Source organism: Rutilus rutilus (genome assembly GCF_951802725.1).
Source record: "Rutilus rutilus genome assembly, chromosome: 23".
Classification (NCBI taxonomy): Eukaryota; Metazoa; Chordata; class Actinopteri; order Cypriniformes; family Leuciscidae; genus Rutilus; species Rutilus rutilus.
In genome coordinates this window covers 25,355,395-25,419,019 of record NC_140233.1, presented here as the reverse complement: position 1 = coordinate 25,419,019, position 63,625 = coordinate 25,355,395, and the positions used below count along the sequence as shown (strand labels likewise).

At 40.6% G+C, this 63,625-nt stretch overlaps 8 protein-coding genes and 1 long non-coding RNA gene across 13 annotated transcripts; 6 read left to right on the top strand and 3 right to left on the bottom strand.

Annotated features, from left to right (window-relative positions):
* Window positions 1-27,719: 27,719 nt before the first annotated feature.
* On the bottom strand, window positions 27,720-28,161 carry LOC311282957 (histone H2B). Its single transcript, XM_084397087.1, has one exon. It carries the CDS (start codon window positions 28,140-28,142, stop codon window positions 27,768-27,770), a length of 375 nt encoding a protein of 124 aa, XP_084253213.1. The 5' UTR covers window positions 28,143-28,161; the 3' UTR covers window positions 27,720-27,767.
* A 657-nt stretch (window positions 28,162-28,818) lies between these two features.
* Window positions 28,819-29,305, bottom strand: LOC311282972 (histone H4). Its single transcript, XM_084397103.1, has one exon. The coding sequence runs from the start codon at window positions 29,270-29,272 to the stop codon at window positions 28,961-28,963; it is 312 nt and encodes a 103-aa protein (XP_084253229.1). The 5' UTR covers window positions 29,273-29,305; the 3' UTR covers window positions 28,819-28,960.
* Window positions 29,306-34,893: 5,588 nt separating this feature from the next.
* Window positions 34,894-35,872, top strand: LOC311282943 (histone H1-like). The gene has a single exon (XM_084397073.1). It carries the CDS (start codon window positions 34,949-34,951, stop codon window positions 35,561-35,563), a length of 615 nt encoding a protein of 204 aa, XP_084253199.1. The 5' UTR covers window positions 34,894-34,948; the 3' UTR covers window positions 35,564-35,872.
* Window positions 35,873-36,355: 483 nt separating this feature from the next.
* On the top strand, window positions 36,356-37,015 carry LOC311282953 (histone H2A-like). The gene has a single exon (XM_084397083.1). The coding sequence runs from the start codon at window positions 36,393-36,395 to the stop codon at window positions 36,777-36,779; it is 387 nt and encodes a 128-aa protein (XP_084253209.1). The 5' UTR covers window positions 36,356-36,392; the 3' UTR covers window positions 36,780-37,015.
* A 591-nt stretch (window positions 37,016-37,606) lies between these two features.
* Window positions 37,607-38,357, top strand: LOC311282949 (histone H3.2-like). Its single transcript, XM_084397079.1, has one exon. The coding sequence runs from the start codon at window positions 37,630-37,632 to the stop codon at window positions 38,038-38,040; it is 411 nt and encodes a 136-aa protein (XP_084253205.1). The 5' UTR covers window positions 37,607-37,629; the 3' UTR covers window positions 38,041-38,357.
* A 2,023-nt stretch (window positions 38,358-40,380) lies between these two features.
* LOC311282967 (histone H4) lies at window positions 40,381-42,474 on the top strand. Its single transcript, XM_084397098.1, has one exon. It carries the CDS (start codon window positions 40,399-40,401, stop codon window positions 40,708-40,710), a length of 312 nt encoding a protein of 103 aa, XP_084253224.1. The 5' UTR covers window positions 40,381-40,398; the 3' UTR covers window positions 40,711-42,474.
* Window positions 42,475-42,535: 61 nt separating this feature from the next.
* LOC311282974 lies at window positions 42,536-49,840 on the top strand. Of its 5 annotated transcripts, XR_014625997.1 has the most exons (8): window positions 43,466-43,664; window positions 43,755-43,870; window positions 43,980-44,103; window positions 44,216-44,459; window positions 46,551-46,612; window positions 47,999-48,065; window positions 48,752-48,917; window positions 49,034-49,838. It is a non-coding gene; the product is annotated as an uncharacterized lncRNA (long non-coding RNA). The 5 variants fall into 5 exon arrangements; XR_014625998.1 differs by lacking the exons at window positions 43,466-43,664; window positions 47,999-48,065; window positions 48,752-48,917; window positions 49,034-49,838 and adding exons at window positions 42,536-43,031; window positions 43,317-43,455; window positions 46,812-46,894; XR_014625996.1 differs by lacking the exon at window positions 46,551-46,612 and having other exon boundaries at window positions 49,034-49,840.
* A 796-nt stretch (window positions 49,841-50,636) lies between these two features.
* On the top strand, window positions 50,637-51,379 carry LOC311282961 (histone H2B). Its single transcript, XM_084397091.1, has one exon. The coding sequence runs from the start codon at window positions 50,651-50,653 to the stop codon at window positions 51,023-51,025; it is 375 nt and encodes a 124-aa protein (XP_084253217.1). The 5' UTR covers window positions 50,637-50,650; the 3' UTR covers window positions 51,026-51,379.
* A 4,358-nt stretch (window positions 51,380-55,737) lies between these two features.
* On the bottom strand, window positions 55,738-57,205 carry LOC311282946 (phosphatidylinositol transfer protein alpha isoform-like). The gene is made up of 5 exons (XM_084397076.1): window positions 57,136-57,205; window positions 56,917-57,000; window positions 56,763-56,840; window positions 56,561-56,671; window positions 55,738-56,368 (listed from the first exon to the last, which is right to left on the bottom strand). Exons 1-5 carry the CDS (start codon window positions 57,199-57,201, stop codon window positions 56,162-56,164), a joined length of 546 nt encoding a protein of 181 aa, XP_084253202.1. The 5' UTR covers window positions 57,202-57,205; the 3' UTR covers window positions 55,738-56,161.
* Between the last annotated feature and the right edge of the window lie 6,420 nt (window positions 57,206-63,625).

The following is a 63,625-nucleotide window of genomic DNA, read 5'->3' as shown; positions in this document are numbered from 1 at the left end:
TTAAGAACGGGTTCTATAGTTATGTGCGTTTGAATATATGTGTGCAGGTTTGGAATTCCCTGCAAACCAAGCCTAAACAAATTACTGGTGTTTCCTTATAGTTTTGATTCAGAATTTTATTTTATTTTATCAATTCGGGGTAGATGCGCAAATTGAGTTTTCCCGACGACGCGTTATCTGTAGAGTGGGAAAGGGATCCTCCATAGGGAGAGACTAGTTGGCACTTCAGCACTGCGTTGACATCGGGTCCAGGCGAAGGTCCTTCATCAGATCTGGAAACGGCCTGGATCCGGCAGGCTGCGGGAAAACCTTGGGATAAACAAAGACACTAAAATTAGCGTAGATGCCATTCTTCTCATGATGTAACAAGTACATCAGGATTTATGGGAAGTGTTCCCGGTTCCAGCTGACCTAATCTATGCAGCCTAATATTGAATTATAGAAGTCTATAATGTATTATGTGAACGCTATGTCAAAGAGATGTGTCTTTAATCTAGATTTGAACTGACAGAGTGTGTCTGCTTCCCGGACAATGGTAGGAAGGCTGTTCCAAAGTGTTGGTGCTAAATAGGAAAAGGATCTACCGCCAGCAGTCGATTTAGATATTCTAGGTATTATCAACTGGCCGGAATTTTGAGATCGCAATAGACGTGAAGGAGTATAATGCGTTAAGAGCTCGCTCAAGTACTGCGGAGCTAAACCATTTAGTGCTTTGTAAGTAATCAGCAATATTTTAAAATTGATGCGATGTTTAATAGGGAGCCAGTGCAGTTTTGACAGAACCGGGCTAATATGGTCATACTTCCTGGTTCTGGTAAGAACTCGAGCTGCTGCGTTTTGAACTAGCTGTAGTTTTTTTATTAAGCGTGCAGGGCAACCACCCAGTAGAGCATTACAATAATCTAGCCTTGAGGTCATGAACGCATGGACTAATTGTTCCGCATTTGTCAATGAGAGCATATGACGTAATTTAGATATATTTTTAAGATGGAAAAATGCGGTTTTACAGATACTAGACACGTGACTTTCAAATGAAAGATTGGTATCAAAGAGCACACCCAGGTTCCTAACCGACGACGAAGACTTAACAGAGCAGCCATCAAGTGTTAGACAGTATTCTAGGTTATTACGTGAGGAAGTTTTTTGTCCAATAATTAGAATCTCTGTTTTTTCAGAATTTAGAAGTAGGAAATTACGAGTCATCCAATTTTTTATATCAGCTATGCATTCTGTTAATTTAGTGAATTGGTAAGTTTCGTTAGGTTTTGAAGAAATATAGAGCTGAGTATCGTCGGCATAACAGTGGAAGCTAATTCCATGTTTCCTAATGATATCTCCTAATGGTAGCATGTACAGAGTGAACAGCAGCGGTCCTAGTACTGAGCCCTGTGGTACGCCATACTGAACTTGTGATTGATAAGACATCTCTTCATTTACTGCTACAAACTGATAACGGTCAGATAAGTATGATTTAAACCATGCTAGTGCAATTCCACTAATGCCAACATAGTTTTCTAGTCTATTTAAAAGAATGTTGTGGTCAATGGTGTCAAACGCAGCACTAAGATCGAGTAACACTAATAGAGAGACACAACCACGATCGGATGATAAGAGCAAATCATTTGTTACTCTAACGAGAGCAGTCTCAGTACTATGGTATGGTCTAAATCCGGACTGAAAATCCTCGCAGATATCATTTCTTTCTAGAAAGGAACATAGTTGTGAAGATACTGCCTTTTCTAGTATCTTTGACAGAAAAGGTAGATTCGAGACCGGCCTGTAATTGACTAATTCTGAAGGATCAAGTTGCATTTTTTTAATCATAGCCAGCTTAAAGTTTTTTGGTACGTATCCTAGAGACAAAGATGAATTAATGATATTAAGAAGAGGATCTATGACCTCTGGAAGCATCTCTTTCATTAGCTTAGTCGGTATAGGGTCTAACATACATGTTGTAGATTTAGATGATTTAACGAGTTTAGTAAATTCTTCCTCTTCTATAGCAATGAATGAATCAAATTTTTCCTCAGGGAGACTACAATGCACTGCCTGATGCGATACTGTAGTAGACGGTTGCATAGTTATAATTTTATCCCTGATATTATCAATCTTATAAGTGAAGAAGTTCATAAAGTCATTACTGCTGTGCTGCTTGGAACCTTCTGTGTTTGAAGCTTTCTTTTTCGTTAGTTTAGCCACTGTTTCAAATAAATACCTAGGATTATGTTTATTTTCTTCTAATAGGTTTGAAAAATAAGCAGATCTAGCAGCTTTTAAAGCCTCTCTGTAAGCAATCGAGCTCTCTTTCCATGAAATGCGAAATACCTCTAATTTTGTTTTCTTCCAGTTGCGCTCCATTTTTCTGGCTGCTCTCTTAAGGGCCCGAGTGTGCTCGTTGTACCACGGCGTTGGATTATTTTCTTTAATCTTCTTTAAGCGCAAAGGAGCAACTGTGTCTAAAGTGCTGGAAAAGAGAGAGTTAAAAGTTTCTGTTGCAATATCAAGTTTTTCTAAGCTATCCGGGATGCTAAAATTATGAAACTGATCAGGAAGATTATTAATAAAGCAATCTTTAGTAGCAGAAGTGATAGGTCTAACATATTTGTAACACGGAGTCGGCTTTGCAGCCTTGGCTAAATGTAATTTACACGAGACTAGATAATGATCTGAGATGTCATCGCTCTGCTGCAGAATTTCAACGGCATCAACATCTATTCCATGTGATAATATTAGATCTAGAGTATGATTAAGACGATGAGTAGGTCCTGACACGTGTTGTCTAACTCCAATTGAGTTTACAATGTCTTTAAATGCCAAACCCAATGCATCTTTTTCATTATCGATGTGTATATTAAAATCACCAACAATTAGTACTTTATCTGCAGCCAATACTAACTCTGATAGAAAGTCCGCAAATTCTTTGATAAAGTCTGTATGGTGCCCTGGTGGCCTGTATACAGTAGCCAGCACAAATCTCAAACGTGATTTATCATTTATACTATATATTTTTACATTAAGCACTAACACTTCAAAAGAATTATATTCGAAACTTGATTTCTTAGTGGTTTTGAAAATATGACTATAAATTACAACAACACCACCCCCTTTGCGTTTAAGACGAGGTTCATGTTTATAACAGTAGTCTTGCGGGGTGGACTCATTTAAAGTAATGTAATCGCTTGGTTTTAGCCAGGTTTCTGTCAAACACAGCACATCTAGGTTATTATCTGAAATCATATCATTAACAATGAGTGCTTTTGAAGTAAGCGATCGAATATTCAGCAACCCAAGCTTTAGCATTTGCTCATCTGTATTATAGCTGTTTTTTATTTGTTGAACATCAATTAAATTTTTAACCTTAGATAGGTTTAAAAATTTTTTGGATTTCCAAAATCGGGGAACAGACACAGTCTCTATATGATGATAGCTAGGTGAAAGAGGCTCTATGTGATGGGATTTATCTGACCTGGGTGACGCGAGGCCGCTAGCAGACGGTTGGTTTAGCCAGTCTGTCTGCTTCCTGACCTGGTGCCCAATTTGTCATGTTTGAGCTCTAAGACTATGAGACATATTACTAGATAGAAGAGCAGCACCATCCCAGGAGGGATGAATACCATCTCTTTTCAACAGGTCAGGTTTGCCCCAAAAACTTTTCCAATTGTCTATGAATTCTATATTATTACACGGACACCACTCAGACAGCCAGCGATTCAGTGAACACAATCTACTAACTATCTCATCACTCCTGCGAACAGGAAGGGGGCCAGAGCAAATTACAGTGCCTGACATCGTACTTGCAAGTTCACACACCTCTTTAATATTCATTTTGGTGATCTCCGACTGGCGGAGTCGAACATCATTAGTGCCGACATGAATAATGATCTTAGAGAATTTACGATTAGCATTAGCCAGCACTTTTAAATTTGCTTTGATGTCAGGCGCTCTGGCTCCCGGCAAACATGTGACTATGTTCGCTGGTGTCTCTATTTTCACGTTCCGTGTGATCGAATCACCAATTACTAGGGCACAATCAACAGAATTCTCAGTGGGTGTTTCACTGAGCGGGGCAAATCGATTTGTTGTGGTAATCGGAACGGAAGAGTGGTTTTTTGATCCGCGACTAGAGCGATCCCTCACTGTCACCCATTTGCCCGGCTGCACAGGCTCTACTTCAGCTGGAACCGAATCATGTAAAGAGTTCACTATGCTATGCGCATCCAAAATAGTATCTAAAGCTCTAGCACTCTTACTATCCTCAATTAAAGTTTGGATGCGTGTCTCTAATTCTGAAATCTTCTCTGTCAGCCTAACTGTCTCCTTACATTTATCACATATAAATCCTACATTGCCAACAGAGAAGTCTATGCTAAACATGTGACATGAAGTGCAGGTGACAATAACAGGACAAGACATTACTCACCGTGTTTGTTGACTGATTATTACTTACCTGAGCTTTTATTAACTCAAAGGCGTGAGAGAAAAATAAATAAATAAAACAACTGAGCGCACGGGTGGCGCGTTAACAGGCTAGCAGTAGCGAATTAGCGTGTTGTGCTAGTAGTAATGGAAGCTAGCGATGTCAATCTGAGATGTTGGGTAAGCTGTATTTAGTATAAACAACTACAAATTGTAGTAAATGATGGTTCAAAACAAAGAAATACGAGGCTAAGACGGAGCTTACAGCACCGAAGCAAACACACTCATACCCCTTTTCCACCAAGGCAGAGCTGGTGCTGGTTCGGAGCCAGAGCCTAGTTTCAAATCGGTTCTTTGTTTTTCCACCGCCAAAGCACCAGCTCCGAACCAGTAAAACTGGTTCTTAAGTAGCACCAAATCATTGCAGGGTCTAGAACGGAGCCAAGAAAGAACCGCTTGCGTCAGAGGCTGGGGGCGGGGTTACCGTGGCCAACAAGACTGAAGAGAAACTTGTGACCGCCATTTTTAAATAGCAGCTAGTCGAGCTAATAGCAGCTCGATTATAATATCCGTCTATGTAAGTTACGGCGAGCTGCACGAACGCGTTGGATTCGCCGTGTTTGGATGCCGATTTATTTTCGCAAACCCATGAGCATCCATAGTAACGCAACGTCTATTATTGTTGATGCCTTGTTCGAGATGCATCGGAGCAGCGTGGACCGATCAGAGCTGCGGGAGTGTTTGGAGATCATACGACTCCTTGTGCTTTTTGATCGCTTTCGCAGTGCTTTGATTTCATGTGCTGATCGTTCTGCGAGAAGCCGATGCATCTCGAACAAGTCTGGTGTGTTTGTGTTTGGCGCTGCCGCACGCGCGTTGCTGAGCAACATGATACGTATGCAGTGACGTAAGATATAGCTCTGTTGTGGCTCTCTGGCCGGTGGAAACGCAAACCGGTTCTTAGTAAGCTCGTCAGTCGAACCAACTCCGAACTGGCAATAGCTCTAGCTCTGAACCAGCACCCGGTTCTTGTTGGTGGAAAAGGGGTATCACAGCAGGCAGCGAGGCAGACAGGAGCAATCGATCAGCGATCCAACGATCCAGACAGTGCGCGAGAGAGAGCCCACAAATCCTAGGTTGTTTAAATCCTGATTAAAATAGTGCCTGATCTGAAGATACCTAAAGAAGTCAGCAGAGCCTAATCCATGTTTTCTTTGCAAGGATTCAAAATATTGGAGTGCCCCCTTGTGGACAAATGAGTGTGTAGACGGTGTATTGATATACCTGACCGTCGAAGGCAAATCTCAAGAATGGCCTGTGACGGGGTATAATCTTAATCTGAAAATATGCATCTTTCAAGTCAAGTCAAGTCAAGTCATCTTCATTTATATAGCGCTTTTAACAATGTAGATTGTCTCAAAGCAGCTTCACAGAGATAAGCGTATAATTTAAGGTAACAGAGATTGTTTCGGGTTTACAGCAGAGTTAAGTTATTTCCATCTAAAGTTAGTTTTAATTGATTTGGTTCCGTCGCAATGATCATTTGTTATTAAATTAGGGGCCGCTAAGACGACACCATTCTCTCTACACAGACTTTAAACGCGAACCTGTGAGAAACGCTGATGGCGGTCACATGCACATTTAGAATGGGTTCTATAGTTATGTGCGTTAGAATATACGCAGGTTTGGAATTCCCTACAAGCCAAGCCTAAACAAAATACTTGTCTTTCCTTATAAATTTTGATAAGGAATTTTATTTTATTTGTTGCTTTGGGGTAGGACCGCAAGACGAATTTTCCCGACAACGCCTTATCTGTAGAGTGGTAGTGGGATCCTCCATAGGGAGAGACTAGTTGGCACTTCAGCACTGCGTTGTCATCGGTCCAGGTGAAGGTCCTTCGTCAGATCTGGATACGGCCCAGATCCGGCAGGCTGCAGGAAAAACCTTGGGATAAACACAGACACTAAAATTAGCGTAGATGCCAAGTAGTTTCAGATCGAGAGAAATAAATCAGTCCCTCGGGCGAAATTGCGCGAGGATTTGTCTGGTTGTGATCATTTTGAACGGTCGTCTCATGTGAGCTTTGTTCAAATATCTCAGATCTAAGATAGGTCTGAGAGCTCCGTCCTTCTTGGGCACGAGGAAATAACGGCTGTAAAAGCCTGTCTCGCTCAGAGAAGGATGCACCTGTTCTATCGCCCCCTTGCACAGCAGCTTTGCTATTCCTGCTTGAAGTAGGTGAGTTACTTCTGTATTCGCTCTCGTCTCGGTCCGTGCTCGAAGCACGGGGGACGGCGAGTGAATTGTAGCGGATAGCCCTGCTTTATAGTATTCAGCACCCATCCTGACCCGCCCGGGATGGCTTCCCATGCTTTCGCACGCATAGCTAGGGGTCGAATGGTCTCTGGGTTCAGATCGCCACACTGCACGGGATGGGGAACCTGTATCAGAGGAGATGGGGCGGCGCGTGCGAAACCCGTGACGCGAAAGCAGCGTCGGGGGTAGCGTGTTCATTGGTAAGTGCGTGCGCTCGTGAGCGGGCACAGGGCTTACGTTCGCAACACGGCCAGTGTTTGGGAGTTTTAGAGGATCTGAAAGCCGGGACAACCGTGTGACAGAGCGGGCAGTGGGTAGGTGTGGGCACGGGATCGTGGGCACATTTCCTACGCTTAACACTCGAGCGGCGCGTGCCCGCTTTATGAGAGTGAGCTCTGTGGGAGACACCAGGGAGATCGTGCTTGTGTGTAGGGGTGAACACTGGGACGTGGGCACATTTTCTACACTCATAACACCATCGGCGTGAGCCGGATAACTAGACATTATACTCTTTTGAGATTTCTCTGCTTATGAGATTTATCTGCTTATGAGATTTCTCTGGGGTGCCGTAAAAACGGTGTTTGGGTGCAGGCGAGCGAGTTGTACAACGCGCTCGTTGGCTGCAAAATACACATCTGCAGTCGCCTTTTTTTTTTTTTTGAGGGGAATGACAGAGCGAAATGCTTTGAAGACTCATATGTTTAGACGCTCATAATACTCGAGCACCATCATGCGAGCGGGAGGGTGCGAGAGGCGGGTTCGCTTTCTGTATGTAAGAAAACTGGCCGCGAGCTCGGAGAAGCAAACAGCATAATTTTATCTGCCGCCCGAGCCGGGATTCGAACACGGGTCTCTGGCGCAAAAGCCTAACATTCCGCCACTGAACCACAGGGGAAAACACATAATCTTTTGGTTAGCGCGAGCATATAAGAGAGCTTTGTGTCTGCGTTTGTTTGCAGGCGTGCGTGTATTATAACAGGCTCGTTTACTGCAATATTAATTTTTCCAGCCGCCTGAACTTAAGAGGGGACTGAGAAATGTGTGAGAATTGGAGGTTGGTCCGGCCTCGGCGGGACTAAAAACACTCTTTCTCTTCCTTTTGCCGGTGATTTGCCGCGAACGAAGCGCGAGGGGCGGGGTAGCTTTCTTGTAACGTAAAGAAAGCTAGCACCGAGACCGTCCGTTTCTGACATCCCCTGTGAACGGCGCAGTTTGCGCGGCACAAGCAAAGGGAGAGAGAGCGGGAAGAGGGGCGAGTAGCCAGACAGCGTCATTATGTTTGCGTCGGCGTTTGTTTGCAGGCGTGCATGTATTATAACAGGTTCGTTTACTGCAATATTGATATTTCCAGTTGCCTGAACTTAGGAGGGGACTGAGAAATGTGTGAGAAATGGAGGTTGGTCCAGCCTCGGTGGGACTAAAACACTCGTTTCCTTTCGCCGGTGAGTGACGCGCGCGAACGGGGCGGGGTAGCTTTCTTATAACGTAAAGAAAACTAGCCTCGTGACCGTCCGCTTCTGACATCCCTTGTGGGCGGCGCAGTTTGCGCGGCTCGAACAGAGGGAGTGCAAGGAAGCTAGCCCGTGACCGTCCACTTCTGACATCCCTTGTGAACAGCGCAGTTTGTGCGGCTCGAACAGAGGGAGAGAGCGCGAGGAAGCTAGCCCCGTGACCATCCGCTCTGACGTCCCTTGTGAACGGCGCAGTTGCGCGGCTCGAACAGAGGGAGAGAGAGCGGGAGTGGTGCGAGGCATTTGAAACAACGCCTCGTTGGAAATTTCTCTTTTAGAAGAAGAGAGAGTGTGTGTCGCAGCGGCGAACACACACAGCAGAAAAAGGATATGACGCCGGATAGTGTAGCAGGCACGGATGGCTGAAGGCGGCGAAGACGACCGGCTTCCTCAGACGCTTTCCTCGGCCTGCTGGTCGCTTGCTTCAACGGCGGCGGTTTCTCTCAGAGTCCAGCGATGTGAAGAGCTCCGCTGAAGAGACGAAAATCAGGGGAGCAGCCTCCGAGCCCTTCCTGATATACGCTAAACCACACCCCTTCTGGCGGGCTGTGACGCGTGAGGGAGCCAAGCGCCCTCATTGGGCGTGACGTCACGCCAGGCTCAGTGGTAGGCTGCTGCAGTTGCCGCAGGGCAGCCAATGAGCACGCTAGATAGCCTGCTCTAGGTCTGCGTGCTGCTGCACTGCGTTGACAAGATTATAAAAATTAAGGATAATTTTTTGGCTTCATATCTCGAGAAAAGATGACTTTACCCGTAGCGTAAGCAACTTACGTAACATACGAGATAACCTCTCGTAAGAGAACATCCCAATACACCGTCCTGCCGTTCAGCCTGTCTTTAGCACCCCGTACATTCACGAAGTGCATGGACGCGGCCCTCGCTCCCCTGAGAAGACAGGGTATGCGGATCTTGAACTATCTGGACGACTGGCTGATACTAGCTTATGTCTCACAGAACAGCGCTTCTCAGCCATCTGGAAAGCCTGGGTCTCTCGGTCAACTGGACCAAGAGCTCATTACTGCCCCGTCAGTCAATTTCTTTTCTGGGAATAGAACTGGATTCGGTGGTTATAACGGCCAGACTGTCAACGCAGCGCGCGCGCCGCATTCGACATCTCGCCACGTCTTTCCAGACGGGCAGTCGGGTTCCACTGAGAACGTCTCAGAAAATGTTGGGCCACATGGCCTCAGCTGCAGCTGTGCTCCAGCTGGGTTTACTGCGCATGCGCCCGCTACAACGCTGGCTGAAAGCGCGAGTGCCTTACCGAGCCTGGACTGCCGGCGGCTCGCGAATCAGTGTGAATCAGGGCTGCGTTTCAGCCCTGCAGCCCTGGCTGGCGGCCAAATAGTACCACACGATAGATCACTGCCCACACTATAAAACACTGCTGGATGTGATAAATATTATAGTATATGGTGTCTGTGATATAATAAACAGAAAGAAAAAAATAGGCGCTTTATGATTTTGATCATTTTATTCTTTCAGAAGATACAAGACTTATCATTTTACAAATTATTTACCTAAAATCTTTGGTCTATTACAATCTAGAACAGGATCCTCATCCTCCAGATTTATATCATTCATTATATTGGCATCAGTTTTGTCACCTGTGTTGTGCATCACCTCAACATCACCGGCCAGCCTCCTGGTGATCTGATGCCAGCTGTGCCAACAGTGCCCACAGTGCCAATCTTCAACAGAACATGAAACAAAGAAAACACTATTTATACATAGTTTCTGCACTGTAATAATATCCATTTCACAATATAAAAATGTAGATTTACTGAAATGACCATTTTATTCCACTTATGGAAAGTTGGAAGCTATTGCGCAATCATACTTTCCATTTCCAAAACTTTTGACATTTCTTTTCAAATAATAGTTTATCAGATTGGTTGCTGTGCTTTCACATTTCAAACTAACAATAACTTGATCAAAAACATTATATAAACATTATAAATGTTGAAAAACCATAAGGTTATACGTACCCAAAAGTTCAGTGCGTCTGGAGAGTGCGCATTCTCCAACTCCAAATCGTCCATTTAGAAACCAGTTGCACTTCCAAAGATCGCTTTTATCAATGCCATTGATGCTTTTATCTTTCTAGATGCAATTATAAAAATCAAAACAGTTCATAAACTATAATAACACACGCAAACTCGCGCATATCTTGCTCAAAAGAGAGCTCGCGCGCTGACCAGGAAGTGATCAAGGGAGCGCATCCATATAGCGCGTGCGTCTGTCTCTTGAACTCGCGTCGTCTCTGATGTGACGCGAGATCAGTTCCGGTTAGATATATATACTATATAGACTTCCCTTAGCAGTAGCACAAAGTAAGGCTCGCGCCTGTACAGATGGCTTGAAGATCCAGTGTCTTGCGCTCAGAGCGCGTCTTCTCTCAGTTCATTCGAAAAGGTTTTTCTTACCAACGAAAGCTCGCAGAAACGTGAAAATGGTCTCATTTGAAAGATAACATCCTAAGCTAAAAGGTGATATAGATTATGTGGCTGTTTGCGGCTGACTGAAGCCGCCATCGGAGCAGGAATGTGATACTTTTATCTGTCATCTCTGTTTGATTTTATTTCACTGTGGGATTTAGGGTTGCCAACCGTTCCGTATAATACGGAATCGTTCCGTATTTGACACATAAAAGTCTTGTTCCGTATTGAACTGATACGGAACGCACTTTGTTCCGTATTTTTGAGAATCAATTCAGTGCAGTGAAAAAAAACCCCGACGGTGCGGTAGATACTAATTTCTCCCCCGGATTGTCTATGATCAGCGTAGCGTTTTTAACATCTTGGAACATCATCAGAGAATGCCCTTTTAATTGGTCGTTTCAGTCATTGTGAGTCACGTATCGTAGCAACGATGACGACAAGTGACAACAGCGGGAAATGTAAAAATGACTTCCTCCGAGCAGCCGGCGAAAAAGAAAAGAGCACAAAAATATAGAATTGAATGGGAAAATGACTACCCGTGGCTGGAATGCGTGAGGGACAATGAATACACGGCCGAGCGATGTCACGGTTCCTTGTCCGTCAGACGTCTCCAGCTGATATGGTAGGCTATGTAATTTTAAAACTCAAATTAGTTCATAAGAAAGTGATTATATTAAAAGAGATAGTATAGGTTTAGCCTAACATTGTAAAGAAATCAAAAAAGTACACATGGAAAAAATAGTTGCACAATGTGCTTATTAGTCTGGAGGTTTATTTATTTCTGTGAGATTGTCCATGTGCATACATACAGGTGTTGTATTGCTTGAATGCAGTATTTGAGTGCAATATTTTAGATTTTCTTTATTAGCTTTTTTATTTATGTTTTTATATTATTGTTTTGCACTGGAAAGAAAGTTAACTATAATGGAAGTATAATTATATAAATATATTTGCACTACACCTCCTTAAAATGTTGTCTAATTAAATTAAAAATATATTTTTTTGCACTGGAAAGAACATTCTAGAAGTCTAATTCTATTGAATAAGTTTGCACAAGGCTACAGAAGTTTTGAATGTTAGATGTTGTATTTGTTTAAGTTAAAAATAAAATATATTATAAACTAAACAAATCCATGGTTCATTGTTGGCAAAATGATCATGATAGGCTTTATATTTCACATCTAACTTATGTGGTTCAGTCTTGTATATTGATTAGGCCTACTTTGCTATTCTATAGGCCTATAAGTTGTATTATAATATGCTACAATGTATTAAATATAGGCTATTTATCTAAATATATCAGTTAGTTTCCACAATATTCACCAGAAGTCATCATTTCAGGAGTTATTTTTTTTTAATTATTCCTTGGGGGGCGTGTCCGGGGGCGTGTCACGGGGGCGTGTCCCCCCGTTCCTTATTTTCATTTCAGAGAGTTGGCAACCCTAGTGGGATTCTTTTGAAGATATTTCGGTCTATGATTGTCTCACAATGTAATATGACTTGACTGTTTTGTGAAATATATAAAAAATAAATATTTGTAGAAAAATTTCTTCGCAATCATAAAGCGGAATTTTTTGCCTGGGACCAATGCATATTTAAGCTAATATTTCATTCGATATGTATCGTAAAAACAAAAGTGATGGTATTCTTTGTAAAGCTTAGATTCTAAGCTTTCAAATGATACCATGAATTCTGTAATACCATATAAGGAAGTTTATTAAAAAAACGTACGAACTTCATAACGAAGATTTTCGATCCCGGTGCCGGGATGGTGGAGTTTAGGTGGCTAATTATGGCCCTTTGAATATAGCAATAAAATCGGATATACAAAGATGGAATACCATACCTTTTTTGGACTTACATTCTAGGATTTATTCAATAAGATTAAATATTCTCCCCCGAATGCTCTACTTATTCCAGTGCTTACCAATTTTCATACCTCAAGAACAATTTGTAGAGTGGGATGGAATGCTGTCAACATATATTTGGAAAGGGAAAAAATCCAGAGTTAAGTATAAAACCTTACAATTGAAGAAAGATAAAGGAGGTTGTGGTCTTCCTTGTCTACGAGAATACTACTGTGCTGCACAGTTAAGACCATTAATATGTTTGTGTTCTTCATATTACACCGCAGGATGGAAGGATGTGGAGGGGACAACTATTGAAGCAATACCAGTTGAAGCTTTATTAGCAGACATCAAACTGCAGAATAAGATTCATTTAACAGACGAACCCATTTCACATGTAATGATAGCAGCTTGGAATGAAGCAATTAAGAATTGTGGTTTGGAAGACACCTCAAAAATCCTAAAATGGTGTGCATACGAATCAGATTTTACCCCGAAACAGCATAATGATAGATTTGAATTGGATTGTAAAAGGATTGACTGATTATTACTTATTTGTCCACAAGGGGGCACTCCAATATTTTGAATCCTTGCAAAGAAAACATGGATTAGGCTCTGCTGACTTCTTTAGGTATCTTCAGATCAGGCACTATTTTAATCAGGATTTAAACAACCTAGGATTTGTGGGCTCTCTCTCGCGCACTGTCTGGATCGTTGGATCGCTGATCGATTGCTCCTGTCTGCCTCGCTGCCTGCTGTGAGTGTGTTTGCTTCGGTGCTGTAAGCTCCGTCTTAGCCTCGTATTTCTTTGTTTTGAACCATCATTTACTACAATTTGTAGTTGTTTATACTAAATACAGCTTACCCAACATCTCAGATTGACATCGCTAGCTTCCATTACTACTAGCACAACACGCTAATTCGCTACTGCTAGCCTGTTAACGCGCCACCCGTGCGCTCAGTTGTTTTATTTATTTATTTTTCTCTCACGCCTTTGAGTTAATAAAAGCTCAGGTAAGTAATAATCAGTCAACAAACACGGTGAGTAATGTCTTGTCCTGTTATTGTCACCTGCACTTCATGTCACATGTTTAGCATAGACTTCTCTGTTGGCAATGTAGGATTTATATGTGATAAATGTAAGGAGACAGTTAGGCTGACAGAGAAGATTTCAGAATTAGAGACACGCATCCAAACTTTAATTGAGGATAGTAAGAGTGCTAGAGCTTTAGATACTATTTTGGATGCGCATAGCATAGTGAACTCTTTACATGATTCGGTTCCAGCTGAAGTAGAGCCTGTGCAGCCGGGCAAATGGGTGACAGTGAGGGATCGCTCTAGTCGCGGATCAAAAAACCACTCTTCCGTTCCGATTACCACAACAAATCGATTTGCCCCGCTCAGTGAAACACCCACTGAGAATTCTGTTGATTGTGCCCTAGTAATTGGTGATTCGATCACACGGAACGTGAAAATAGAGACACCAGCGAACATAGTCACATGTTTGCCGGGAGCCAGAGCGCCTGACATCAAAGCAAATTTAAAAGTGCTGGCTAATGCTAATCGTAAATTCTCTAAGATCATTATTCATGTCGGCACTAATGATGTTCGACTCCGCCAGTCGGAGATCACCAAAATGAATATTAAAGAGGTGTGTGAACTTGCAAGTACGATGTCAGGCACTGTAATTTGCTCTGGCCCCCTTCCTGTTCGCAGGAGTGATGAGATAGTTAGTAGATTGTGTTCACTGAATCGCTGGCTGTCTGAGTGGTGTCCGTGTAATAATATAGAATTCATAGACAATTGGAAAAGTTTTTGGGGCAAACCTGACCTGTTGAAAAGAGATGGTATTCATCCCTCCTGGGATGGTGCTGCTCTTCTATCTAGTAATATGTCTCATAGTCTTAGAGCTCAAACATGACAAATTGGGCACCAGGTCAGGAAGCAGACAGACTGGCTAAACCAACCGTCTGCTAGCGGCCTCGCGTCACCCAGGTCAGATAAATCCCATCACATAGAGCCTCTTTCACCTAGCTATCATCATATAGAGACTGTGTCTGTTCCCCGATTTTGGAAATCCAAAAAATTTTTAAACCTATCTAAGGTTAAAAATTTAATTGATGTTCAACAAATAAAAAACAGCTATAATACAGATGAGCAAATGCTAAAGCTTGGGTTGCTGAATATTCGATCGCTTACTTCAAAAGCACTCATTGTTAATGATATGATTTCAGATAATAACCTAGATGTGCTGTGTTTGACAGAAACCTGGCTAAAACCAAGCGATTACATTACTTTAAATGAGTCCACCCCGCAAGACTACTGTTATAAACATGAACCTCGTCTTAAACGCAAAGGGGGTGGTGTTGTTGTAATTTATAGTCATATTTTCAAAACCACTAAGAAATCAAGTTTCGAATATAATTCTTTTGAAGTGTTAGTGCTTAATGTAAAAATATATAGTATAAATGATAAATCACGTTTGAGATTTGTGCTGGCTACTGTATACAGGCCACCAGGGCACCATACAGACTTTATCAAAGAATTTGCGGACTTTCTATCAGAGTTAGTATTGGCTGCAGATAAAGTACTAATTGTTGGTGATTTTAATATACACATCGATAATGAAAAAGATGCATTGGGTTTGGCATTTAAAGACATTGTAAACTCAATTGGAGTTAGACAACACGTGTCAGGACCTACTCATCGTCTTAATCATACTCTAGATCTAATATTATCACATGGAATAGATGTTGATGCCGTTGAAATTCTGCAGCAGAGCGATGACATCTCAGATCATTATCTAGTCTCGTGTAAATTACATTTAGCCAAGGCTGCAAAGCCGACTCCGTGTTACAAATATGTTAGACCTATCACTTCTGCTACTAAAGATTGCTTTATTAATAATCTTCCTGATCAGTTTCATAATTTTAGCATCCCGGATAGCTTAGAAAAACTTGATATTGCAACAGAAACTTTTAACTCTCTCTTTTCCAGCACTTTAGACACAGTTGCTCCTTTGCGCTTAAAGAAGATTAAAGAAAATAATCCAACGCCGTGGTACAACGAGCACACTCGGGCCCTTAAGAGAGCAGCCAGAAAAATGGAGCGCAACTGGAAGAAAACAAAATTAGAGGTATTTCGCATTTCATGGAAAGAGAGCTCGATTGCTTACAGAGAGGCTTTAAAAGCTGCTAGATCTGCTTATTTTTCAAACCTATTAGAAGAAAATAAACATAATCCTAGGTATTTATTTGAAACAGTGGCTAAACTAACGAAAAAGAAAGCTTCAAACACAGAAGGTTCCAAGCAGCACAGCAGTAATGACTTTATGAACTTCTTCACTTATAAGATTGATAATATCAGGGATAAAATTATAACTATGCAACCGTCTACTACAGTATCGCATCAGGCAGTGCATTGTAGTCTCCCTGAGGAAAAATTTGATTCATTCATTGCTATAGAAGAGGAAGAATTTACTAAACTCGTTAAATCATCTAAATCTACAACATGTATGTTAGACCCTATACCGACTAAGCTAATGAAAGAGATGCTTCCAGAGGTCATAGATCCTCTTCTTAATATCATTAATTCATCTTTGTCTCTAGGATACGTACCAAAAAACTTTAAGCTGGCTATGATTAAAAAAATGCAACTTGATCCTTCAGAATTAGTCAATTACAGGCCGGTCTCGAATCTACCTTTTCTGTCAAAGATACTAGAAAAGGCAGTATCTTCACAACTATGTTCCTTTCTAGAAAGAAATGATATCTGCGAGGATTTTCAGTCCGGATTTAGACCATACCATAGTACTGAGACTGCTCTCGTTAGAGTAACAAATGATTTGCTCTTATCATCCGATCGTGGTTGTGTCTCTCTATTAGTGTTACTCGATCTTAGTGCTGCGTTTGACACCATTGACCACAACATTCTTTTAAATAGACTAGAAAACTATGTTGGCATTAGTGGAATTGCACTAGCATGGTTTAAATCATACTTATCTGACCGTTATCAGTTTGTAGCAGTAAATGAAGAGATGTCTTATCAATCACAAGTTCAGTATGGCGTACCACAGGGCTCAGTACTAGGACCGCTGCTGTTCACTCTGTACATGCTACCATTAGGAGATATCATTAGGAAACATGGAATTAGCTTCCACTGTTATGCCGACGATACTCAGCTCTATATTTCTTCAAAACCTAACGAAACTTACCAATTCACTAAATTAACAGAATGCATAGCTGATATAAAAAATTGGATGACTCGTAATTTCCTACTTCTAAATTCTGAAAAAACAGAGATTCTAATTATTGGACAAAAAACTTCCTCACGTAATAACCTAGAATACTGTCTAACACTTGATGGCTGCTCTGTTAAGTCTTCGTCGTCGGTTAGGAACCTGGGTGTGCTCTTTGATACCAATCTTTCATTTGAAAGTCACGTGTCTAGTATCTGTAAAACCGCATTTTTCCATCTTAAAAATATATCTAAATTACGTCATATGCTCTCATTGACAAATGCGGAACAATTAGTCCATGCGTTCATGACCTCAAGGCTAGATTATTGTAATGCTCTACTGGGTGGTTGCCCTGCACGCTTAATAAAAAAACTACAGCTAGTTCAAAACGCAGCAGCTCGAGTTCTTACCAGAACCAGGAAGTATGACCATATTAGCCCGGTTCTGTCAAAACTGCACTGGCTCCCTATTAAACATCGCATCAATTTTAAAATATTGCTGATTACTTACAAAGCACTAAATGGTTTAGCTCCGCAGTACTTGAGCGAGCTCTTAACGCATTATACTCCTTCACGTCTATTGCGATCTCAAAATTCCGGCCAGTTGATAATACCTAGAATATCTAAATCGACTGCTGGCGGTAGATCCTTTTCCTATTTAGCACCAACACTTTGGAACAGCCTTCCTACCATTGTCCGGGAAGCAGACACACTCTGTCAGTTCAAATCTAGATTAAAGACACATCTCTTTGACATAGCGTTCACATAATACATTATAGACTTCTATAATTCAATATTAGGCTGCATAGATTAGGTCAGCTGGAACCGGGAACACTTCCCATAAATCCTGATGTACTTGTTACATCATGAGAAGAATGGCATCTACGCTAATTTTAGTGTCTTTGTTTATCCCAAGGTTTTCCCGCAGCCTGCCGGATCCAGGCCGTTTCCAGATCTGATGAAGGACCTTCGCCTGGACCCGATGTCAACGCAGTGCTGAAGTGCCAACTAGTCTCTCCCTATGGAGGATCCCTTTCCCACTCTACAGATAACGCGTCGTCGGGAAAACTCAATTTGCGCATCTACCCCGAATTGATAAAATAAAATAAAATTCTGAATCAAAACTATAAGGAAACACCAGTAATTTGTTTAGGCTTGGTTTGCAGGGAATTCCAAACCTGCACACATATATTCAAACGCACATAACTATAGAACCCGTTCTTAAAGTAACAACATGTAGTTTTTCAACCTTCATAATATATTTCCAAGACCCTTGTGATGGTACATCGACTTACAATAGGTTGAATGACACGTCTGCCAGAGCCTGACGGGGTCTGTATCGCTTTTACTGGCACTATGTAACTTCGGGGTGCGGGTAGTAACCAGAGCTCAAAAAGAACTACAAAATTCGACTGCTTTACGGCATACGTCACTTCGCTTCCTCACTTCCTCAAATTCGGCCGTGACAGGCCAACCAGCGCGTTTGTTTTCGTCATGGCTGAAGCAGCAGCGAAACGTAAGAAGTCCAAGGTTTTGTCGGAGTAGAGTCGGAAGAGGAAAAAGGAGAGTGATAAACTGAAAGGCAGGACGAGGATCAATATTGGTCGAGCGTTTGCGTCTGCATGCTTCATACAGTAACAGCCCGTTCTCATCCCAAGTCGTCATATACTGACGCTTTCAAAATTTCTTCAATATCTGACGCACAAAGCACCCTTTAGCGTCCATATGAGACGCGTAACCCTACCACAGACCTAAACCTATACCCATAACCGAAGCGTCTCATATTGACGCTAAGGGTGCTTTGTGCGTCGGATATTGAAGAATGTTTGAAAGTGACGATTTGGGGATGAGTGCGTTGACAGTAACCGTAAATCATTTTACGACAGCGGTAATGGACAATTCCGCTTCCTGTAGGGCGACCGCAGAGGAAAAGTTCCATGTTGTTGCTTTAATGCGCATCTGAACGCCATCAGCGTTTCTCACAGGTTCGCGTTTAAAGTCTGTGTAGAGAGAATGGTGTCGTCTTGGCGGCCCTAATTTAAAAACAAATGATCGTTGCGACGGAAGCGAATCAATCAAAACTAACTTTAGCTGGAAAATAACTTTATTAAAGAACCGCTATAAAGCCAAAACAGTCTTACGTTAAATTATACATTTATCTCTGTAAAGCTGCTTTGAGACAATCTACATTGTTAAAAGCGCTATATAAATGAAAATGACTTGACTTGACTTGACTATTTTAATCAGGATTTAAACAACCTAGGATTTGTGGGTACATTTATATCATTAACTACAAAATTAGGAGCACACAATAAAATTATATCCAGGTTATACAACAGCATCCTGCGGTGTAAAAAAGACAGCACACATTATGTTAAAGCGAAATGGGAAAAAGAAGGTAATTTGATTATCACAGAGGAATGTTGGGAACAAATATGTGAGATACAATGGGTTACAACTGGATCTAATGTATGGCGTGAATTTTGTTGGAAAAGTATAATGAGATTTCAACCATTTCCTCATTTTTTTGGGACTGCCAAGTTATTTCTCAGTATTGGTCTAGAATTCATGAGCATATACAGAATGTTTTTGCATGTGTTTTTCCATTTACTTTTGAAACCCTATATCTAAGTAATATATCAACGGATAAATTGGACTCGAAGGACAAGAAACTTATTGGCAGCAAGTAAAAAGGCTATAACGAGGAGATGGCTCAAACCAGAACCACCAACAACTGAGGACTGGATAAACATAGTGCAAGAGATCTACACAATGGAAAAACTGTGCTTTTCACTCAAAGTGCAGAGGGACACTTTCTATAGGATATGGTCCAAGTGGATGGAATATGTTAAGCCGGTTAGATCTGATTTTTTGTAAACACTGCTGCTTCTTACGAATAGTGCACAGATGTAAAGTTTAAATGAATAACATAAATGATATGGAAGTAATTTGGTTACCCCGCCACCCACACCTGAGTTCTGTTGTTCCTGTAATAGAAAGTTAAAAATGGTAAAGCAACGTAATGTACTTCATATGTCAAACAATTGTAAAATTCTACATGCTTTCTCAAGTTAATAAAAATAATAAAAATAAAAAAAATCTGCATATGTCTCTCATCACTGGTGGCAGTTATTTATTTTTATTCATTTATTCATGCAGCAGTGCATGCTGGGAGTTATTACTGGAACCCAGGATGCATTGCGACATTAAACTTTTTATTGTCACCATTGTTGAGATTCATATGCTGATTGTTGATGTTTGTGTGTGTCTGAGTCAAGTAATTCAAAATGTTTTAAAGCACTATATTATTTCAATATTCTTCAGAATAACTGTTTACAGAAACATTGCTGTATTTCATGTTGTAGATAAACAGACATGTGAGAAATATGAAATACCCATAAATCCAAAGCTTATACACTGGTCACAACAGTCAAAAACACCTGATCATCTTCCTCTTGACTTTTTCTTGCCATAACAAATGTGTTTTATAAACTCATAGTTAAAGCAGCCAGAGAATAACTGATATTATAAAGTCAAGGGTCAAGAGCCCAACTAAAGCAAATACTGATCTCCATCATGGTCATAATAACTTTATTATTTTCAATAAAACATGTACGGAAGAAATTATGTTAAACTGGTTTGTAAACTGTTTTCATACACAGTGTTGCTAGAAGTCATGTGTAGTTCTTATGTTTCTCTTTTTTTCTGTTCTTGTCCTTCAGTGATTCTGCTTATTAGGTGTTCATCAGTCTCTCAATTCACTCACTTCTTTTCATTCACTCTGTAAAGTGGACTATATTAGTGAACTAATGTACTAGGGAATAGTGAATGTGGGTATAGGGTGTGATACAGCCTCTGAGTGTCGACTTTGAGCACTGTTAATTCACAGTATATTCCTGTAGATTATTTTTGTTTTCTACGGTATATTACTGTTTTAATGGAAAATGGTATGATATTGTCAGAATGTGGCCTTTTTTTACAGCAAGGGTTAACAGTGCACTTCGACCGTCCTCTATATCTGAAAGAACTCTTGGTTCCTTGTAGTTCTATGTATTCACTTAGACATATGCAATATCTCGTCCTTACTGTACCAGGAATCTTTTCATCTGCTGGACGTAAAGCTTTTCATTATAAAGCTACTAGCGATTGGAATAATCTTCCTCTTTCATTGAGATCCATCTCATCTTTTCGTAGATTTAGGTTATTTCAATATCTTAACAATGTGTGTGCATGTTACTGATGTTGGACTGAATAGTATTGCTTGTAATTGTCTTTTGTTTCATTTAATTGTCTAATTGACCTACCTCCTGTGGATTCGACCGTTTTTCTTATGTGATACCTTTTCACATTGAATTTCTTATGTATTATGGGTTCCAATTGTGTAATGAGAAAACATGTCTGAGCTATGATGTGTTTTTGGTCTGGGGTGAAGGTGTAAGCTGCCTAGTAACTTTTGAGCATTTGTTTTTGCCTGTTTTTGTATTATGTATATGTGTATTTGGACCCTCTTGAAAATGAGATGTTGCATCTCAAGGGGCTATCCATTAATGAAATTGAAATTGAAATTGAAATTGAAATATCAGACGGACCGTCTGAGGGTTCAGGGACCACTCGCCTAGGGGAGTGTTGCCCTGTGAAAGCATATCCACACCCAGATTCCGAATGCCAGGGATACGTGCTGCCCTCAGAGAGCTCAGATTGGCTTGCGCCCAGAAGAGGAGGTCTATCGCCATGGTTTACAGGTTGCCCGACCTTACACCACCCTTGCAATTTATGTATGCCACCACTGACGTGTTGTCCGTACGGATTAAGACGTGGTGTCCTTTGAGGTTTGACAGAAATGCTTTGAGGGCCAACAAACTGCTTTCATTTCCAGGCAGTTGATATGTAAGCTCTGCTCCGTGCTCAACCAGAGGCCGGAGGCAGGCTTGCCCTCGTGCAGCGCTCCCCAACCTAGGTTCGAAGCGTCTGTGAAAACCACTTTCCTCCCGGAAGTCACCCCCATGGTCATGCCCTTGTGGTACCAGTCCTGAGCCCGCCAGGCAATCAGGATCCGTAAACAACCGTGATTCACCATGATGCACAGGCTGCCTGACTGCCGTGCATGGGCTGGCACACGGCGTTTGAGCCAGTGCTGCAATGGGCGCATACGCAGTAATCCCATATGGAGTACTGACGATGTGGCTGCCATGAGACCAAGAAGTTTCTAAAACTTCTTTAGGAGTGTGCGCTCGCCTGCCTTGAAGGAGGCTGCCAGCTGCTGTATAGAGAGCGCGCGCTCTTGTGTAAGCCACGCTCTCATTGTAGTAGAGTTGATAACTGTGCCCAGAAAGATCACACTCTGGCTGGGGTTCAGTTTGCTCTTGGATAAGTTGATTTTGAGACTTAGACATTCCAAATGGCTGAGAATCAAAGCTCTGTGTGTCAAAAGTTCGGTTCTCAACTGAGCCAAGACCAGCCAGTCGTCGAGATAATTTAGCACGCACTCTCCCCGATGCCTCAGAGGAGAAAGCACCGCGTCCATGCACTTCGTAAACGTACGGGGTGCTAGGGACAGACCGAACGGCAGAACTGTGTACTGATAAGCCTGCCCCTCGAAGGCGTATCTCGAGAGTGGCCTGTGACGAGCGGCTATCTGAATGTGAAAGTATGCATCACCGTAAAAATATTTCGGAGCGAAGCACGTGACACACGCCGCTTCTCACCGAAGTCTCGACGACTGCCTGAAACTTTGGGGGTCTGCGAGCGAATTGGAGCGAGTAGCCTCGCTTTATTGTGTTTATTATTCAACTCGACACACCGGGGATGGCTTGCCAGGCCAGGGCTTGTGCGGCTAGGGTTTGACACATGTTTGGGGACGGGCCGCCTAACACAGGGGGACCTGATACCCTTATATTGTGATTTGTGCACATATTGAGTGTTGGGCTGACCGTAAAGGCTTTCGCCTGGGGCAGAGTCAGAGTGACAACTGGGAAGGGGCCGCCTAGTGAAGGGGGACCGTGAACCTGCTTTGTCTGTTTGTAGAGGCACGCGCAGTGCAGCGGGCCTGTTATCTACAGTAAACAATTCTCCAGCCGTCTGAGCTAAACAGGGACTGCACTCCCTCTGTTCGAGCCGCGCAAACTGCGCCGCCCACAAGGGATGTCAGAAGCGGACGGTCACGAGGCTAGTTTTCTTTACGTTATAAGAAAGCTACCCCGTGATAGTGTGCGGTATGAGTGGCGCGCGCTTTGTAACTGATTTGAGAACGTTCCCAGCCACCTGTGAGCAGAGGCTGTGGGGGAACATTTATTACTCACTCTGTTTGAGCTGCTGTGAGAACAGCGTTAGTTTGCAGCAGTGCACGGTTTACAGCAGCTATGGCTCTGTTTGAATGGTTATTTAACATAGCTGACCATGCTTCGCCCAATTGCACTCATGCTGTGTTTAGATGGGGGGGGCGGGGTCAAACGTTGAGCCCGACCAACCCCTTCTTCAGACGCTGCCAAAGAGAGTGAGTCACGCGGGGGCGGGGCCGGCGTGAGCTCGTTCGCTTTGGTGAAAAGATTCAGCGCAGCCGAGATTCGATCTCGGGTCTCTGTCGCGAAAGTCTTAGAATTCACCACTGAGCCACAGGGGGGGATTGATAGATAAGAGCTCTTATAGTACTTAGAATGGTGGCTTGTTCTCGCAGTGAGAACAGCCGTCATGAGAGAGAGCAGTTTCAGCGTGGTTTGATTCCAGGCATGAAAACCACACTGTTGTGTCTGAATTACGGAGAAGGTTCTGCGTGATGAACAGAACGGAAGGGAGCGGTAGTTCTCTTGTGTCGTAAAGAGAGATAGCCGTGTGCACATCTGACCGCGCGCTTCTTCCGTCGGGGCTCAATGAGGGAAGGAAGCGGGGAAGCGCATGAGAGAGAACATTTTCAGAGAAAACGCGCTTCTGTGTGACGTGCAGAAGGGAGGGCGGGGTAGCTCTCTTGTGTCGTAAAGAGAGCTAGCCGCGCGAACATCATCCGTCGAGGCTCGACGAGGGAAGAAACGGGGGGAGCGCGAGAGGTGGTTCGCCATCCGAAAGGAGAGCTAGCTGCAAGTGCAGTATGTAAATAAGCTGATCCGCCGAGGGAGACGAGACCCGCCGCTCTAAGGGAGGGGCGCAGGTCTGCCTGAGTGAACAGGACTGGTGAGTGAGACTGAGATGGGGAGAACGAGGCACGCGGGGACGTGGCCGGCGTGGGCTCGCTCACCCCCATTCTTTCGGGCTGTCGTTTCCTCCGGAAATAGGAAGAGCAGGAGAAGCTGCGTCGCCATCTTTGCAGAGAGCTAGCCGAGTGTGCAGTCACAGAACAGGTATACTTTCGCAGAGAGAGCAGCCTCCAGCAGAGAGTGCCGCTTCAGCATGGGGCGTTCCCAGGCATGTGACGCACTTCGTGTGCCCTCCGGCCTCGTGCAGATGGTACAGCACGTGGCGCATGTAGAGCGAGGCATTTGTAACAACGCTCACTTGCTCTTTTAGACTATGTGAACGCAGCGCAAACACAGTAGCAATAATGCAATGAAAAGGATATGCGTCGATTGCCAGATGGCCACAGGAGAACGGTGACAGGAAAAAAACGACTTCGGGTGTTGAAGGTGTAGTCTGCTGTAAAACTCAGGCTGTAAATGGCTTGTTTCTACAGCGAAGGCTTGCAGAGGAGTCAGAGACGTAAAGTGTGTCGCTGAAGGAGATAAATCTGCTATAATGGCGAATTTGGGCTCTAATATAGTCTTAGCCACGCTTAGCCATATCTCTGGCGTACACCTCAGTGGGTCAGATTTGCCCTGTAGATACTAGAGCCCATTCGACTAGAGGCATGAATAGTAACATGGCAAGTTTGTCGCTTCAGTCGATTTGAACCTGCTATAATCTCCTTCTTCTTCTTCTTCTTCTTCTTGTTTAATGGCGATTAACTCCTAAGGAGCATTATCGCCACCTACTGTGCTGGATGGCAAATTAACCTTGGGTGATAAGTCTGAAGTTTAAAACTGTTTCCTCTTCCTTCTCACAAATGGACCATTGACCATCTATCTATATTTCCTTGTTGAACCTTACTCTGTCATCCCACATACATCATCATTATTCATCATACCTGCAATAGAGGTTTCATTGAGCTTCATCCGGCGCTGCGTGTTCAGCTCCTCCGTCCACACTCAGCCCCCATGGCGGGTTCAACGTTTCAAGCATATTATATTCTAAATCCCAAACATGAATCATATATAAATGCAATTAGTGCTCTATATATCTGTCTGTCCATTAAACCTTTTCCTAAATATCCTCATTCTTCATTCTATCCTCTCCAGTCTTCAAATGACTGAATAATACATCCCGAAATATATTATACTTACTACAAATAAATAATACATGACATACATTTTCAGATACACCACACACATCACATAATCCATTTTCATGTAACCCCATAATTGCCAGTGTTGAGTTTAACCATGTATGTCCCAGTCTTAACCTAGACAGCAATACTTCTTCTTTACTATTTCTTCCCTGGCAATTTATCCTCCCTACTGTCTGTGTGATATTATAACACCATCTCCCTGTGCTACTACTGTCCCATCTAACCTGCTATAATGGCGAATTCAGGCTCTAATATAGTCTTAGCCACGCCCAGTTTGACGTGTGCGCCAATGAGCTAGCAGCGCGCCGACACACATCAGAGACCGCCAAATTGGGCGTGGCTAAGACTATATTAGAGCCCGAATTAGCCATTATAGCAGATTTATCTCCTTCAGCGACACACTTCACGCCCCAGTTGCCGCAGCACAGCCAATGAGTGAGCCAGACACTCACTGTGCTAGCTGTGCAGCTGCAAATGCATTTTACATTTTAGGCTTCAGTATTATCGAGGAAAAGGAGTTTCCCCACTGCGTATAGCTACGCAATACTCCGAGGTTACGATAGTAACCGAGTACGATTTTTCTCAACATGAGGACAGGAGAGCTATCAGTCAATACATTGGAAAACAAATAACTTGCGTTAAAGGCAGGGTAGGTAGGATTTAAAAAAAAAAAAAAAAAAAAACATTCCAAATTTGTTTAAACTGTCTTTATATACCAATACATAATTAAAATGTAAGTACTCTGAAAAAGAAAATATAAAAATCGACTGACTGTAGACCTTTTAATCTGCTATAAACACAGCTCATTATTTCCATGCCCTCCCTTCTGAGCTCCTTCCAAAGCCACGCCCCCAAAACACATGAACGCGCGACGCCAAACGCTCAGGCTCAGCTGGAAGACGCATTTATTTACCTGAGACGAGTGGAGAGGAAGGAGCGCAGTGCATGCAGTGACATCATGTCAGAATCACATGCAATAAAATACCTAACTTTATCACTATGAATAGCGGAATTATCCGCACATTGGATTTGGTACAGGCTTCTTTTTTTTTTTGTATTGTGTATTTTTCTGTCCAGTCCACATAATAAACTCTTAAAGCAAATTAAACATTTTGCATCAATCAAACGGTTGTTACAACTTCTAATTAAATTATCTTCAACCAACAAACAACATTGATTTAGATGGAACTTAAAGGGATACTCCACTTTTTTCGGAAATAAGCTCATTTTACATCTCCCCCAGAGTTAAACAGTTGAGTTTTACCGTTTTAGAATCCATTCAGCCGAACTCCGGGTCTGACGGTACCACTTTTAGCATAGCTTAGCACAGATCATTGATTCTGATGAGTCCAGTAGCATTTCTTTCAAAATGACCAAAGAGTTTCAATATTTTTCCTATTTAAAACTTGACTCTTCTGTAGTTAAACCGTGTACTAAGATCGACGGAAAATGAAAAGTTGCGATTTTCTAAGCCTATATGGCTAGGAACTACTCTCATTCCGGCGTAATAATCAAGGAACTGTGCGGCTGTACCATGAGTGCAGCAGGCGTAATGATATGACGCAGCGCCTGAAAATAGTCCCCAGCTCGGTAACTTCTTCCAACGTGACCGGGACTAAGTTTGTCTAACCTATTAGACCTATTTTCAGGCGCTGCGTCATATCATTACGCCTGCTGCACCCATGGTACAGCCGCACAGTTCCTTGATTATTACGCCGGAATGAGAGTAGTTCCTAGTCATATAGGCTTAGAAAATCGCAACTTTTCATTTTCCGTCGATCTTAGTACACGGTTTAACTACAGAAGAGTCAAGTTTTAAATAGGAAAAATATTGAAACTCTTTGGTCATTTTGAAAGAAATGCTACTGGACTCATCAGAATCAATGATCTGTGCTAAGCTATGCTAAAAGTGGTACCGTCAGACCCGGAGTTCGGCTGAATGGATTCTAAAACGGTAAAACTCAACTGTTTAACTCTGGGGGAGATGTAAAATGAGCATATTTCCGAAAAAAGTGGAGTATCCCTTTAAATTGCAGCATAAACACAAATAAATTGATATGATAACCTATATTAAATTGTTGTTTCAACTTGTTTAAACAATTCACTTATAAAGGGAGTGGTGGCCCTCTTTAACTATTTTAGTTCAAATAAACTGCTAGAGCTCATACTATATAACTTATTTTAGCATGTAAATTTAGTGAACAATAAGATATTGTCACTGGCATTAGCACAGTCATTGCTCATATAGAAATAATTACTCGTTCAATGTTGTCTCTCAAGTAATTATTCAATAATAACTAAAGGATCTCTATATTTGTGATGTAAAGTTATTTTTTAGCAGGGTTTATTTTCTGGAAACAAATGCTCTATAAATGTGTACAAGGAGCAAGGAAGACAAAGACAAAACCTTACTTTCAAAATTTTAAATGAATGACAGACTGAAAGAGATGGATTAGGGTGACAGTGTTGATATTAACGGATTCGTCGAAATTCTTATGGAATTAAAGGCTATAGATTTATAAAAAAATTATAATAATAAAAAAAAAAAAACACACACAAAAGCTCTTTATCTGAAAAGATGGGTGGCTCTAAAAAGAGCCTTTGGGGGTAGCTGAAGTCAGGCACGCCTCACTTTGAGCTAGTGTATTTGGTGACGGCCTTTGTGCCCTCGGACACGGCGTGTTTGGCCAGCTCTCCGGGCAGCAGCAGACGCACGGCGGTCTGGATCTCTCTAGAGGTGATGGTGGAGCGCTTGTTGTAGTGCGCGAGGCGAGACGACTCACCGGCGATGCGCTCGAAGATGTCGTTGACGAAAGAGTTCATGATGCCCATCGCCTTGGAGGAGATGCCGGTGTCAGGATGAACCTGCTTCAGGACTTTGTACACATAGATAGCGTAGCTCTCCTTCCTGGACTTTCTGCGCTTCTTTCCTCCCTTACCGGCGGTCTTGGTGACGGCCTTCTTTGAGCCCTTCTTGGGCGCGGACTTTGCTGGTTCAGGCATGATGACGCGAGATCACAAGACTGACAAAGTAATGTTTCTTTCCAATGTGATACAGAGGTATTTATTCACTGCCCTATGCTAATTTTCAAAGCGATACGAGAAATCTCTGATTGTCTGTTTTCATAGGCCAAACCCATAAACTCGTACTTCATTGGACAACTCGAAGCATCACGAGGGCCAATCACAGGCGGAATAATAATAGTCCCGCCCACCACTCCCAAAGATTCCTTTGTTTCGTTTCCCGCTCTTTTATTCAACATTTTTGAGAAAATAAGCGGTTCTAATATTGAGAATCATTGTGTGATTTTAAAAGACCCATTGAGCGAGTTTGGAAGGAAAGAGACCAATAATGGTCAGACACGCTTTAAAAACAGTTTATCAACGACCTTCATTGCATGAAACTGTTGTTAAACTGTTTGAAGCACATGGATAGTAAATAAAAGACCATTTGTGTACAATATATAACATTTTCGTTTATGCATATTCACTTCTGCTATCTGTGGTACTAGTTTGGTTCTATTTTTTTTTTTTTTTTTTTTGAGAAACAGCATTCGTTTGCTTGATTAACGTGTAATACAAAAACAAAAAGTTACATTTTAGTGTAGATAAAAAGATAAAATAAAAAGATAATCGTGATATTCGCATTTCTTTACTGTGAACAGTTATTTTGGTGGGGTGCAGTATAGATTAAGAATACAAAAGAGTTTAATAATGAATCCAATAGTTGACATGGTCAAAACATTGACTCTTTATGTGGGAGAGTGTGTGGCTCTTAAAAGAGCCGTTGGGTTTGTGGGGCTTCTCCTGCTTCCAGGCGTTTATCCGCCGAAGCCGTACAGGGTGCGTCCCTGTCTCTTCAGCGCGTACACAACATCCATGGCGGTGACGGTCTTTCTCTTGGCGTGCTCGGTGTAGGTGACGGCATCGCGGATCACGTTCTCCAGGAACACCTTCAACACTCCGCGGGTCTCCTCGTAGATCAGACCGGAGATACGCTTGACGCCGCCACGGCGAGCCAGACGACGAATGGCAGGTTTAGTGATTCCCTGGATGTTATCACGCAAAACTTTACGGTGACGCTTAGCGCCTCCCTTCCCGAGTCCTTTACCGCCTTTGCCTCTTCCAGACATGTTTCACTTTGACTACTTCGGTCAACCAATGAAAGACAACAAATAGATGCTCTGTGTGTTACAAGGAAGCCTTATACATTCGCTTACAGGACCTGACAGAAACCAGCGCCGTGTCACATGACACACACCTCCCTCAAAATATAGCTAGGGCACATGTGATTTAATCCCAGCCTTGACCTTTGTTTCGTATAAAAAAATTGTGAAATGTATTTCACAAAGATCATATATTTTACAGTAGTAACTGGTTTATAATGAAAAGTGATTTTCAACAAACTCACCAAAGTGAATGAAGACGTCATATCACAATATTAAAAGTAAAATGAATAAATACAGAGTGGCACATCTGTTATATCTTCTGTTTATGCCTGTTTGAGTTTGTACATGTATCATGTAAGTATTCTTTTCCTTAAACACAAACAATGGTGACACAGACAAAATTACTGTATTAAAACTGCTGTGCTAAAACGCAGGATCATGTTTGATACTCTTTCACAACTTTACTGACTGCATACTCTTAATCAGTAGTGGAACATAATCAGCAAAACATCATTTCATGTCACTTTTTATATCATCTGGACTTGAGTAAAACATAGTCAAATGAGTTTTTCTTTATTTAGATTTTCTTATATTTGATAGATTTTGATAGATTTCATGAGTTGTATCTCCCATGATGCTCTATTAAGGTAAAAAAGTATGAAATGTCTAAGGTCCTGTTTTCTCCTGGAATTAATATATGTTTCGGTCGTTCGGATCACATGGCCGACGCTAAATACAGGTGTAAACGGGGTATAAAATGATTTGAGCTTGTCCACTTTCCACCACTTCCAGAGGTAGAAAACGCATTTGACCGAATTGCTTTCCCAGTGTAAACGCTCATGTGGTCGAATGTGTTCGAACAGCCACAAAAGACCATCTACTCTCCGCCTACTGACCTAATGCGTAGACATTATGAGAAGTGCTCTAGCCAAATGGGATTTAAACTTTATCGGCTGGAGACCCAAGTTTGGTTTGAAGATGGAAAATCACCATTCCTGATTCCTAACACACGTTCTTGCGGCTGTCAGAGCAGAAACTAAAGCTTTCCGTATGTTTTCCCTCCGTACAAAGCCCATACCCTCCCATAACGTTGTTAATGTTCAATTAATGACGATTGTTATTAGCAGCTTACTGCTTATTTTTACTGAATAATATACTACTTTCCGCAAAGTCTGAATGTCCAGCACCATGAAACACAGAACATTTGAACCAAGTCATATGAACACATTGTAGCTTTATAACCTGCATTGACCTCGGACATTTGGTTTGATACCGTTTAAACTTTATGATATATCATAATCATATTTTGCTAGTTATTTATATCTTTTGCTACGTATGTCAGTGGGAAATATCAGTTTACACTTCCAAACATTCCTTTTGCCATTAATTGTTATAATCCAGTGAGATGTTTGTAAAACAGCCGGTATGATCTGATCTCACCATCATCAAGTCTGTGATTACATGAAGTAACTGACTAAATCCAGAAGAACTGAATGTCTGAAAACTGGATTTCATGATATTGTTGCAATTGATATTTAATGTTGTCTTTATATATTTCCGTCTTAAAGCATGACTTTTCAAATATTAGGAAATGATGGGCACTAGTTCTCGAACTTTGGAGTTTTCTCTGAAAGCCTATCTCCTTATTTCCCTCCAGCTCACACTACATCTCAACCAATGGCCTAAATCAACCACACCATGTGTTACAGGACAGAAAACGTCCAAAACACATGGCCAGCAAACTACAGCCAAGGTTTTTTTATATTATTTATTTGCCATTTTCTAATGAAGGAACTCCCAGTAATCAGACACATGAAATTGGCCGTGAAAAGGACACTTCCGTGTACTTAGGCCCATCGCTCCTCCTGGAGCATAGGCCATCGACAACAATTCTCCAGCGGGCACGGTCTTGGGCTGTCTTTTCTATTTGAGTCCAGGTGATACCACTCCTCTTCAGCTCTGTCTCAGTTTCACGAGTTCACATCTACATATAATACAATAAGTTTATGCGTATTTGGCGTGCTGTCCGGGGAGAGGGCTCTGAGCTTGGATTTAGGCCCAAACCCGGGATCTTCTGCAATCTGCGCCTGGTCATTCTCCATGTCTTCGACCCATATGGGAGAACAGACTTCACGTTGGAGTTGAAAATCCTAATTTTGGTTGCTTCTCCTATTACTGTCAGGACAGCCTAGCATGGATAAGAGCAGGGAGCAGATATCATTAATTCAAGAATTTAAAGTTCAACATGATTCGAGAATTTATTCTGGTTCAGGGGGAATCAGAATGCCATACAGACTGGACGAGATGAGGAGCTGGGGATGGAGGAAGTAATTAGCTCCTGAGAAACGCGATAGCTGCTGATAATATTGAAGGAGCTTATATATGTATACAGTGATAGGCGTCGTATTCCTGTAGGTAGACGTGGATCAGCTGAGAGTCACTGGTGAGAGCTTGACTAACCTACGTGACCTACCAGAACTGAGTTAATTTTTTGTTCTATTATTGTTTGTTGAAATGTCTTGGAAACATTACAATAAGGTTTAATTTGTTTACATTAGTTAATGCATTAAAACTAAATGAATTAACAATGAACAATATATTTTATTAGCCTTTGTTAATGAAAATGTTTATATTCATGTTAGTTCAGTGTATTAATGTTAACACATACATATTTTGAACGTAAAATGTATTAGTAAATGTTGAGATTAACTAAGATTAATAAATTTTAAGATTAAAAAATTAATAAACATTTTAATAATGTCATCATTTACTCACCCTCAAGTTGTTCTGACTAAACATGTATGCATTTCTTTCTTCTGTTGAACACAAAACAAGATATTTATAATAATGTTGGTAACCAAACAGTTGCTGGTCCCATTGACTTCCAAAGTATGAAAAAAGTCAATGGGACCATAAACGGTTTGGTAACATTTTTATTTCATATGTATATGTATATGTATATGTATATGTATATTTGTGTGTGTGTGATGAAGAAAATCATGCAGATTTAGTCAAAACTACTTGAGGGTGAGTAAATGTAAATAATAATGAATATTGGAAATTGAATCTTTATTTAGAATTTAAAATTAAAAAAATGTTGGCATCAAAAAACGTTTTTAAACAAATTTGGCATCAAATATCCATACTGTCTTTAAGTATTTGTTACAAAATTAACATGAAGTGAATGTTATATCAATAGCCTACAATAAAAAAAATCATAAAAAAAAAGCTATGTTTCATTAGTTATCTACATTGTTTAAATTGAATATCAATAAATAATCAGATCATTTTTTGTCTAATAAGACCCTCTCTAAACCATATAGAGCTATGGTTCGCCTTCACTTCCTTCCTGAGCTGTGTGTGTGTGTGTGTGTGTGTGTGTGTGTGTGTGTGTGTGTGTGTGTGTGTGTGTGCGCGCGCGTGTGCGCTGCAGCTCGATAAATCTCCTGTTTATTCAGACATGGGAGTTAATGAAATCAAATATCATGCTGCGTAGGACCGTGTTTTATATTAGTTATTTTCAGCGTTACATTAGAAATCCCCTCGCTCAGTGTTAATTAAAGTAGCTCTTAAAAGAGCCGTTGTGGGTTGAAGACGCAGTTTAAGCACACTCAAAATTATATCCATTTAAGCACATTAATGTAGCCTACAAAGTGTTATTTTAGGCAGAGAAGTTTTCCCAGTTTCGTTTCAGGGTTAAATAAAAGATGCTGTATGTTTGGTTTTACACGTGAGGCACAAAATGTCCTTGCTAATATAGTGAAACATTAGGGAAATTATGTTTCTCATATAATTGCAGTGCATCATGAGAGCCCCATTTCTTTTTCACAAGAGAAATATAATATTTTCTTCTTTATTAGGCTTCACATTTGACTATTCTTGTGTAAGACTTGTGCACCTTCTTTCAGTTGTGTTATGTGCACATCATGGGCACACCTAGACAAAACAAGGACTATGCCGATAGACACACACACATTTGAATATCTGACCTCTCTTACTTGTTATTATTTCTTAATATGCCATATGTGGTTGATCTTTCAGTATTATGATTGGATGGCCTGGGCATTCTGGATGATTCTGCTTTATCTTTTATAAATATGACCCTTCCTCCTTAATAAAGTTGAGAATGTGATGGTACCACACTGTCTGTGTCTTGATCATCGATCTCGCACTGATGCCACACATCACAGGGGTTGAGGCCTGTTTCCATCTGATGACTGACAGATGCTTTGAGGCTGCAGAGAGTCTACCTGAAAACGAATCTAACAGAAAAATATTGTCTTGGATTAGAATACCCTCATATTCCCTGATGTTTTCAATTCCAATAAACACATTTAAGGAATAAGCGAAAACTTCTAAACAACTGAGACCCAACAAAACTAAGTTTTAAATTGATTTTGAGTGTTTCAATTCAAAATGTTTTAACTTAGTTATTATCAGCTCTTCAGCTCCAGTGTCCTCATAACTTAGTAATAATCCCAGTGTAACCTGCCCGTGTAATTTTGAACACGTTCATTATCTTGACCCGGAGTTGGGTTAGAGCTGAACTAGTACAGCCTGACCAAAACCTCAACATCTGTACAAATATATCAAACATATAGTGCGAATGATATGACTATTTTATGAATTGGTATTCAACAGTGGTTAAATCACAATATAACAAACTTACAATAAGTGGCCTGCTCTTTATCATTTATTAATTTAGCAGATGATTTTATCCTAAGCGATTTATGAAGAAATACAACAAGCAATTCATCTTAAGGAGGCAATGATATAAGAAATGCTTGCAACACAAAGTTTCAAAATTTGTCCAGAAAAGTACAAGCTAGAACAAGGCAAATATGAAACAGTGAGGAAAAATAAGTTGTTTTTTTGAGTCACTTGCTCTGCCTTGCTTAAATGAGCAGCTCATTCAGATTCAGAGTTTTTACATGATCCTCATTCACATGATGAAAACTGAGATGAAGGACGAATAAGGAGAGACAAATATGACGATTTACATTTTTATTTATGTGATATTTTATTTATGTACATCAGATTATGAAATCAGATTATTTTTAATTAATAATAATACCAATTATTACTTTACTGCCAGATCATATGGCTGGACAGACTCCGGATGATGTTCGTGTGCTTCAAGCTGCCCAAAACAACATCTGTATTGAAGCCTCCTCACGGTCCTCACTGATGCTGATTTCATTAAAGTCTATTTCAGACTGTTTGCTGAACACACAGATGAGGCGTTCAGGCTTTTATTAACCTTTCCACTTAAACTATCCATCACATTTACACGCGGCTTTCCCCCGTGGCTGATGCGCGCCTTGGATTTGATCTGACGAAGGCAAAATAAACATTTCCTCTCGCGTATTTTAGTCTCCAATGAAAGCGCAGAACCTCTGCTTGGTGTTCACTTTGTTTTGACTGCGCCTAACTATTTTACCACTCCAGTTTTGAACCAAATGTAAGAGAATAAAACACACGCGTGAGGGGCTCGTGGACGCGCACAGAGGCCCGAGCGGGCGGGTTGAGTCTATAAGGTTCTCATGTGTTATTTAAGAGCGCAGCGCCGCGCGATCGTCATTCATTGCTGAGAGTAGAGACAGCGTTTGAAACACTGTTGATCCGATCGATCAGAGAGAAATGGCAGAAACCGCCCCAGCACCCGCTGCTGCCGCCCCGGCTAAAGCGCCCAAGAAGAAGTCCGCCGCGAAAGCCAAGAAAGCAGGTCCAGGCGTCGGCGAGCTCATTGTCAAAGCTGTGTCCGCATCCAAGGAGAGGAGCGGCGTGTCCCTCGCCGCGCTGAAGAAAGCGCTCGCTGCCAGCGGCTACGACGTGGAGAAGAACAACTCCCGCGTCAAGATCGCCATCAAGAGTTTGGTGACTAAAGGCACATTGGTGCAGGTCAAAGGGACCGGCGCCTCGGGCTCATTCAAGCTCAACAAGCAGCAAGCCGAGACCAAGAAGAAAGTGGCTCCTAAAGCGAAGAAGCCCGCGGCCAAGAAACCCGCCGCTGCCAAGAAGCCCAAGAGCGCAGCGGCTAAGAAGCCCTCCGCCAAGAAATCGCCCAAGAAGGCCAAGAAACCCGCAGCCAAAGCCGCTAAGAAGGTGACGAAGAGCCCAAAGAAGGCGACGAAGAGCCCCAAGAAGGCAAAGAAGCCAGCAGTCGCTAAGAAAGCAGCCAAAAGCCCTAAAAAGGCAAAGGTTGCTAAACCTAAAACTGCAAAGCCTAAAAAGGCAGCGCCCAAAAAGAAGTAAAGTCCAGTGTTTGTTTCTCAACGGCTCTTTTAAGAGCCACCCACTAACTCTGAATTAGAGCAAAACACATATATCGATGATTTGTGTTACTTTTGAAAGCAAATAGATGAGATGTGACTTCTGTCCTCTTTGACTCATGCAATCTAAACAAACAATTCAAAACACTAGTTTTGGGGAAAAAAAAGAAAAGAAAAAACCTCAGTAAAATCACAGTGAGTGATTTTTTTTTACAGTGAGTGAAATTTTGTATTACACAATAAATCATTGTTTAGATGTACAAGATTTCTTGTAAATGTACTGCAAAAGCTTCAGACAGTGATCAGTCTATATGTTGTACAACAGTACAGGCAGAATCTACACAGAGCACTATGCTGGATAATTGTGACAATACAAACAACCCACACCCAACCAATTAGTTAAACTCCAATATTACAATAGGAACATAATGCTGTACAGTATCAGACAGTCATTGTACCCAGAATATACAGTGTGTGAAAAGGTGTAGTACCTTTAGTAGTAACAGCATACAATATCCCTTTTTGTACTTATTTAAATTTTATATAACAAACATTTATATGGTTTAATCTCTTCTGTTTTATTAAGACAGTCTTAAAGGTCATTAATACGTGTGCATAGTAATCCCCGCTAGAAAGGGTGTTGGGCTTTGGAGGGAAGTTCAGTGATTGGTTTGAATATTTACACACTCTAAACCAATGGGCGACTGCCACTTTCAGTTTATATGCAGTGTGTGAAAACACGCTAGATTTATTCTATCACTTTTTGACTGAGGTGTTTGAAGTAATCGATCTAAAAAATAATAATAATAATAATGAGCGGTAGAGGCAAAACCGGCGGCAAAGCCCGAGCGAAGGCTAAGACTCGCTCCTCCAGGGCGGGACTGCAGTTCCCCGTTGGCCGTGTTCACAGGCTTCTGCGCAAAGGAAACTACGCCGAGCGCGTCGGTGCTGGTGCTCCTGTTTATCTGGCGGCGGTGCTCGAGTACCTCACCGCTGAGATCCTGGAGCTGGCTGGAAACGCCGCTCGGGACAACAAGAAGACCCGCATCATCCCCCGTCACCTGCAGCTGGCGGTGCGTAACGACGAGGAGCTCAACAAACTTCTGGGCCGAGTGACCATCGCTCAGGGCGGCGTGCTGCCCAACATCCAGGCCGTGCTTCTGCCCAAGAAGACCGAGAAACCCGCCAAATCCAAATAAACAGATTGAAGACTGGGTTACTGAAACAACGGCTCTTTTAAGAGCCACCCATTTTATCTGACAACGAGCTTTTTTCTTTATTTTTACAAACACCATGAACTCATTTGGTTAAGTGGGAAAATGACCCATCAAATCTATAAACTGTATGATTTCGCTACATCGACCTTTACATGTATAATCGTGGTTGTGCGCATGCTTGCTATAAGCGCATGATGATCCCCTAACGTGTGTTTGCTACCCCATCCATCACACCTAATATTAAAATATAGTTCTCTACCAAGACTTGAACGTTTTTTGTATATAATAAAAAATATTTATCTCAAATAAATAAAGCATATCATTTGCATATCAGTTCCAGGAAAACAGAAATTGGTCATCAATGTTACTCTGGGTCTTTTGCCCTTTATGCTGAGATTTACGGAATGTCCCCGTTCTAAGGTATGGATGGAAACCCTATATGCGTCTCGCTGCCGTGCTTTTACAGACTTTAATGTGACTTTGTTCTAATCCAAAATCTGCACAACCACTGGGAATTAAGGCGAGTTTTTCAGAACACATAAATACAACAACGTGAGCATAAAGACCAGGGAGCTTATGTACACTGTTTTATGAGCAAAGTAGTCAACGGAACATAGAAAGCATCTCGAGCGGGAAACCCTTGTTTGAAAAGAGGAAACGCGCAGTCATTGGCTGGCACTCATGCACAGACATCACGTATGAACTTACCAATCACAAGGCCTGCATCATCGCGTCACTATGAGCTCGTGGCGGTTCGATGCTTTAAAAGCCGGTGTTTAACGCAGAACAGCATTTCCAGCGCAAGCAGGACAGAGAGAAGAAGACCGAAGCAATGGCAAGAACCAAGCAGACCGCTCGTAAATCCACCGGTGGTAAAGCCCCGAGGAAGCAGCTCGCAACTAAAGCCGCCCGTAAGAGTGCCCCGGCCACCGGCGGCGTCAAGAAGCCTCACCGCTACCGGCCCGGGACCGTGGCTCTGCGGGAGATCCGCCGCTATCAGAAGTCCACCGAGCTGCTGATCCGCAAACTGCCCTTCCAGCGGCTGGTGAGAGAAATCGCTCAGGACTTCAAGACGGACCTGCGCTTCCAGAGCTCCGCTGTCATGGCCCTGCAGGAGTCCAGCGAGGCTTATTTGGTCGGTCTGTTTGAGGACACCAACTTGTGCGCCATCCACGCCAAGAGGGTCACCATCATGCCCAAAGATATTCAGCTGGCCCGCCGCATCCGCGGAGAGCGCGCTTAAACCCGCGTCTGCTTCAACCCACAACGGCTCTTTTAAGAGCCACATCAATTACACTGAACGAGGGAATTTCTAGTGTAACATTGAAAGTGACGAATATTAAACATCCAGGTCCTACGCAGCATCATATAAGGGACATTCTACCAGAAACGTACATTTCCACTTTAAAAAATCTTGGGGAAAAAATATATATTTTTCTTAAATCTGAACGTTGAGTCATATCGAGGACATGTTAAACTATGAGAAACACATATCATCCCATCTCAGCATGTTTTTATGATTAAATAAAATACATTTGTATACGCATTTCACCCCTAAAATGTCAGGCCCTGTCACAGACAAATTTGTATATGTTAGAATGGTTCCCTAATGAATTTCTTTGATACAGATAGCATTTTCTTATTGATCACATGTCCCTGATTGTATCTAACATAGTTTTATTATTCCTTTAAGAAATATAAGCAACTTTTCGGTCAACTGTAGTACACAAAATCACAGAATACCCACCAGGCACTCATGTAGTTGTAAAATAACTACCTTTACATAGGAGATTTTTATAAAAACATAGTAGTGGATATATACCCCCACCTTCATCTACACAGTTAAAGAGATTAATTAATTAATTAATATTTCCTCAAATAGTACACTTTTATCTTAATTTCCTGTGTGACAGGACTGACCATGGCGTGACAGGACTGACGGTACTGTGACAGGACTGACTTTATGGATTTTGATGATGCAGAAAAAGTTATGTTTTGTGTTCTTTATTTAAGTTTTGATTGGCATTTCTTTTTTTAAATTATTATTATAATTTTAATGTTAAAGTAATATTAGACTATATGGTAAAATTCAGCCAAGGACATACATAATATTGCCAAAAGTATTGGGACAGCCCTCCAAATAATTGAATTCAGGTGTTTAAATCGCTTCCATGGCCACAGTTGTATAAAAATCAAGCACCTTGGCCTTCATTTTACTATTGCATGCGTTAAATACATAACATATGCAATAAATGTAATAAAAAAGAACAATAACATTAATTTGTAAGGCCGTGTCACACAGGAATGTGACAGGGCCTGATGTGACAGGGCCTGACGGTTGGCCATTTTTAAATTGCCATTACTCAGCCTGCTAGCATAAAAACTGTTAACATGCAAGCAAGGATTTTCAATAACCTTTTTAGACATGTTTTGGATTTAAAACATTTTCATTATTTTCTGGAATGTTTAACCGTGACAGGGCCTGACCCTTTAGCTCGTCTTCCTAAAAAAAAAACATACAAAAACAAGCTTAAAATCATACAATTCAAAGAAAGAATTCAGCCTTAATCAATGTAAGCTTCACCTGGGTCAAATGATGTCACTTCCTCTGAGTGATACCCTTAAAGGCGTATTTCACACATTTTATGTAGAGTTTTATGTAAACGTGACAGGACTGACCAAAACATGGGGACAGTTGTAAAATAGAATTTATTTGTAGAATTTATATATCATTTTATGTTTTTGATCAGTTGATGTGAATGATAACAGCTTAATCTTGTTATTGATGAGTTTTTTTTTTTTTTTTTTCTTCTAAGTAACAGTTTGTAGCATAACAAAACTATGAAAGCTGTAGCTCCAATTTGGCTGAGGACAAGGACATGGACAGGATTTGTATTAATTTTCAAAAGTGTTTTTAATAAAGAAAAAAATATCTGAGAACCTAATGAATGACATATTCCTTTACAGAACAACTCACAGAAATCAACCATGAGCCAGTTTTAGAAATTTTTGGATGAAATACTTTTTTATTCACTGTAACAATTCAAGGACAGATAATGTACGTTTCTGCTAGAATGTCCCATATGATTAAACTAACTTCCAGGTCTGAATAATCAGAAAAGACAGTATATCGAGCTGCAGCACACACACACACACACACACACACACACACACACACACACACACACTGATTGTTTAATATCCCTACTAATACCATATTCATAAATGTCATCTCTGGGAGGGAAATGGGATTACATGGGTAAATTATTTTACTTTGACATTGTGATGTCATCTTGTGTCCCTCTTAGTTTAATTTGGTGAACTTTGAGAATTACTTTTCATTATCAACCAGTACTACTGTAATACATGATATTTGTTAAATACATTTTATGAAACTTGAATTTTATTATGAAACAAAGGTCAGGGTTGGGATTAAATCACACGTGCTCTAGCTATACTTTTGGGGGAGGGGTGTGTGTCATGTGACGCGGCGCTGGTTTCTGTCAGGTCCTGTAAGCGAATGTATAAGGCTTCCTTATAACGCACTCACAATATTTATCTGTTGTCTTTCATTGATCGACTGAAGAAATTTGATTGAAGAATGTCTGGAAGAGGTAAAGGCGGTAAAGGACTCGGGAAAGGAGGCGCTAAGCGTCACCGTAAGGTTTTGCGTGATAACATCCAGGGAATCACCAAACCCGCCATTCGTCGTCTGGCTCGCCGCGGCGGCGTCAAGCGCATCTCCGGTCTGATCTACGAGGAGACCCGCGGAGTGTTGAAGGTGTTTCTGGAGAACGTGATCCGCGATGCCGTCACCTACACCGAGCACGCCAAGAGAAAGACCGTCACCGCCATGGATGTTGTGTACGCGCTGAAGAGACAGGGACGCACCCTGTACGGCTTCGGCGGATAAACGCCTGAAAGCAGGAGAAACCACACAAACCCAACGGCTCTTTTAAGAGCCACACACTCTCCCACATAAAGAGTCAATGTTTTGACCATGTCAATCGAGTCAGGTATAAAACGTTTTATTAACTGAATCCAGGAAGAACTACATAAAATACTGTTTCACAGTAATAAATCAAGACTATCAACATATTTGTGTTCTTTAACAGATAACACCTAAAAATTAAAACATTTGTTTGTGTTGCACATGAACCTCACTTGAGATCACTTGAACCTAATTTATTTTACAAAATTATCAAAAAAGTAATAAGATCAAAATAATAGGCTATTATGTAGTACCCTCACCGCCTGATGAGGGGAGATATGTGTATAAATTAATACAGGACACGGAGCTGCTGCTGCTTCACTTATCAGAGTCTGTATTGTTTTTTTATACAATGTAAAACAGTTCAATCACTCTTATAGAATAGAATTATTCTTTCTCAATCAATGACAGTGCATCACTTCAATAGTAATCACAAAATATAGAACAGAATTACATATACAGTACATACAGTATTTTCCCTTTACTGCTGTGTCTACAGATTAAGCATTATGTACTATGAAATATTCACTGATAACATTTATGACATTTTCCATGTGAATAAATCCTAAAAATGTGTTCATGTTTGCCAGAATTATTCTTTCTGATACACTTTTTTAGTACAGACACTCATTTTCACAGTTATTTGGCACTTACAACTTACTCATTGTATTATTTCACCAAAACACATGTTATTTGTGGACTTTACTCTAATATTGCGTATTTTCTCTGAGACCGCATGGTCTCCATCACTAGCATGAAAATGTGTAACTAGCACGCGTGACGCAGCACACAGACGTGACTTGAGGCAAACTTTTGCATGTCCGTCATAACAGTAAACTTAAACACTTTAAACAATGTAGTTAACATTTCTTAAACTCTTACATGTCAAAAAACATACTCTCATTGCTTTTATGTAATTCATACCTGATGAGGGGAGATATGTGTATAAATTAATACAGGACACGGAGCTGCTGCTGCTTCACTTATCAGAGTCTGTATTGTTTGAGCAGCGCGCGCGTGCCCCACCCCCTCCCCAAGCAGGCGAACACTCCCCAAAGGTGAAAGCAATCAAATCATAGAACGATTGAGCAGGGAACATTAATCAACGGAATAAACACATTTAAGAAATAAATTCTCTTGTCATCCATATATCTTACATATAACATATTTACTACTATTTACTTATTTAAATGCTTATATACTTTTGTAACCACCACATTCTCCCCCTCAAAATAAGATGTCGTCCCGACATCATTAAGTAATCAGTTAGGCTACAGCAATGCTCAATTTACAATATTTAACTCCACCCAGCAGTTGTTTTATGTAACATCAGATTTCAGAACACTGTTACCAACATTTTCTTGCACAACATTCTTTTTTTTTCACAAGCAATCATTTGACCATACAAGAGTCCATATTACTTAATAGTCCAGAGGCACTTGTTCGTAAAAGTCCCATGGTTTAGTGTCAAAAAAGAAAGTTCTTTTAAAACCACGGAGTCTCTTTTAGGGAGGAAAAAACAGTCCATTAATTTGCCCCAGCAAAAATGGCAGAAAAGTCCTTAAATGCAAGAAAAAAAAGATTCAAAAAGAGTCAACAAGAAAGTCTCAAAGTGACTCAAAGTGTCCACAGTTTCAAGACCGCACAACAGTCCATTTTCTTAATATTTGGTAACAGTCCATTGTTTTTCTGTTTGCTCTTTTTTTCCAATAGTTTCACACTATGGGCAATAACAGTCTCTGGGTAGTGTGGTGTATAGCGGTACTTCACCTTCAACACAGACCATACTGTAACTAGTGACGTGGGGGTTTCATGTGGTAGTGCAATTCAAAGTTAATAGCACACATATGAAGGCTGGGGGTAACAAAGGGGTGTTGATGACCAGGGTGTCACAGCTGTCATCCCACTAGATGCAAAGTGTGGGTAGTGGTTGTTGCCCACTATCTGCACATTGTAGCATGATGGGGACCCAAGATTGTCATAGGTAAACCTTTTAGGCGGTCTTCGTCTTCTCCTGGTGAACTGGTACCCGTTTTCTCCCTCGGAGGTCCTGTCTCTGGACCCAGGCGCTGCAGCTGCTTCCCTATCAGGTAAGTCTTGTTGCATTAGGTCAGCAGTTGGTTCATTTTCATTAGGTTCTTTTCTTATTTCAGGTACAGACTCTGGGAGATCCATCTCTGACTCAGCTGGAGGTGACTGTGGCCTTGGTTCCACCACTGGAGAGTTAGATCGAGGCTCAGAAGGTACTGACTGTGGTGATAACGCATTTCTTTTTTCTAGGCAATCACTGCTTTCCTGTGGTCTTATCTGGAAGGGCTCCACTTGAAAGTAGTAGTCATCCTCTTCACTTTCATTATCGTACTCTGACTCACATTCTCTTCCCCGGGCGGGCTGAGTTCTGCTGTTTCTTGGTTGCTGTCCTTGTTATAGTTTAGTACTTTGAGCTGGTGTGATTTCAAGAGGTAGATGGTCACATGGAAGGAGAAGATTGCGATGTAAAACTCGTGATCTGCCTTTACTCTGTTCAGGTTTTACTTCGTAGACTGGAGCACCATCTGCCACCTGGCGTGTAACAACATGAACCTCATCCTCCCAGAAATTTCTCAGTTTCCCGGTCCCACCTCTTGGAGTCAGGTTTTTTACGAGGACCCTGCTTCCTGGGAACAGGTCAGTACACCTCACTCGTTGGTCATAATTCCTTTTGTTTCTTTCTGCACACTTGTTTGCCTGTTCTCTCGCAATCTCACAAGCTTCCTGCATTCCTTTTGTCCATCTTTCCATGTACTCACTGTAACTTTGGGAGTTATTGTCGGATTCGAGTCCGAAGAGAGCATCGATGGGCAACTTTGGTGAGCGTCCGAACAGCAATTGGAAAGGTGAGAAACCAGTCACATCACATCTGGTACAATTATAGGCAAAGATCAATTTGTTCAATGCATCTTTCCAATTAGCTTTTTGTCTTTCAGTCAGGGTTTTCAGCATCTGCAATAATGTCCGGTTAAATCGTTCCACCTGCCCATTCCCCTGGGGGTGGTAGGGGGTGGTCCTTGAGCCGGCAACGCCGCTGTACTTTTTGAGTTGGGTGAGTAGCTGGTTTTCAAATTCTCCCCCTTGATCATGGTGAATTCTAGATGGAAACCCAAACTTCAGGGCGAAATCATTGAATAACCGGTCAGCTACTGTTTTTGCAGATTTTGAGGTGGTGGCATATGCCTGGGCGAATCGAGTGAAGTGGTCGACGATTACCAAAATGTACTCATAGCCCCCTTTGCATTTGTCCAGATGGAGAAAGTCAATGGACACCAATTCAAACGGGTGGGTCGTTTTGATATTTTTAAGAGGCGCTCTTGTCTCACGACAGGGTTTTTTTTGTTTGATACAGCAGCAGGTTCTCAGAACATAATTTTCAATGTCTTTCTGCATGTAGGGCCAGAAAAAACGATCCCTAATGAGGCTTGTGGTGCGATCAAGTCCTTGATGACCCATCTCATCATGCATCTCTCTCAGAACAGTTCTTTTGAATTGTGTTGGTAACACCAGCTGTTTTCTTTGTGACGTCTGGCGGAACAGGATGCCGTGTTCATCTAGCTTCAGCTTTTCCCACTCTCTCAGAAGAACTTTGGCTGGCGAGTTGACCGAACGCCACTGCTGAGAAGGTCTAGATCCTGCTTGTAAGTGTTCACTTATTACTCTAATGTCCTTGTCATCCTTTTGTGCTTGTCTGATTTCCTCTTTTGACAGGGGTTTGAGGTGTCCCTCATTTTTCTCCACACTTGCCAGTACACTCTGACAGGCTACTACAAAAGTCACATCTGGATTCCCTTGGGACTCCACAGCTTGGATCACGGCTCCCACACCGTCAGGTGAAAACTGCTCAGTACATTCTCTCATCGTCGTTTCTAGATCCGCTGGCATCCTGGAGAGTGAGTCAGCGTCTATGTTTTCTTTACCCGGGCGGTAGCGGATGGTGAAGTGAAAATCTGCAAGCTCTGATACCCACCTACACCCGGTGGCGTTCAACTTCGCAGAGGTCAGGACATAGGTTAATGGATTATTGTCACTGAAAACTGTAAAGGTTGGTGCATAGTACAGGTAGTCTCTGAACTTTTCAGTGATGGCCCATTTCAGAGCTAAGAATTCCAGCTTCCCACTGTGCAGATGGTAATTTTTCTCAGCTGCCGTCAAAGTCCGAGAACCATAGGCGATTACTCTCAGCTTGCCATTCTGCTGCTGGTATAAAACAGCTCCCAACCCTTGGTTGGACGCATCCGTATGAAGGATGAACGGTTGAGAGAAGTCGGGGAATCCCAGGATCGGAGGTTGAGTCAAGCAGTTAATCAACTTTTCTAGTATCTCCTGATGTTTTTCTGTCCAGTCAATTAATTTACTTGACGGCACCACATGATTTCGTTTGTTATTTCTTACTTTGTGTCTCCCCTTTCTCTGTGGCCCAGCACCTTCCGTGTTACTTTTTAGCAGGTCATAGAGGGGACTGGCAATTCGGGAAAAGTCTTTAATGTATTGCCGATAATAGCTGAGCAGGCCCAGAATCTTGCGTAGTTCCCCCACCGTGCTTGGTGTCTGTTCCTTCAGTGCCGTTACAGCAACGGTGTCTGCGGGATCAATACGACTGCCTTCAGCTGACACAATTCTCCCCAGATATCGCACCTCTTTCTTAAAGAGCTCACATTTTCTTGGCTTTAACTTGACTCCACGGGACTGTAACCTCTGCAGTACTTTCTTCACCGCTTCCACTTGTTCATCGAACGACTCAGTGAAGACTAGGATGTCGTCTAAGTACGGTATGCAAATTTTGTCTCTTAACCCTTCCAGGCTCTCTTCCATAAACCGTTGGAACGCTGCAGGCGCATTCATAAGGCCGAAAGGAATACGAATCCATTCGTATAGGCCCCACGGTGTTGCGAATGCAGTCAGGTACTGGCTCTCTGGGGACATGAAACCTTGGTGGTAGGCCTTCCCTTGATCTAGCAGTGAGAACCACGCATTACCGCCCAGCCCGTCTAGGATATCCTGCACCCTGGGTATTGGCTGGCGATCAGGGATTGTTTTGCTGTTCAGGTCCCTGTAATCAATACATAGCCTGAGGCTGCCATCCTTCTTACGGACGCAGACAATTGGGGACGAGTAAGGGGAATGAGACTTGGCCACCCACCCTTGAGCAATCAGGTCATGTAAGTAGTCCTTCATCTCTTGATATAACGGTTTAGGGACTGATGTGTATGTGCGGGCAACAGGGGTGTAATCATTTAATAAGATACTCAGATGCAAACCTGGGACACAGCCGATATCGTCGTCTGACTTCGAAAAGGCATGACACTCTTCACGTAACATCCTCTTGACTTGTTGTTGTTGGGGCGGAGTTAAATGGCTCACATCCACTGGAGGGTCCCATCGATCTGTATTGGGAGATGCCTCAGTGATCTCTGGTAGGACCTGTGTAACAGATGCGGTGGCTTCACACTGTGCATTTGATATTGGTAAAACAGACTTAACTGGCTGCAGAATTCCTAGCTCTGTTCTACCACCGAGCTTGATGTCGTGATCTGTTCCATTCTGCACATTGATAGTAATTATTGGGCGAGCCCCTTTTTCCAGGAGGAAGAGAGTATCAAAGAGTTCAAGGCCATCTGGGTACACTGGGTTAACGTGTGGCTCAAACAGTAGCACCGTATCTTGTTTCACGTGAGGCATTTTTACCAGACACTGAATTTGCATAATGGTGTGCTTCTCTATGTTCACAGGTTCCTTCCTGGTTCTTACTACGTACTCGCTGAGCCCCTCTGCAGTCACCAAATTGATGAAGGTATGTACACTTTTCTTCTTTATGCTAGGGAAAGCACTTCTGACAGTTCTGTACAAACAAGCATTAGTCACATCAAGGGATCCACTTTCGCTTCGTCTCATTATTTGTTCTATCACGTTATACCCGACGATAGGTCTGGGCAATTCTTGGTCCCTCAAAACAAGCACAGGAATGTTTAACTCTTTCTCATTGGTTACAGGGGATGCCAGCTTGAAAGTCAACTCCACCCATCCACTGTATGGCATGTTCGCTCCATTTGCTGCCACCAGGCGCAGACTGTCTGGCGCTTCGGTCGCCTCGGAAATATTTCTCAATGTCACTTCAGGTGCGTATTTGGCTTTCCACTCCTCATCTATAATGCATACTTGGGAGCCTGTATCCCATAATGCATCAGTCTTTTTTCCCTGTAGATAACAGGTAACAAGGCACTGTTTTCCCACTAAGGACGTGATGGCAGAATGCTGGTTAACCTGACAAGGGGCAGTTAAAATACTATCAAGCGTACTATCAAGCGACTGGGACTCAAACTGTCTCTGATGGCCAATGCTACATTTCTCATGTTTTTGGGACTTCTCTGCTGCTCGGGTCACACCCTGTCCCTTGGGGGTAACCCGCTCCTGTTTAACGGAGCTCCACGCTGAGGTCTGGCGCCTTTACTCTTACAGCCAGCTGAGAAGTGCTCGCTGCTGCCACAGTGGTAACAATGGGTGCAAGGTTCTTCTGCTTTGCGCTGCTGGCAATGGAAACATTGTCTGGCTCGTGAGGGATGGGACTGGCGGAACTGATGGGGGTGCTGTCGTGGTGGCTCCATATACTGCTGTGGATAATACTGCGGTGCTGCAAAGTTTGACGGCTGAGTTACATAGTTGACGGACATGGGGTGCTGCTGAGAAGGATACACATACGGCTGTCCATGGTGCGTCTCTATCATTGAATAATGCTGACGTGATTGGAGAGAATGTTCTGGTGGAACAGTGGACAACTGAACTGGGTTTGCAGGTAGAGGAGGTATTTTCTGTTCCCTCACCTGTTGTTGGCTTTGTGAGAACTGGTGTGGAGACATGTATGGGCTTCCCTGCCGTTGGTATGTAGCCGTCTCGGGTTTCCAGGTCTGGTTCTCTTGGACTCGGGTCCATCCTGAGGTCTGTTGGGACACTGCTGATGCTGGGTCTTTGTCATAAACTGCAAAACACTGCTGAGGGACAGGTAAGGGCTGCTGGATGGACTCTTTAATCTGTATGATATCATCACTCAGGCTTTTTAGTTGTGACATTAAATCAAACTTCGACTGTTTGGACTGAAGCTTTTGTTCAGGGGGAGGCTCATTCAACTGTACAGCATGAACAGTACCATTTTTTTCATATTTTCGCTTATTTTGTCTTTCAGATTCATTGGAACAAGCTACATTGAGTTTCTCCAGCAACACTTCGTCTGGGACAGCGGGATCTGAAAGGTATGGTTGAAGGTGGCTTTGGATGCGGTCGTTTTGTAATCCAGTCAAGACGGTGTGCAAGAACATATTCTGAACTAGGGCGGGATCATATTTCAATCCGGAGTCATCCTCCTGAGAAGCAAACAGAATTTTCTGTCTCAGATCAAGAGCTCGAATTAGGAAGCTTTGTGGGGTTTCTCTAGCGTGCTGAGCTTCTTTGGTGAGCTGCTTATATAATTCAGTCGCATTTTTCTCCTGATAATGAGAACGAAGTATCCGCCTTAGCGTCGGGAGTGTCAGCCCTGCCTTCCCCCCCAGATAGCTCCGCAGCTGAAGCCCTGGTGTGATAGCCCTGATGACAGAATCTACTATTTCCTGTTCTGCATAGCCCTTTTTAAGTCCACCTTCTATCTGACGTGCCAGACTGGAGAATGAGAGACGGTCCTTCTGCCCTAGATCTCCTATTAGACCAGAAATTTTGAAGTCTTTCTGCCATGTCGCGTTCACTTGTCTCTGATATGTGGGTGAAGAATAAGATGGGTTCTGGGCTGCATATGTCTGTCTGTCTGCTATATTTTGTGATGCTGCGGGGCTAATATACATGGTAGAAAACAATTCAGCTGTCCTCTCTCCACTTTCTTGTATTGTTCTCTGGGCTGTGTTAACATCTCCAAGTTTAATTTCCTCCCTCTCTGTATCTTTTTCAGGAGCATTACTTGTGATTCCCGTGAGCTGGATCAGTCTGTCATTAATTGTTAACAGTTCAGCCATACCGCCATCTTCTAACTCCTCTAGCTCAGCTCTTAGTAAATGGTTACTAAGGAGGCTCAACAGGAATAAACGAGTCACATTTGTCTCATCTTCTCGTGTTAGGTGAAGAAAGACACTGAGTTTTATCAGTTTTTCCCGTGATAGTGTGCATAATTTCTCACAAATTTCCTCTTGAAGATGTTTAAACTCATCCATTTTATTTTTTTTCTGCGGTGTAGACAGGCTTTTGAGGGTGTTTACCTTACTGACTTGACCTTGTGACAACTGTGCACACACTGCTCAATCAGTCTTTACCACCACTCATCTGGAATATCTCACACTGCTGCTCATCTGGGTCACTAAAAAGGGGACGATGTTGCAAAATGGGCTCTACCGGTCAGGGAGTCACTCCATCGAACATCAATCCCAGCGGTGCCTCCAAAATGTAGTACCCTCACCGCCTGATGAGGGGAGATATGTGTATAAATTAATACAGGACACGGAGCTGCTGCTGCTTCACTTATCAGAGTCTGTATTGTTTTTTTATACAATGTAAAACAGTTCAATCACTCTTATAGAATAGAATTATTCTTTCTCAATCAATGACAGTGCATCACTTCAATAGTAATCACAAAATATAGAACAGAATTACATATACAGTACATACAGTATTTTCCCTTTACTGCTGTGTCTACAGATTAAGCATTATGTACTATGAAATATTCACTGATAACATTTATGACATTTTCCATGTGAATAAATCCTAAAAATGTGTTCATGTTTGCCAGAATTATTCTTTCTGATACACTTTTTTAGTACAGACACTCATTTTCACAGTTATTTGGCACTTACAACTTACTCATTGTATTATTTCACCAAAACACATGTTATTTGTGGACTTTACTCTAATATTGCGTATTTTCTCTGAGACCGCATGGTCTCCATCACTAGCATGAAAATGTGTAACTAGCACGCGTGACGCAGCACACAGACGTGACTTGAGGCAAACTTTTGCATGTCCGTCATAACAGTAAACTTAAACACTTTAAACAATGTAGTTAACATTTCTTAAACTCTTACATGTCAAAAAACATACTCTCATTGCTTTTATGTAATTCATACCTGATGAGGGGAGATATGTGTATAAATTAATACAGGACACGGAGCTGCTGCTGCTTCACTTATCAGAGTCTGTATTGTTTGAGCAGCGCGCGCGTGCCCCACCCCCTCCCCAAGCAGGCGAACACTCCCCAAAGGTGAAAGCAATCAAATCATAGAACGATTGAGCAGGGAACATTAATCAACGGAATAAACACATTTAAGAAATAAATTCTCTTGTCATCCATATATCTTACATATAACATATTTACTACTATTTACTTATTTAAATGCTTATATACTTTTGTAACCACCACATTTACAGTTAGCAGAAGTGAGTGATGTAGAAAATGTTACACACACTGTCAAATGAGCTTGCATTTGCCATTTTGCATTATTTATTTATTTTTAATTTTTTTTTACTCCCTCAATGGATTTATAAGGGGTTTTAAAATTACTCGACGATGCACAATATTAGAACCGCTTATTTTCTCAAAAATATTGAATAAAAGAGCGGGAAACGAAACAACGGAATCTTTGGGAGTGGTGGGCGGGACTATTATTCTTCCGCCTGTGATTGGCCCTCGTGATACTTCGAGTTGTCCAATGAAGTACGAGTTTATGGGTTTGGCCTATGAAAACAGACAATCAGAGATTTCTCGTATCGCTTTGAAAATTAGCATAGGGCAGTGAATAAATACCTCTGTATCACGTTGGAAAGAAACATTACTTTGTCAGTCTTGTGATCTCGCGTCATCATGCCTGAACCAGCAAAGTCCGCGCCCAAGAAGGGCTCAAAGAAGGCTGTCACCAAGACCGCCGGTAAGGGAGGAAAGAAGCGCAGAAAGTCCAGGAAGGAGAGCTACGCTATCTACGTCTACAAAGTCCTGAAGCAGGTTCATCCTGACACCGGCATCTCCTCCAAGGCGATGGGCATCATGAACTCTTTCGTCAACGACATCTTCGAGCGCATCGCCGGCGAGTCGTCTCGCCTCGCACACTACAACAAGCGCTCCACCATCACCTCTAGAGAGATCCAGACCGCCGTGCGTCTGCTGCTGCCCGGAGAGCTGGCCAAACACGCCGTGTCCGAGGGCACAAAGGCCGTCACCAAATACACAAGCTCAAAGTGAGGCGTGCCTAACTTCAACTACCCCAAAGGCTCTTTTAAGAGCCACCCATCTTCTCAGATAAAGAGCTTTGTACCCTACATTACCTAAAAATTATTATGAAACATTTCTATGTGAAAATTTAAACATAACATGAAAAAAAAAAAAATGTGTACAGTGTAACTGATGTATAGATTAATATCTTTCCCTCATGATCTTTTTCTGTATCTTTTTTATTTATTTTAGTTTTCAGCTCATTGTTCTTTTCTCATTAGTATTCTGATTACATTGAACATGTTAATACATTTTGTATATTGTATACAAGTTGTATGTCATAAAAATGTAATCTCTGTATGTTTTGCAAAAATAAAATAAAAAATAAAGTAGACTTTTGAGCTGTAAGCACGTCCCAGCCGGGTTCGTCACTTATTTGGTTTCGCTGGAAACATTTTCGTTGTGGTCTGTGTTATTTGCAGCACGTTTCTGTATTTGGTTGTGTTGTGAGTATTTGGAGCACACGTGTGTTGTAAAACATATGAAGATGTTTTCTTAATTTGTGGGTGTTTTTTTTTTTTTTTTCTATTTGCATGTGTTTTTTTCTTTGCATGTGTTTTCTTCAGTTGCAGCACGCGGAGCTCTCTTGGCCACCGTAGGATTTATATGTGTGTTTGAGTAAAATGAACATTATATAAAATACTGACAACATTTCTTCCAATTTTCAAGTAAGAACATTACTGTAATTTATAGAGCATTTGTTTCCAGAAAATTAACACCGGTAAAAAAAAAATATATATATAAAAAAAAAGAATAAACAAATAATAATTTTACACCACGAATAGAGATACTTTAGTTATTATTGAATAATAACTTGAGATACAACACTGAACGAGTAATTGTTTCTATATGAGCAATGACTGTACTAATGCCAGTATCTTATTGTTCAATATCTTATTGTTCATTAAATTTACATGCTAAATAAGTTATATAGTATGAGCTCTAGCTTTAAAAAAAAAAAAAAAAAAAATAAATAAATAATTGGATTAGAAGGCCACCACTCCCTTTAAAAGTTAATTGTTGAAACTGGTTGAAACTCTAAGGGGATCTACAGTCAAATACCCAGAACCAGATATGATGAATCAGAGTCAGAATTATAAGAAATTGAAGACAAGTTTTACTGAAGATAGTTTGCAGTTTCATCAGGCAGAAATCAGCTTCAAGACTTCAGGCCGCCCCTCTTAAAGTTACAAAGATCACAGCAGTTACACACACACACACACACACACACACACACACGTCTGGTTCACTATCTTTGTGGGGACTCTCCATAGACTTAATGGTTTTTATACTGTACAAACTGTATATTCTATCTCCTTACACTAACCCTACCCCTAAACCTACCCATCACAGAAATCTTTCTCCATTTTTACATTTTCAAAAAAATATAATTTAGTATGTTTATTAACCCATTTCTCTCGTGGGGACTGCTGGCTGGTCCCCACAATGGAGGTGATCTCAGGTTTTACAATCCTTGTGGGGACATTTGGTTACGAAATAATACGTTCTTTCTCTCAAGGAGAGGACACTTTAATATAACACAGTCAAGTAAAGCTTTAACAAAGAAATGGTCCCTTAAAATATTGGTTCCAATGACCCTTATATGTTTTAACACATGTTGAAGACCTTTCTCAAACAAAACGAGTCCATATTTAATTTCTGGAAGCCGGGATAAATGATCAAGCACTGTTACTGCAATCATATCAAATACAGACATTAGAGAAAAACATGAAAATAACATTACAGTAATCACACTGGTAACTTCTATAACAAAAGGCGCTTTCCGACCAAGTAGTTACAGGAACTTAGTTCTAGGAACTGTCCACTTCTAAACAGTTCTAAGAACTACTCTCCCCCAAACTCGGTTTTGCTGTTTGCGTTCGCACTGGCCAAGTGGCCATAGGAACTGGTAGGAGGGGTAAGGGAGTGACGCAAGCACGGTGACTTTTATTTTGACGGCGCGACGAACCTTTATTTTGACGGCGCTGAGAACGCCAGAGCAAACAATGCTCGCATTCTCTGTGTTCATTAGTTAGCGATCTGTCTAACAGTACTGTTTAATATTAGATAGAACTGTTATAGAAAGTAGACAGTATATGAAAAAGTTTATTAGCCTATGCCGTGTGGTTGATGTCCAGTGTTGCTAGCTGGGCAGATAAACATAATCATGTTTGGCTTGGTCCCCTCAAAGTTGCGTTGGATTTTCTCTTCAGCATAAAGGTTTAGAGACCCATCTATCACTGTTTTCCATGTTTGTATAGTTAGTTTCTGGAGTAAATATATAGGCTATAATATGTGTGTTTACATTATAGCTGTTTTAAAAATGGCGGGTGCTGGTGTTCCGCGTGCGTTCGGTCATCAGCGTACACTAACGTCACGGGTAGTTCCTATAGTGCTGGTTTAGATGTTCCTAGTTCTTGCGGTGCGAACACGCCGACATCCGGGTACTTTAGCCAATAGTTCTAGGAACTGTGAAAAGGTTCCTCCGATCGGAAAGCGGCTAAAGTAAAATCTCATAAGCCTAGAGAGGTAATTCAACTCATGTGATATGTAGAAGGAAAAATATTGATTAATACCTTGATTATAATAACTCATTAGATATACATTGAAGCAGCAATGGATTCCAGAATCCACCCCCTTCAAAACAACAATTTAATATTTATAAGTTATCATGCAATTTAAGTTCATCTAACTCAATGTTGTTTGTTGGTTGAAGATAATTTAAGTAGAAGTTCTGACAACAATTTGATTGATGCAAAATGCGTTTAATTTGTATAAAGAGGGAATTCTATGGACTAGACAGACCCCCCCCCCATTAAATATAGCTGTGAGCAGCGATGACGGGCCCAAGCCGGTGGCACCGCCACCCTGGTGCCTTTACCTAAAGCTATATACAGTATATATATATATGTATATATATATATACTTCACCCTTTCAGGGCTTGGGCCCTAATAATACCAATTTTTTTTTTTTTTTTTTATATATGAAGAGTTCAGATGCAAAAGCCTCTAAATGCCATCTGAAATTTTCTTATAGAATGATTATTTTTATCAAGCTCGTATATTTAAATTCAGTAATTTCACTTAAATGGCAATGAAAATTACCTATTAATTATCATTTAAGTGAAATTACTGAACTTAAATATACAAGCTTGATAAAAATAATCATTCTATAAGAAAATTTCAAATGGCATTTAGAGGCTTTTGCATCTGAACTCTTCATATATAATATATGGTAAAAACATAAAATATACTGTCCCATGTGAGTGTCTGCACTGCTTAGCAGTTATTCCTCCACATATAAACAAAGGCAGCGATGTACGCAATTTACACAGTGTAAATAAAATACTTTTTGTTGCTTTTTACACTAAGTGAAACTAGCAGTATTTTCAGTAAAAAACAGTAAGATGCCATTTATACAAATAGTGGCAGATATTAGTAGCACCTCAATGTATTATAGTATATTATAAAAAAAAAAAAAAAAAAAAAAAAAAAATTTAACTTGTCCCTGTCCACAAAAGCCCTCCCCTACCCCTAACTCTATCTGTTAATCACGTTATACCAACTATTATATACCCATTAGGCATTTTATTTCCACTTTTGGAATATTTTCTTAATTTTTATTTAAAATAAACTCCTCTCCGAGCTGATTTGTGATGGGAAAAGAAAAAAAATTGGATTTGAACTTGGGTTGGTCGCGTCAAAAGCTAACGCCACCCGCCTAACTCTCCACAACACTGATCCAGTTATCAGTTTCTTTTGTATTTTTGTCTGGCTCAATCAGACAATTGGTGGGCAGAGTTAGTGTGAATAAATAAACATAAACCATCAGCACATCTTTACTCACAGTGACAATAAACAAGCGCCTCATTTGTCTGCGGCAGACATGCCTCTCACTGGTTCGGTCTCTCGCATCTATGGGCAGAAAAAAAAAAGGGAAAGATTTCAGACTTGTCAATATTGGATATTTAATTATGCATGCTTCATTCCATTTTTACTTTTATACCTTTGCTGTCATCTACCGCTCACTTGAAGTTAATCTTTACAACATTAATAATTTAATAAGACTGTTAAATGTAATCTTTACCAAACCTCAAAATGAAAAATAAATTTTCATACTGATACTGTACATTATAATGCTGCCCAAATTAACGTGTAGCATTTCAACTGAATGATTCTAGTCAAGTGTTTTAATTTATTTAGGCACAAACTGTATAAATTCCAATATTCACCATTTATCATAAGGTGACTTTCAAGGACTTTTCAAGCACTACTTTTTTGGTTTTCAAGGGTCTTTTTTGTTTCTACAATCAGAGATCACTTATCAAACAACATCTTTATTATCTTTCAAATTCTAAAAAAAAAAGGTAAATAGATAGATACAAATAAACTAATAAAACAAAATGGTACAAATAAAGTGCAGCGCATGCAATGACTTTGGTAACCTTAACCACTGAAAGGATACTATGACAAATATATCGCTTTCCTTATTCAAACTGATTTTTTTTCTCCCATTAACATATGATTGACCTGAAGAATGAATATTGTATCATATACATGGATATTTATATGAGCAATATCACACTCATAGCCATGCAAAAGGGCTCTATATCTATATCAGACGGTTTGTAGCGTTAATTTTGAATGAAAAGATAAACACTAATTTTACATATATAGTCTTTTAATAATTCAAGCATTTTTCAATTACCTTTTCATAAAAACGGCTTTTTTCAAGGGTTTTCCAGGACTTAAATTTCAAAAAGTCAAATTCAAGTACTTCAAGTACTTTAAGCACCTTGTACGAACCCCATATCAATTAGTCTGGACTTGAAAATAATTTTCTGCTTATTGGTCTCAGCCAGAACTTTAATATCAGTGTATCCATAAATTAAATATAGATAAAATAATTCCTCTGACCAAGGTCATTCAGCACTGGATCTTTACTGCATTCAGTGTTTATTTAGTGTTATTTAAATACTATTAATATTATAAATTAGCTTTTATCTTTATCATATCACTTTTGTCGCATGCTTTTGTCATTTTTCTTCTGTTTTTTTTTTTCTGCCTTCTTCTGCCTTCATTTATTTGTTTTAGTGGTTTTAATACTTAATACTTAAATATTATTTGAAAACCTGTGAATGTTATAAATGATTGTGTTAAACACTGTCTGCACTCTGTTGTTGAACTCACGTTATCAAGCTCTTTCTGCGTCTCCTCCTCCATGCAGCGGATGTCCTCCATGGTCAGATTGATCCACTGGTCTATCCAGCAGAAGAGCTGCCTGTGAAAGTTGGTGAACAGACGCTTCTCTTGCTGAAGTCAAACCAAACAAACATTAAAGTTTCATGAGTCACGGCATTAGCAGCACTAGGCCGACACACAAACATCAAGCCCTCGAATAAAATGAACAAACACTAACTGTTTATCTTTCTAAACTGCACCTCCACGATGGACATTTTGTTGAGTCAAACTGAACACAGCATGAGGTGTTTTAAAGTTTAATACCCTGTGGATGAAACTCTCCACTTTATTCTGAATGAAATTCCACTTGAACTTGACAGTGACTAGTTTATAGGCACACATATGAGGACAGTCCGTCTTCTGAGGAAGTTCTTTCTGCAACACACAGGAACAAAGTTGATCAACTGCAGAACTCTACAAAAACGCAGGAGCTATATCTAGAAACAATTTAAGAAAGAGTACAGACCTTCCAGTCAGGTCCTAATGGCCCTCTACCAGTCTTCTGAGATTTAAATGTGGCAGGATCCTCGTCTGGTTTGTAGTCCTGTGAAGACGTTTAAACCGTCAGCAAGTCTCAAAGTTTGATCATGCATTGAAAGTAAACACTCAGTTTTCCTTACCTTAGTGTCCACCTGAGACCTGTCAGCAATGTCAATGTGTACAACCTCGACCTTCTTCCACTGTTCGGGGTCAAGCTTATGGACCTTCAGAAAACAGAAAGAACAACGTTAGATCCTTACAGATACTTGTAATTTAAAATCGATTTCCTGCTTATTGTGGTGATGTGGAATTCAAATAATTTTGCGCATTAATCAACATAATGTCGACTGCCTACTCACATTGTTCTGTTCACCGAGGTCAGGCTTGTGCCACGTCTCAATCATGACTAAAAAATCGTCCTTCATGTACTCATTCTGTGAAAAAATTAAATATATATATATATAAAAAAAAACATACAACAAATTTGTTATACAGACACACTACTGTTCAAAGTATGGGGTCAGTAAGACTTACTTAAGATAACTTTTACTTAGTAAGAATTGATCAAAAGTGACAGTAAATACTTTTATAGTTTTACAACAAAAAAAAACTTCACATAAATGCTAAAAAATAAAATAGTAAAGCGGCAAATCAGAATATTAGAATGATTTCTGAAGGATCGTGTGACACTGAGTAATGATGCTGAAAATTCAGCTTTGATCACAGGAATAAATTCCATTTTGAAATATATTAAAATAGAAAACAGTTGTTTTAAATTGTAAGAATATTTCACAATATTCATGTTTTTTGTTTTTGTTTTTTTTAATCAAACAAATGCAGCCTTGGAGCCATTTAAAAACATTTTAAAAAAAATTTAACCAATCCCAAACCTTTGAAGAGTAGCCTATAGATAAGAATAACACCTGTTTAATTGTTAAAGGAATTGCTAATGCTGATTAGTAATAGAAAATATTTAATTTAGTTACACACAGGTGTCTCATACACTCACCGTAAGAACTGGAGCAATGAATGAAGTAGGGACCGCAAAAAAAAAAAAAAAAAAAGGGAAAACAGTTTTAAAAGTGAATTTCCTCATTCCTATCATGCGTTATTGTGTACATTTAGCTCCAGGGCTAAGCTGTGTTACTGTGTGCGGTACCTGTGCGGCAGTAAGGATAAGCATTCCAGGCCTTCTCATGGATATTCAGGGCAGATGAAGGGGCCAGTAACCGTACAAAACGTGGCACTTTACTGCATAAGAAAAACTGAGATGCAGACTAGACCAATTTTGCTGCTTGATGGCACTTGAATATACACCACAGCACTGATTAATTCATATTATGATTATTACCTCTCCAAGCGGTATATCTTGTGCGTGTACTGTCCTTTCTCTCCATCCTCCTTCTCGTAGGGCTCGTTTTTCAGGACCTCCACCCCATTTCCACCTCCTGTCTCATTCTTACTAGCCTCGGCTACAGAGAACAGCTGACCCACCTGGTACTGTATGTGAGAGAATAATGTCAACTTGACTTGGTCATATGCAAATGTATTACAGTATAATGACAAAAACAAAAACACACTAAAAATGAATGTATTATGTCATGTCATGGCTGCGTACAAAGCTGGGAGAGGATTCAACATCTACATAAATAAATAGCCACAAACAGGCTGGTGTGCCATAAACAAACGGACACAATTATAGAGGAAGTGTTCAAACAATAATAATCTGATGACAGAAAAGAGGGAAACTGGTGTCTACCGTTTCTAGCAAATGCAAGTGCACCTCTAGTTAGACAAACAGTAAAAGTGGAAAAATATTTTAGCAGTTTTGGACACTTTGGAAACCAATCCTAACCATTTTATTCTAATTCTGGCTGCGACAGTACACTGATAATTATTTGAACGTTATGACAAATAACCGATAAATTGTTGATTTTAAAAATCCATACTAATTTTTAAACAATACTAATGTTAACAAATGAAACATTGTAAAGCGTTACATCAATAAGTCGTGAAAACATGGTGAATTTAAGCATAACATTATAACACACAGTATGAAAAAAATCACATTTTTTCTAAGATTTGTTAAAGAAGTGTTTTGAGTGTTAGATGACGTTAACCTACAGTGCTGGTCAGAATTATTTGTCCCCTTGGTAATATGATCAAAGATGGCTGTAAAAAAAAAAAAAAAAAAATCTGCATTGCTAATCCTTTTGCTATGTTATTAAAAAAAATTGCAAGAATCTAACCTTTCATTGAAGTAAAAGAATTGAAAGTGGGAGAAAAAAAATCACATTATGAAATGGACAGATGAAACAAAAAAATTGACAGTTTGCAGCATCCCCCCACCACCCCTTCTCCACACTTCTAGTTCTAAACACTTACATACTCTGGGTTCGGGCTGAATTTCCGAGCTCGGAGCCCTCCCTCCGGACAGCACGCCAAATAGGCCACACATTAAATCTTACTCCCTCAAAATTATATGTAGGTGTGAACTCGTGAAAGATGGGTTTGGTGCACACAGGGATAAAAAAGTACCCCATGTGTAAAATGAAATGCTCTGCTGTATCTTTAACCCAGCTAACAATTTTTGGTTCCCATAACATTAGTTTTTGGTACCCAGAACATTCTCAGAATGTTAGTTTATGGTTCCCAGAACGTTATTTTTTTATGGTAACCACCCAGCAACGTTCTGGGAACGTTATTTTATTGTTACATAAATATAAAACCAAAAAAGAACGTTCCCCTAACGTAAGTATTTGGTTCCCAAAAAAATAACCAAAAAATAACATTAGGGGAACGTTCTGTGTTAACTGGGAATGATGTGGGCCTAATTTTCTGCCAGAGGTCCTGGACATCTTGTTCAGATACATGGCATCATGGATTCGATCAAATACCAACAGATAAAAAAATCGAAACCTGACAGCTTCTGCTAGAAATCTTATAATGGGCCATGTTTGGATCCTCCAACAGGACAATGATCCATAAACAAACATCAAAATCAAAACAAAAATGCGTCACTGAGCACAAAACCAAGCATCTGCAATGGCCATTCCAGTTCCCTTACCTGAACCCTATAGAAAATGAGTGGGCTGAACTGAAGAGAAGAAGCGCCAGCATGGATCTGGGAATCTGAAGGATCTGGAGAGATTCTGTTAGCCTGGTAATACCAAACTCTGCTACTTCGCTTTGATTCGTAGACAGAGTCTGGCATGGCATAATTGAAAAGCGTTTTCTTTCTCGCGGGGAGGCGCTTGTCTGAAGTTTAAAATCATTGGTTACCCGTAAGCCAATCACATAACGTTTGGTTATGGCGTGTGTTATGCGCATGCTCAGCCGCATCTAGCTTCCACTGTAAACACATGTAGTATGATGCGAAAACAAAACCATCGAGCAAAATACCGGAGTGAACATGGCTGTGAACGACTTTTGCAGATTATGTGAAGTAAATCTACGCATCCACGGTACAATCAGTGTCTACGTCACGGCTCTCAGCCCGCCCTCTGTTCGTTGATTGGCCGGCTGTTTTCAGGCCGGAGGAAAACGGAAAGCTATTATGCTGTCTCAGACTGAGTGCAGAAGCGAAATGAAATTGAGCGGAAGTAAGAAGTCTGACGTAGTCAGGCTAAGATTCTGTATGGAGGAATGATCTCTGATCTCTTGTCAGTTATTCTCCAAACTCATCAGGCATTATAGAAGAAAACTCAGAGCTGTTATCTTGGAAAAAGGAGGTTGCAAAAAGTATTTAATTAAAGGGGGCACATAATTGTTCCCGACGTGTTTTGGAGAAAAACATTTATTTCATAATGTGATTTTCACCCCAATTTCAATTCTTTTACTTCAATAAAAGGTTCAATTTGTGCATTTTTTTTCTTTTTAAATATCAAAAGGATAAACAATGCAGATTTATTTTTTACAGCCATTTTGATCATATTTACCAAGGAGTCAAATCATTCTGGCCAGCACTGTATAAATTTAGAGGACAACATTGATGATATTGATAAATAAAAACCTCTCAAACCCCTCAAATATAGGCTGATATAAAACATTCTTTTAAGTATACTTATTTTCATTAAACCAGTTAAAAATTAAAAATACACACACACACACACACACACTCAAACACAATGACATCCAGACACAAATGAGTCATGCAGCTCCCAGCAGCCCCTGCTCTCTGACTGCACCTACACTGGGCACGTCTACAAAACCAGCTTCCACAATGTAATATCCTCTATGCGCTTCCCGATTCTTCACAGGTGAAGAGAAAGGAATGCAACTTCACACGCCAAACCTGTGTCACTTTTTACTGCCGTTTAGACAAGAACAATTGACTTCTTCAACAATGATTTCTTATTCAAGCACTACAGATACAGAACGATGGTAGCGAGGCGCTCCGATACCCAGGGTAAAAACACACCAACCTAAATCAATCTTGAATGCCCATCAGAACAAACTGGGTGGAGTCTGGAAAGTCATCATGCCAAAACACATCCATAAGCCCCCACTTTTCAAATTATGACTAGATTTTTTTTTTTTTTTTTAATAAACATAAATAACAAAGAAGCACCTGTAAGATCTCAAGAAAAAGTAAAAATGACTGTACGTACCTCTTCAACAGAAATGGGCAAGACGATTCGACTGAAATACAAAACAGAAAGGCAAATAAGTCAGCAAAAATACCATGGTGACCTTTGAACTCTTCCTTCATTTAATCACATTTGTTTTGTTTTTTTGATAACTCTGTATCCCACAAGCCCAGTTTTACCTTCTGATGAAGAAATGCATTGTAATCTTTTAAAACCAGCATTACTTCCCACATTCTTCCCCCTGATAATTCTCATGTTTTCCATGACGTGTCGAATTAAAAGTTCTTTAAATCACCATATTCAGCCCACATCAAGTATTATAAAAACCAATATGGCTGTAATGACATCATAATAACATCAACGTAGTGACGTCTAATTTAATGTTTTCCAGTTCATAAAGATCAGGCAGCATTTCATTTTCTTGTTATGTAAATATGTCTGTCATAATTTGGCTAGAGGACTAATTCCTGAATATGTACAGTATATAATAGCAGCACAAAGTCTCAAAGTGCACTTTGACGTGTGTGACGTGCACACCTGCATTATGACGCTTGACCGGCAGAACGGTAGCACGTGACAATCACACTTACTACCTGCAGATTTTAAAGAATTTTGTAACTTCAAAAAAAAGTAAAGCTTTTTTTCTTTCACTTTGCACAAAAAAAAAAAAAAAAAAACCTGATGATTGATCAAAACTAATTGGGACTGGCTGGAATATAAGGTTATAATATATATTATATGCCAATATATGGTTATATATAAGGCTGGAATATATAAGGGTGTTTCTGCAACTACGGGCACTTTTAAGTCCCAGGAGTGAAATTTTAGATTTATGTTAAAATTTGTCTTTTGATGTTTCATAAATATAAACGTAGTGTCAATACACACATTGACATAACAAATTATGAATAAATAATATGATTTAATATAAAATTATGAAGCATTTATAGGCCCAAACACCATTTTTGCTCATGTCCCACACCCGTGGTTTCAATGTTGAGATACTTAAAATTAGCTCATTCTTTTACAATATGACATTATTTCAAATGGAATTGTTTAATATACAGAATCATTTACAGCATCTTAAAATTCTTTGTATTATTTACTGATCATTTTAACTAAATGTGCCTGTCCCACACTTTTGAGTCCTTACCACAACAATGAAAAAAAGCTTTTATTATGAAATTTTATCGAAAACAAACAAGTCTAGTTTCTATGGAAACAGAAATTATCACTTGAGCACATTGCTGACAGACTGGGCCACCACACTACCTCACTCACAAGATGCCCCAAAAAAAGGTAAACATCATCTTTTCTGCTCTAGTATTTATTGTGCGTCCTTACCATTCAGCTTAATAATTGTGTATTTTTTAACTACATTTTAAAAATAAATGTATATTACTGTTGAATTCATGTATATTAAGATGCTAAGAGTCAAAACTAATGTGGTGGCCTTGCTTGCTGCCAATTAGCTAAAATATTAGCAAAAATGTCATTTCCGCAACATGTCTTTACCGCAGAAAATTTAGGTGTTGCGGTAAAGACCTTGTGTTGCGGTAGAGACAAATTCAAGGTTTACTGTATATTAAATTACAAATATTCAGTATATTATTAGTACTGAAGTATATTAGTATATATATATATATATATATATAAACATGCCATTTTTTACACTAAAAATTTTTATTTTGTCCTTACCGACACAAGATGTCATTACCGCAGCACTGCTCTATTTGCATTTTCCAGATTAAAATCTTAACGACTACATTCTATTTTGTGTAAATGTTTATATGTATTACAGACTGTGATGGTTAAAATTGCAATTCATAGAGGTTGATTTATTTATTTATTTTAAATTGGGATAGTCAAAAGTGCCCGTAGTTGCAGAAACACCCATAAACAATATAGTCCGAAATAGGATAATAGATCAAACTCTGGACTGTTTGATTTAACTTAGTGAACACTCCAAAAAAAAAAAAAAAAAAACATTCATAATTTATTAGTCAAAATCAAGCGTGCCGCACAAGCCCTGAAAAGTGAAGCCAAAACGTCTCGATCGCCCCCCGGTGACTGGTCCTAGTATAGGTCATAAGCCCCGCCTGCCCGTGTTATTCAACAGGACGTTAGACCAACTAAACAATTAAATACACTTCAAATATCTTTTTTCCAAAGGTGGTTTCTTTCATTTGCTGTCGTTTATATCACGCTGATGTAAGTTCAAGTGTCTGATTCAAAAATAAGTTGGTTTTTAGTTAGTTAC

Excerpts from the sequence above, each read along its gene's own strand:
- LOC311282957 (XM_084397087.1), bottom strand. The coding sequence starts at position 28,142 with ATGCCTGAACCAGCAAAGTCCGCGCCCAAGAAGGGCTCAAAGAAGGCC.
- LOC311282972 (XM_084397103.1), bottom strand. The coding sequence starts at position 29,272 with ATGTCTGGAAGAGGCAAAGGCGGTAAAGGACTCGGGAAGGGAGGCGCT.
- LOC311282943 (XM_084397073.1), top strand. The coding sequence starts at position 34,949 with ATGGCAGAAACCGCCCCAGCACCCGCTGCTGCCGCCCCGGCTAAAGCG.
- LOC311282953 (XM_084397083.1), top strand. The coding sequence starts at position 36,393 with ATGAGCGGTAGAGGCAAAACCGGCGGCAAAGCCCGAGCGAAGGCTAAG.
- LOC311282949 (XM_084397079.1), top strand. The coding sequence starts at position 37,630 with ATGGCAAGAACCAAGCAGACCGCTCGTAAATCCACCGGTGGTAAAGCC.
- LOC311282967 (XM_084397098.1), top strand. The coding sequence starts at position 40,399 with ATGTCTGGAAGAGGTAAAGGCGGTAAAGGACTCGGGAAAGGAGGCGCT.
- LOC311282961 (XM_084397091.1), top strand. The coding sequence starts at position 50,651 with ATGCCTGAACCAGCAAAGTCCGCGCCCAAGAAGGGCTCAAAGAAGGCT.
- LOC311282946 (XM_084397076.1), bottom strand. The coding sequence starts at position 57,201 with ATGAAGGACGATTTTTTAGTCATGATTGAGACGTGGCACAAGCCTGAC. Across the intron at positions 57,001-57,135 it reads ACCTCGGTGAACAGAACAAT|GTCCATAAGCTTGACCCCGA; the intron begins GTGAGTAGGCAG and ends TGTTTTCTGAAG. Across the intron at positions 56,672-56,762 it reads CATTAGGACCTGACTGGAAG|AAAGAACTTCCTCAGAAGAC; the intron begins GTCTGTACTCTT and ends TGTGTGTTGCAG.